The following is a 72,089-nucleotide window of genomic DNA, read 5'->3' on the forward strand; positions in this document are numbered from 1 at the left end:
CTCTTTTAAGACCCTGTCTCCAAACGCAGGCACATTCTGAGATACTAGGGGTTAGGGATTCGGCATACACATTTTGGGGGAATAGAACTCAGTCCCTAATAACGTTGGACATATCTGATGTTTAGGGGTCAAAAAGAAAACTCAGGAGAACGTTCCTGAATCCAGCTGTCACTCATCCCCAAAGGCTCGATCTGTTATCCTTTCCCCCGATTATTTTGAATGTGTTACTGCATGACTAGATCTATGTCAGTTGCTGTCATATAGTGTTGCTTCATTCCACGTTAATGCAAACCCCTCAACTAGACTGGATCTCTAAAATGCCTTCAGCCAACTTAGTACAAGGCCAAAAAGCTCTAGAAGTTACTTTATGTATTTGTTTGATGACTGGAGGAAAACACCCGTCTCAGCAACTTACAAAGCCGGAGGACAGGCATCGGGGTAGGGCTATTGGCAGGGCCAGGGGGCAGTGCATGAAGCCCTCTTACCAGTCAAATTCTGCGCTTCAGAGAACCTGGGTGGGTCCAAAGGACATTTTTCTAACTCATTTATGTCTGTGTGCAGGCACACGCGTGCGCACACCAGAAATCATTATAATATTTTTAAAGCTTATCTACAAGGCTGCGATCTTTGTTTGGACACTTTCAAAATTGAAAACAATCACAGTGTGCAGACATGGCCTGACAGGCAGGGAACTGAAAGCAAAATTAAATAATGAACAGGCCAAGGGCACGGGGGCAGGAATCTGGAGTAGAAGCCCTCAGAGCGAGCACTTTGATAAAGAAAAGAAAGGCTGCCGAGGGAACAGCAATTAATGCGGAAGGGGCCAGGACGAAAACGGGCCCAGGCAAAGCTGCTGAGGACAGGAGGGAGGGCAGGGGGCACCGGAGAGTGGAGGGGTGGTCGGGGCGGGGGAGGGGGGACCGACGTGCTCACCAGGCCGTCATTAGCCCAGAATTATCAGGCACCTGAAACAACAAGGTCAAGAATGTGACCCGAACGATAGATGAAATATTTGTTTAGGAAGCCACATGCTGGGAGAAAGACTCAAAGAGTTAAACTGGGGCGCTTACCTTTTCTGATTGTAGAATTAAACATCAACAAAAATTCAAGAAAAGCCTATACATTCATTTTATTAATGTCCTCAGGAAAACTGACGGGATACTGAATGTGGGGAGAGAGCAGGCTCTGTCTGATCTCTTGGTGTGGTGTGGGGACCGCAGAGGGCAGGGGGAGGGACTCGGGCATAGACTGGGCCTCAGCCCCTCCCCGGCACCGTGCGGCCAGCAGCCCCGCCAGCCAGCCGGGGCATCCGGATTCCAGGCCTCTTGGACAAAGAGCCCTTCCCCCCTTGTCAGCCTTCCTGTTCCCTGGGATTGTGTGGCCCAACCCTTTGATCAAACCAGGGTATTATATCTAGAGACAACTGCTTTAAATATCAAGGTCTCAGGGCTGGCTCTTGGGTCCCTCGGCTTCTCCGTCAAAAAAAAAAAAAAAAAGTATATGACTGGGCTTCTGAGGATTTCTGTTTTCCACCTTGAAATAACCCGGTCTCTAGCAAGTCTTTCCGATGCTGTCCGAGTCCTTGGAAAATATTGTCAGAAGATAACAGAAATCCGCAGCTTAGTGCTTCTGCTGGCTGTGGCCTAAATGCTCTTTTACAATGCAAGGAGAATCTACTCGTGGCCAATGTGAATTTCTAAAAAGCCATACTTGAAGTAATGGACTGGGAGCCAGGATCCTAGGGTTCCAGACCTGGTTCTGCAGCACACTCTGAGTCTTTTAGTCATTTCGTCTCTCTGGGTCTGAGTTTTCCCTTTTTATACAAATTTGGATGTTTAAACTTGGCAAGCTTTGATGCCAGATTTAAAAATTCTGCAATTCACTCACTGCTACGTATTCCCTAAACAGAATGTTCTGCCTGACCCTGCAGTATCCTAAGTGCTAAGTATCTAATCAGCTTCAAGAAATAGCTAAATGGGAAGAGGAAAATGATGAGCCCCTTCAAAAACTGTTTTGGATGGTAACACCTTCTCCATAACTCATTTAATAAGGAGCCTGTCTAACATGGCCAGATCGTAATGCCTCTGGGTAACACTTTTCTGATTTTACTTAGAGAAAATATAATAAAAACTCTATTCTAGATGGATCCATTTTTTGTTGCCTTTTGCTTCATAAATCACTTCTCTTTCTAGTCAAAGGAAAACCCCCTCTTTCAACAGTAGTAGCAAGAAAATTGAGGCAGGTGCAAGACAAGAGAAGGCAGATCAAGTTGAGATCTATTGAAAATTGCAAAAGATTTGCCATAAAATTGTATTTAGCAGAGCAACACATTTGGATGTATATCTGAAAGCAGCTTTGATAAGTAATGATTGCATTAGCCCCATGGGGAATAGTGCTAAGAATGTCTTAGAGTTGTCTTATGAATATTATTGATGACACGTTTCCATGTCTTCTATTAACTGAAATCAATGGGATTACTCTGTACTAGGTGTACTTACTGAATTTAAATAGTGTAGGAGTTCACATTCAGTGTCTTTTCTTCTGGATTGTATGGAAGAAGGTTCTAGACAGGACATCAGAATCCCAAGTTTATTTAATTCTTTTTTCTGATCTTTGATTTTACATTTTAAAACATGTTATGAGACCTTCTCAATCTCTCAGCACTTTTATTGCCACAATACTTAGGATGAACTAGAGAGATACTTTGAGGTTTCTAAGGAGAACCCCTGTCTCTGAGTCAGTCTCAACACAAGATCCTCATTTTGATCCTCAGATTTCATCCAGAATCAAGACGCCAGTCATTCTCCTGACATCCATTTATGAGGCTGATGCCTAAATCTCCGTCTGCTTCCAGGTTCAATCTCTTTCTTGAGCCTACCTTATCGTATCAAATTTGTTCACCTGGATGTTCTCAGGTATGCTAAATTCAAGTGCTTAAGACTCAATTTGTAATGTTTCCTCCGGAAAGCAACTTCCATGACACCCTTCATTTGATCACCGCTATGGTTTGAATGTCTGTGACCCTCCAAAATTCAAGACCCAGTGCAACAGTATCAGGAAATGGGGCCTTTAGGAGGCAGTTAGGTTATAGGGGCTCTACCCTCAAGGATGGAATAAGTACCTTATAAAATGGCTAGAGGGAACTAGCTGGACCCTCCCCCCCCCCCATATCTTCTGCTATATGAGGACATAGCATTTGTCTCCTCCAGAGGACACAGCATTTGAGGTGTCATCTTAGGAGCAAAGACCAGGCACTCGCCAGACACCAAACATGCCAGCACCTTGATCTTGGACTTTCCAGCCTCCAGAATTATGAGAAATACATTTCCATTGTTTGTAAATTACTCAATCTAAAGCATTTTGTTATAGCAGCACAAACAGACTAAGATAATCCACAATAGTATTTTTCTGGTCACCAGATTTAAGCCTCAGCATCATCTCTAAATAGAACCTTCCTCTTGCCTGCAGTTTGGTTACGGGTCACGTCAGTACTTCCTTCGCAATGTCTTTTTGATCTGTCCTTTCCAGCTGATTCTAACTGCCATCAATCCCTGATCCTTCAGCTGCCATTTTCTGCCCAACCATCCCACAAATCCCTTCAAGATGACTTTATTCAACTAACAAATATCTGATAAATGCCTACCATGTTATTAAAAAAAAAACAACAAAACCCTCAGTAGCACATTGAGTGCTATCTACAGATAAAGATGTAAACCCCTGAACCCATCACTCAGCCCTACACGGCCATGGCTAAGCTTGACTGCCACATGCACTTCTTATATACACCCTCTCTTCTCCAGACAAATGGTTTCACTGAGCTTCCTCCGAATACTTAGAGCATTCTGCCTCCTTTGGATTTCCTACCTGGACATCCTTTCTTCCTCCTTCACTAGACATCAGCCATTTTTCCTATGGTCGTTGTTCCCTTCACTCAGTTCCTATCACTTTGCAGTTTGCTGTTTCCTTCACATTTAGCACTTGCAAAACTGTATTGCTCTCTACATGTTCTATGCCTTGGCACCTCGAGTGGACCATGAGCACTTCAAGAGAGAGGTATAGTGTTTGCGTCCACCTTTGCAGCCCATCAGCCTAATTAAATAAATTGCAGGAAGGAAGGAAAATGAACAATTATTGTCTACAGTAGATCAGGGACCTTTAGATACTTTTTCTTTTCAATATCTTTTAATGCTCTAAACCAGGAGGTAACAATCTATACCCTATGGGTCAGATTCAGCCTGTCTGTTTTTGTAAATAAAATTTATTGTAATAGTGCCACACCGCTCATTTGCATATTGTCCACGGCTGCTTTTGTGCTACAGTGGCAGAGTTGAGTAGCTGTGACAGAATCTGGACGAACACTAAAATATTTACTATCTGTCCCTTTAAGAAAAAAATTGGTGAATCCCTGGTCTAAGCAACTAGAAGAAGTGAGATCTTTTTCATCTGCTTATATAGGTGAACAAACAGAAGTTCAGAGAGTTTGAGTGAACTGCTCAAAGTCACACAGCTACTAAGGGACCCAGCAGAAATTTGAAGTCAGGTCTATATGATTCCAAAATCCGTAGGCTTTTTATTTGACCATTGGTTATTGCTGTTTGATGATAGTGAGGTTGTCATCTACATCCGAACCCTTGGATTTTTTTCACATTTTTTTCAGGAAGTAATCCAGTGGCTGGAAGTAACTGAGATTTTCCTGGCACACATCAAATCCCTCTGAATGACCATGTTGCTGTAATTTTAGAAGACATTCTGTGTGACGTCACTCCACAGCAGTTATGACATGCTACACTAATGACTTCCAGAAGGGCATGACCGCCCTGATGGCAAGGGTTCTGTCTAGTGTTCTCTTGTGCCTCTGAGCCTCCAGCATGATCCTGGCATATAATAAACCTCCAACATACATATATGCAGAATATTAGTTGTGGGAATGACTGTTATTTTGAGAGAGAGAAGTTATTTTCACAACTACCAGATTTCAGTAGGAATTAGAATGGGAGAGTTCCCACTGTGGACTCACAGACCACCTGGATTAAAATGCCATCACTTACCAGGCACGTGATCTCAGGCAAACTTTTTCCATAAAACAGGAATATGTTGCAATTTTGATGAATGAAATAAGACAAGTAAAGCCCTTACAGCAATTCCTGGTACACAGTAAACAATCAACAAATATAAGTTATTTTTGGCTAAAGTCATTGCATCAACGCTTAGAAAGGCGGATTCATGTTGAAGAGCCACGAAATCACATAAAGTGGTAAAGGCAGCAAAAACAAACAATAAGTAAGCAAAGGAAGAAGGAGACAAGAGAAAGAGAATGAAGAAGGCAAGAAAGTCCCTCCGTTTTCTCATCTCTGCAAAAGCTTTCCAGAAAACATTCTTTATCAATAGATAAATGCACTCATGTTCTCAGGAATACATTCTGCTCTACCAATAAAAATGAGAGGAAAGAAACTTTGACCAACACGTTTCAGAAGACAAGTCCCACATATTAGTAGAGAGAGGGGAATAAAAGAGCATGTAAAGCAGCATACTTAATCATATTAATGCCCGTAATAGTCAGCAAAGCCAAAATTGGCCCCTCACCGAGATTCGCATCATTACCCTAAAGTAATTAAACTGCTGCCAAGATCCCACATTACACGAATCAGTTCTACCTGAAATAGCTATTAAAGTTGTAATCATGCCCCATTTGAAGTCTTGACTTCATGAATATGATTGAGAGCTTGTTGAATGAGGTAAAATTTGTCTAAGCCTTTTAGGGAGGAAAGGGAGAGACGTGCTGCTGATGGCAGACATCAATCACTGGGTTACAAACTCCACTCCTTTCAGAAATCCAATACAGAATGAGTCCCTTATGAATTCTTGGACTATTTTAGAAAACCTTGCATTAAGATGTGATTCCCATTGATTTCCTATTCTCTTTCTACTTTAAGTTCAACTATAGAAGTGCATGCTCTATCTAAGGTGTTGTTTAAAAGATAAAAAGAAGAAAAGGGGTAGAGGGGAGAATGACTCTGGACTCCTTTTTCCTATAGGTTTCTTTTCTCCTGGAATATCAAATTATCCTTTCTGCTCATGCCTTATCCATTAGTAACTTCGTTTTATGTATCTTTGAAATGATTTCAAATGACAAAAATGGAAGCTCGTGTTTTATCCAGTTTTATAAAATTCAACTCTTAGAGTTGGGAAGCTCATTTATTCTCTAAAATGGATCAGGAATATTTCGGAGCAGGCTACCAGCAAAAGGAAAGGAGATTTGCCAATATGGCCGCTGCTCTGCTGACATAATATGAGTCTGCACAACAGATCTGGGGGTGCCCCAGAGTGAGGACAGAGGTGTGGTACCCGCCTACCCACTTGCTCTTCTTCAGAAGTTGTTCACAGGGGTTTCTTCTAGATAAGTCACTGAATTTGTATTGTGAGATCCTATTTCCCTAAGCACCCCAGATGCTAAGGACCTTGTATCAGTGCTTCAGTCAAAGGCAGACAGAAGCAAGTCAGACCTAAGGAAGGCTTGCGGCCCACGATGCACCTGGCCTGAGAACTCTTAACAGTAAGGGTGTTCCATTTTGGATGTTGTATGTTGACCCTCCTGGGGTCACATAGATGTTAGGAAGAACAAAAGCAAAACAGTAGGGCTCAGAAACATAGATTCAAAATTAACAGGCACCTTGGCATGAGCAGGGATCGCTCCCTCAGAGACCAATAGGAGTCAACTTAAAGAATGCAAGAGTCCCTGGAGTCAATAGTAATGGCTCTCATGAGATCATGCTCTTTACTATAACTGTTGTTTGAAAAATACTTCACAATGCCTCCCTGTTCCCTGGAGTATTTTTCTTAGTAGGCTGTTTGGGGGTGTTTGATGGTAGTGGTGAGAGGCTGTGCACTTTATTGACTAAGAATTAAAGCAGTTCCTATGGAAGTGTTGGATAGTCGTTCTGGTCAACAGTCCATAACCAATGGACAAAGACAAGTTCACAGAATTTGAAGGAAGCACGGTACTTCCCTTTTATTTCTGCTCAACTTGGCTAGTCTCCTTGCATCATCCTGAATAAATCATGCTGAACTGGTGGACAGTTGGAAGGGACAAGTGTTGAAAAGTCCTGTGCATCAGCCTCAGTAGGAGAAAGCAGGAGAGGTGGGACAGAGTGGATTTCCTGGGCAGCTTGTCTTTGACACCTGGCGGGGTAAGATGGTGTTAGAGACTGAATGTGCTCTGACCTCTTGCAGTTAGAATGTGACTGTATTAAAAGGCAGGCCTTTAAAGTGGTGATTAAGTTAAAATGAAGCCATTAAAGAGGGTCCCAATCCAATATGACTTGTGTCTTTATAAGGAGAGGAAATCTTGACACACAAAGAGAAACGAGGAATACACAAACAAACACAGAAGAGTTGGCAGCCACCTGCAGGCCAAGGAGAGGGATCTCAGAAGAAACCAAATCTTGGATTTCCAACCTCCAGAATTATGAGAAATAAACTTCTGTTGTTTAAGCCACCCAGTGTGTGGTATTTTGTTACCAGCCCTGGCTGGCTAATACAGATGGCATACAGACAGACTCACCTTCTAAGGAGTTTGGTGTGTATAAGATCCAACTGCGGCCGGGCGCGGTGGCTCAAGCCTGTAATCTCAGCACTTTGGGAGGCCGAGGCGGGTGGATCACGAGGTCGAGAGATCGAGACCATCCTGGTCAACATGGTGAAACCCCGTCTCTACTAAAAATACAAAAAATTAGCTGGGCATGGTGGCTTGTGCCTGTAATCCCAGCTACTCAGGAGGCTGAGGCAGGAGAATTGCCTGAACCCAGGAGGTGGAGGTTGCGGTGAGCTGAGATCGCGCCATTGCACTCCAGCCTGGGTAACAAGAGCCTAACTCCGTCTCAAAAAAAAAAACAACAAAAAACAAAACAAAACAAAACAAAAAGATCCAACTGCAGTGAACTCGTGTCATTTGGATGCATGTTAGGGCATGGTAGGAGGGGAGAGTTTTTGCATTTGAGTGTCTAGTGCCTGCAGGTAGTGAGATGGACACCATATACACTCACATCCAACCCTCGAAACAGGTTGGTGAAGTGACTTACCCTCCCGTTGTAGATGAAGAAACTGAGGCTTAGCAAGGAAAGAATCATGCCTGAGTTTGCCAAAGAGTGGTCAGGAGTTTCTGGCTCCAAGGCAGACACCAAGTAGTCTCTCAGGAGTCCCCTGACAGGAGGGAAGAGTTTGGTCAAAGTCGAATTCCAGTCAGCTGGTGCAGAGGCGTATGCAAAATTACCAAGGCCAAGAAATCTCAAGGGCTGATTATTGCAACAAAGCGGAGTGGTGTGGTCTCTGAACTTTGCATTGTAATCATGGTTCTGCCACCTACCAGTTGGAAGACTTTAGGTGGCATATCTCACTGAGCCTCCATTCCTTTATCTGTGAAATAGTAACACCTTTTAAAGTACCATGTTCAGCCTTCATAGGATCATTGAGAAAATTAGATGCATCAATACATTTAAAATACGTCTCCCACTGTGTACTTAGCCAGTGTTCTTCAGAGACACAGAACCAATAGGCTGCAATCTGTATAGAAAGAGATTTATTTTAAGGAATTGGCTCATGTGATTGCGGATGCCTGGTGAGTACAAAATCTCACAGACGAAGCCAGCAGGCTGGAGACTTGACGAAGAGTTGCAGTCAAGTCCGGGGACGTTTACTGCAGAACCAGGGAGGGCTGGTGCTGCAGATGAAGTCTGAAGGCAGTCTGTTGTAGAATCCTTTTGCTCAAGAAAGATCTGCTTTTCGTTCTTTCAGGCTTTCAACTGATTGGATGAGAACACCCACATTATGGAGAACAATGTGCTTTATTCAAAATTGAAAGATTTAAATATAAATCTCATTCAAGAGCTGCCTCACAGAAACATCCAGAATAACATTTGACCATATATCTGCATACAGTGGCCCAGCCAAAGTAACACACAAAATTCACCATCACACAATGTGTGGCACTTACTAAGACCTCAGTAGATGCTCACTTTATCATGTGTATTAAAGTTTCAAATGATTACTTTATCATTCTTTTTTCTTAAACTTATAAGTTCCGGAATACATGTGCAGAACGTGCAGGTTGGTTACATAGGTAAACCTGTGCTATTAGGACAAATAGGTTGGTTACACAGGTAACATGCAGGTTGGTTACATACCCATCATGCATTAGGTATTTGTCCTAAAAGCATGTACTTTTAGGACAAATACCTAATGCATGATGGGTCAATCAACCCATCATCTAGGCTTTTATACCTGCATGCATTAGGCATTTGTCCTAATGTTCTCTTTCTTCTTGCCCTCCATCCAACAGGCCCCAGTGTATGATGCTCCTCTCCCTGTGTCCACATGTTCTCATTATTCAGCTCCTACTTATGAGTGAGAACATGCGGTGTTTGGTTTTCAGTTCCTGTGTTAGTTTGCTGAGAATGATGGTTTCCAGCTTCATCCATGTCCCTGCAAAGGACATGAACTCATTCTTTTTTATGGCTGCATAGTATTCCATGGTATATATGTGCCACATTTTCTTTATCCAGTCTATCATTGATGGGAATATGGGTTGGTTCCAAGTCTTTGCTATTGTAAATAGTTCTGCAATAAACATGTGTGTGCATGGGTCTTTATAGTAGAATGATTTACACACCTTTCAGTATATACCCAGTAATGAGATTGTTGGGCCAAATGGTATTTCTGGTTCTAGATCCTTTAGGAATCATCACACTGTCTTCCACAATGGTTGAACTAATTTACACTCCCACCAACAGTGTAAAAGCATTTCTATTTCTCCACATCCTCTTGAGCATCTGTTGTTTCCTGACTTTTTAATGATCGCCATTCTAACTGGCATGAGATGGTATTTCGTTGTGGTTTTGACTTGCATTTCTCTAGTGACCAGTGGTGATGAGCTTTTTTTCATGTTTGTTTGGCCTCATAAATGTCTTCTTTTGAAAAGTGTCTGTTCCTATCCTTTGCCCACTTTTTGATGGGGTTATTTGTTTTTTTCTCGTAAATTTGTTTAAGTTCCTTGTAGATTCTGGGTATTCTTTGTCAGATGGATAGATTGCAAAAATTTTCTTTGCCCACATTTTGATGGAATTGTTTTTTTTTTTTTTTCTTGTAAATTTGTTTAAGTTCCTTGTAGATTCTGGATATTCTTTGTGAGATGGACAGATTGCAAAAATTTTCTCCCATTCAGTAGATTGCCTGTTCACCTTGATGATACTTTCTTTTGCTGTGCAGAAGCTCTTTAGTTTAAATCCCATTTGTCAATTTTAGCTTTTGTTGCAATTGCTTTTGGTATTTTAGTCATGAAGTCTTTGCCCATGCCTATGGTACTGAATGGTATTGCCTAGGTTTTCTTCTAGGGTTTTACAGTTTTAGGTTTTACAGTTAAGTCTTTAAACCATCTTGAGTTACTTTTTGTATAAGGTGTAAGGAAGGAGTCCCAATTTCTGTTTTCTGCATATGGCTAGCCAGTTTTCTCAGCACCATTTATTATATAGGGAATCCTTTCCTTTTTGCTTGTTTCTGTCAGGTTTGTCAAAGATCAGATGATTGTAGATGTGTGGCGTTATTTCTGAGGCCTCTGTTTTGTTCCATTGGTCTATATGTCTGTTTTTGTACCAGTACCATGCTGTTTTGTTTACTGTAGCCTCGTAGTATAGTTTGAAGGCAGGTAGCATGATACCTCCAGCTTTGTTCTTTTTGCTTAGGATTGTCTTGGCTATACAGGCTCATTTTTGGTTCCATATGAAATTTAAAGTAGTTTTTTCTAGTTCTGCAAAGAAAGTCAGTGGTAGCTTGATGGGAATAGCATCGAATCTATAAATTACTTTGGGCAGTATCGCCATTTCATGATATTGATTCTTTTTATCCATGAGCATCGTATTTTTTTCCAGTTGCTTATGTCCTCTCTTATTTTCTCGAGCAGTGGTTTACTGTTCTCCTTGAAGAGGTCCTTCATGTCCCTTGTAAGTTGTATTCCTAGGTATTTTATTCTCTTTGTAGCAAATGTGAATGAGAGTTCATATATGATTTGACTCTGTGCTTGTCTATTTTTGGTGTATAGGAAGGCTTGTGATTTTTGCACATTGACTTTGTATCCCAAAGCTTTGCTGAAGTTGCTTATCAGTTTAAGGAGATTTGGGGCTGAGAAGTGGGGTTTTCTAAATATGCAATCGTGTCATCTGCAAACAAAGACAATTTGACTTCCTTTCTTTTGAATACCTTTTTTTTCTTTCTCTTGCCTGATTGCCCTTGCCAGAACTTCCAATGCTATGTTGAATCAGAGTGGTGTGAAAGGGCACCCTTGCCATGTGCTGGTTTTCAAAGGGAATGCTTCCAGCTTTTGCCCATTCAGTATGATATTGACTATGGGTTTGTCATAAATCCTCTTATTATTTTGATATATGTTCCATCAATACCTAGTTTATTGAGAATTTTTAGCACGAAGGGATGTTGAATTTTATTGAAGGTCTCCCAACAGGGGTCGACAGACACCTCATATAGGAGAGCTCCAGCTGGCAACTGGCTGGTGGCACTCTGGGATGAAGCTTCCAGAGAAAGGAGCAGGCACAGTCTTTGCTGTTCTGCAGCCTTCACTGGTGATACCCAGGTGAACAGTGTCTGGAGTGGACCTCCAGCAAACTGCAGCAGACCTGCAGAAGAGGGACCTGACTGTTAGAAGAAAAACTAACAAACAGAAAGTAGTGACATCAATACTAACATAAAGCCCCATCCCCGACAGAAACCTCATCCAAAGGCCATCAGCCTCAAAGATCCAAGACAGATAAATCTATGAAGATGAGGAAAAACCAGTGTAAAATGCTGAAAATTACCAAAACCAGAATGCCTCTTCTCCTCCGAATGATTGCAACTCCTCTCCAGCAAAGGCACAAAACTGGCTGGAGAACGAGATTGATGAATTGATAGAAGTAGTCTTCAGAAGGTGGGTAATAATAAACTCTTAGGAGCTAAAGGAGCATGTTCTAGCCCAATGTAAGGAAACTAAGAACCCTGATAAAAGGTTATAGGAACTGCAAACTAGAATAACTAGTTTAGAGAAGAACATAAATGAGCTGATGGAGCTGAGAAACACAGCGTGAGAACTTCATGAAGTATACACTGGTATCAATAGCTGAATTGACCAAGCAGAAGGGACCCACTTGAGGAGGCAGTCTATCCCTTAGCAGAGCTGGTGCACTGTGCTGGGAGAATTCCTTTTGTTAGGATCAGCTGCTCCCTTCAGAGCTGGCAGGCAGGAACGATGAGATCCTCTGAAACTGCACCCACAGCCACCCCTTCTCCCAGGTGCTCTGTCCCAGGGAGATGGGGGTTTTGTCTGCAAGCCCCTGACTGGGGGTGATCGAAATGTTTCCATCATTCTTACGTATATGGAAAAAGCAGCATGGCTTCTCCTGTTGCCTCAAATGTGGTCAAACACAGTTGGCATGCTCAGGGTTAAAGGGAGGGAAAGAATGCACGGTTTAAAAAGGGAAAGAGACAGAACAGACCAAACCGTTACTAAACCAAACCATTATTTAAAACCCTTTCTTTCTCAGAAAGTGAAAAGGAAAATGGGCTGGTATGTTTGGATAAATAGTAGCTGTGTTATACTCCATCTGGGAAAAAGATTATCAATGTTATAATTACACGTTTTGGTTGAAAGGAACGTAATTGCCCTTTTTATTGTAAATGTGTCCACTTTTTCTCAGATGACTAAGAAGCGGTCTAACCTTCACCTCAACTCCTGACTCTCCTGGGATCATTTGGGCAAAAACTTCCTATTCATAGCCCTCAATTACTCCCACTGCAACTAAAAGTTTATAGAATTTCAGAGTTGTAACAAGTAAGAGTCATCTGCCCAAGAAAAGGTGGATGGGGACACAACAGTAAGTCTAAGATGGGGTCAAGGATGTAGGATCTGAGCCCCAGCTTTTTTAAAACAAAGAACTGCCTTGTTTTTATTCTCTGTATTTGTCTTCCACCTAAGATTTCATTCATTTGCAGGAAGAGTTTTATGGGTTAAAAAAGACAAACGCGGCCGGGCGCGGTGGCTCAGCCTGTAATCCCAGCACTTTGGGAGGCCGAGGCGGGTGGATCACGAGGTCAAGAGATCGAGACCATCCCGGTCAACACGGTGAAACCCCGTCTCTACTAAAAATACAAAAAAATTAACTGGGCATGGTGGCACGTGCCTATAATCCCAGCTTCTCAGGAGGCTGAGGCAGGAGAATTGCCTGAACCCAGGAGGCGGAGGTTGCGGTGAGCCGAGATCGTGCCATTGCACTCCAGCCTGGGGTAACAAGAGCGAAACTCCGTCTCAAAAAAAAAAAAAAAAAAAAAAAAAAAAAAGACAAACGCGAATAAACAAGTTGAAAAGGCACTGATTTGCCCCAGTATCTCATCCAATGCGACTGGATCCCTACCAAGCGTTCATTTAGTCCATGCTGCAGGATCCCTGAGAAGGAGCCCTCTCTGTTTTATGAAGCAGATTATTCTATTGAATTTTTTTGTTTGTTTTGAGACAGAGTTTCGCTCTTGTTGCCCAGACTGGAGTGCAATGGCACATTCTCGGCTCAGTGCCACCTCTGCCTCCTGGGTTCAAGTGATTCTCCTGTCTCAGCCTCCCAAGTAGCTGGGGTTACAGGCATGTGCCACCATGCCCGGCTAATTTTTTGTATTTTTAGTAGAGTCAGGGTTTCACCATGTTAGCCAGGATGGTCTCGATCTCTTGACCTCATGATCCACCTGCCTTGGCCTCCCAAAGTGCTGGAATTATAGGTGTGAGCCACCTTGCCCAGCCTCTACTGAATTTTTAGAGAGCAGAAACTGCCAGAAAGCCCTTTCTTCTGTTGAGGCCGGGGGCATCTTATACATTCTGATACATGTGGTACCAAACTATTATCACCTATCCTTAGAGAAAATAGGGAGGATAAAAAAGAAAGACATACAAGAAAAATAGACTAAGAAAGAAGGATGGGAAAATTGTAACAAATAGGACAATTTCATGGTGTGTTTCCAAAATTTATTCGTTCTCTCCTCATAATTTTTGCCATATTCAGCTATATTCATATTTTCTTAACAGCTTTATTGAAGTACAATTGATACTCAGTAAACTGCACAGGTTTAAAGTATACAGGTGGATGAGTTTTGACATGCATATATGCACATGAAATCATTACCATGATCAAAATGCTGAACATATTAATCAATTCAAAAAGTTTCTTTGTACCACTCTAGTGTCTGCCACACACATCCTCTGACTTTTATCTACAGACAGTAACAGGTCTTCTTTCTATCATTACAGAATAGTTTGCATTTTCCAGAATTTTATAGTAATGGACACATTCAATATGCACTCTCTTCATCTTTTTGTACTCTTCTGGTTTCATTAACTCGGTATAATTATTTTGAAATCCATCCATGTTGTTGTGTGTTAACAGTAATGTATTTCTTTTTGTGACTGAGACGTTTTCCATTGTATGGGTGTAGCACAATTTGTTTATCCATTTCTGTTGATGGACATTTGAGTTGTTTTCAATATTTGGCTGTTATATATACAGCTTCTATGAATGTCTTTGCCGGTCTTTATATAAACACATGCTTTCATTTCTCTTCTATATCTAGCAGTGAAAGGGCTGAGTCATTGGGTAGTTGCATATTTAACTTTTTAGAAAACTGTAAAACGGTTTTTCAAATTGACTTACCATAGTTCATTCCCACCAGCAATGTATGAGAGTTCCAGTTCCTCCATACACTTGCCAACACTTGCTGTGGTCAGTCTTTTTAATTTTAGCCATTCTAACAGGTGTTTATTGGTATCTGATTCTGGTTTCAATTTCATTTCCCTAATAACTAATGGTGTTGGGCACGTTTTCATGGGTTTGTTTACTATCCATATTATCATTTTTGGTAAAATGTCTCTTCAAATCTGTTGTCCAGTATTAAGTTGCTGGTTTTCTTATTGTTTGAGTTTTTAATTTATTGTAAAGACGAGTCATTTAGCAGATATGAGATTTTCAAGTATTTTACCCAGTTTGTGACTTCAAAAAAAATTCTCTTACAAGCATCTTTCTAAGAGCAGAAGTTCTTAATTTTGATGAAGCTCGATTTATCTACTTTTTATCTTTTATGAGTTGTGCTTTTTGTGTTGTGTCTAAAAAGTCTTTGTCTAACCCAGAGCTACAAAAAAGAATCACTTGAATGTATGTTTTCTTCCAGAAACTTTACAGTTTTGTGTTTTACATGTAAGTCTTTGATCCATGTTGGATGAAGTTTTGTATCTAGGATGAGATCCAGATCAAAGGGTTTGTACATTTGTGCTTACAGATAGTAAGGTTTCCAACACCATTTGTTGAAAAAAAACAAAGCAAAACAAAACAAAAAACCCTGCAGTTTCCAGACATTGTCCCCTCTCATCTTTTTGGACGCTCCTTCCTCAGCCTGTGATCATTTCCTCCCGTGCATCACTGGGCAGGCTCCTTTATACACAGTCAATTATCTGGAATTCTGTCTGTGTAGCTCTTTTCTCTCTTAGACTTCCCTGTGAACTCTAGCTACCTTGGCTTCCCTGGCTTCCCAAATCTGGCTCTGGAATCAGGAAAACCACCCCTCAGCTCTGCCTGCATTCCCTAACACTGCATCATGATCTAGAAACATTCTCCAGGTAATAAGAGCTCAGGGAGTCACAGGGTCCACATCATTTGTTTCTCATCACTTAGGGATCCTTATTCTTCATTGCCTTGTGCCCAAAATCTTGAGTACTATTGCTTCATATGTATATTCACATTTTTGACTCTTTCAGGCAGGAGGCTAAATTTGGTCCTTGTTACTTTATCTTTTTGTATTTTTAGTAGAGAGGGGGTTTTGCCATCTTGGCCAGTCTGTTCTTGAACTCCTGACCTTGTGATCTACCTGCCTCAGCATCTCAAAGTGCTGGTAATATGGGCATGAGCCATGGTGCCTGGCCTGTTGTACGGATTATTTTGTCACCCAGATGTTAGGCCTAGTATACATTAATTATTTTTCCCAATCTTCTCCCTCCTCCCACCCTCCACCCTCTGCTAGGCCCCAGTGTCTGCTGCTTCCATCTATGGTTCCATGTGTAAACATCACACTATTAACATTTTTAAATGTGTATCTGTGTATCCCCCCAAATTATTATGCTTACTTTATGAGTACCCCACCACAGATTGGGCAAAACCAGCTTTAAGTACTCAGTTCGGCTGCCCTGCCTCATTCACCTCCCTCTACCAGTGCATACCATGAGCACAGAAAACTTTCCGGGAGGCCAGTGATTCGCTTGTTACTTATTTGTTTTCTAGACGTTAAGAAAAAGGAAACGCTTATACATGAAAATCATGCATACATCTGTAGAAAACCTCATCTTTGTTGTGTTCCAGAGCTTTAAAAGCAAGCAGCATATCTGCCGGAGCATCCTCTCACGCCTCCTTCAGAGCCTGGAGCCCACCTTGACTGGTGCCCACACCTGGCAGGAAAGGTGAAGGTCCTCTGTGTCTCTTCCTCCTCTGCTCTGCTGGTCACCAGCTGGTGGGTGTGTCAGCTGGACCTGCAAACATTCAGGAGGCTGGTGGTGACCGCTACAGCTCTGCATAGTTGGGGATTTGAGGATGTGGAAGGAAATTGCTTAACTCTGGTGGAATCAAACCAATTAATCGCTATTTGGGCTTTCAATTAAAAACAGAACAGCACATCTTATCCTCCTTTTTTACAAAGCTTCACTTATGTCCTACATTTGTGTTACAGACAGGAAGTTGGGGGCTGCAGAAAGTAAATCTGGGTATGCTAGATATACGCCCCCACAAGGAGGATCAGTGCCCAATGATAAGACTTCCTACTTCGTCCTGCCAACTCCCAGGAAGGGTTTACTGCCTTGCAAAGCAGTTCTAACTTCTTCAAAACAAGCTCTCAGGAAAGGGCCAGAGAGTAGCTCTTAGTTAATCATTGATTTTACTGCACTGATACCAGGGATCACAGGTACAAATAGCCTGTAGGACCAGATTCAGAAAAAGCCACGTCACAAAGACTCTTGGCATTTGACATGCACAACAGCATTAGAGATCAAAGGGACTCTGGGTCTGTAGGAGTGGAAAGGGTATGACCTGTCTAAAGATGACCCCCAAGTGCCTGCTGTTTGTTTGTCCATTTGTTTTGAGATGGAGTCTCACTCTATCACATAGGCTGGAGTCATGTGGCATGATCTTGGCTCAATGTAACCTTGCCTCCCCAGTTCAAGTGATTCTTCTGCCTCAGCCTCCCAAATAGCTGGGTTTACAGGTGCCTGCCACCACACCCAGCTAATTTTTGTATTTTTAGTAGAGACAGCATTGCGCCATGTTGGCCAGCCTGGTCTCAAACTTGTGACCTCAGGTGATCCACCCACCTTGGCCTTCCAAAGTGCTGGGATTACAGGCATGAACTACCACACCAGGCTGCCAGCTGGTTTTGATATATATATGTTCTAAGTCTTCCAATTTGTAAAATAATCTGGAGATACAGATTTTCTTTTCCCATGAGAAATTTCCTGGTAGTTTAAGTAACTTTAGAAACAGAAATAGGAAGGACACGGAAGAATTTAAAAAGCAAAAATCAGTGGACTGAACCATAGGTCACCATTGGACAGAATTTTGGCATTACATTTATCACAGGACTCCATATTGTAGAACTTCTCTGCCACTGTTGTATAAAGAAGTTGATTCCTCTTTACCAATTGGACAGGGTTATACAGAAGTCAAGAGAGTGAGAGATGGAAGAAATAGATTAGATTGTAGTAAAGTTCTGCTTTTTTGGTAAAGAAAAAAACTGGTTCAATATCTGCAGTTTCAAAAAGTTTAGCCTACGTTCCTCAAAACATTGAAAATGGAATTGCCAGATGATTTAGCAATTTACTTCTGAGTATATACCCAAAAGGATGGAAAAAACAGGATCTCAAATAAATATTTGTACATCCGTGTTTATGGCAGCATTGTTCAGCGTATTAGGCTGTTCTTGCATTGCTATAAGGGAATACCTAAGACTGAGTAAGTTATAAGAAAAGAGGTTAAATCAGCTCATGGTTCTGTAAGGTGTGCAGGAAGCCTAGTAGCATCTGCTTCCAGAGAGGCCTCAAGAAGCTTCCAGTCATGGTGGAAGGCAAATGAGGAGCAACCACATTTTATGATGCAAGTAGGAGCAAGGAGGAGGGGAGGTGCCAAACACTTTTAAATGATCAAATGTCATAAAAACATGCTCACTATCACAAGGGTAGTACCAAGGGGGATGGTGCTAAACCATCCCAGAGAAATCCACTCCCATGATCCAATCAATCACCTCCCACCAAGCCCCACCTCCAACATTGAGGATGACATTTCCATATGAGATTTGGGCAGGGACACACACTCAAACTCTATCATTCATTAAGAGCTAAGATGTAAAAGCAACCCAATGTCCACTGATGAGTGAACAGACAAACAAAATGTGGTACATCCATCCAATAGAATATTATTCAGCTGTAAAAAAGAAGCAAATTCTGACACATGGATGAACCTTGAGGAAACTGTGCTAAATGAGATAAACCAGAAACAAAAAAAGACAAATAGTACACGATTCCACTTATATAAGGTATTCAGAATAATAGAAACCATAGAAACAGAAAGTAAAGCAGTGGTTGCCAGAGGCTGGTGGGGAGGAGGGAATGGGGAGTTGCTGTTTAATGGGTACACAGTTTCAGTTTTACAAGATGAAAAGAGTTCTGGAGATGGATGGTGGTGATAAACATACAGCACTACAAATGTATTTAATACCACTGAACTGTGTACTTAACATGGGTAAGATGGCAAATTTTATGCTATGTGTATTCTACTGCAATTTTAAATAACTGAGGAATAAAAAGTTCAGCCTGTTAGAGTTGTTGACAAATATAATGACTATTCACATAGTCCTATGATCTAGAGTTACAATTCTTGATGTTTCGTGGCAGGGGATAGAGTATTAAGCAAGGAAAGCTAATTGCTGTTACGTTTAAAGTGGCTCAAGCATAGTAAGAGTTTGTGTCTCACTCACTTACATAGTGCAGGGCAGTTCCAGATTACCAAGGGATCTGCTCAACATACAGTTCAGGAACCAAGGCTGAAAGACAGATTCTGCTCCCTTCAATACTCAGCTTTCAAAGTCACCCCCTGTGTCAATATCCAGCAGCAGCAGAAGAAAGGATATGGGAGGTTTCTATGGACCAGGTCTGGGAGTGGCTGGCATCATTTTTGCTCACATTTCACTTCCAGGGGAGCTAGAAAATTTAGTCTCATGGTGTGCCAAGAAGGAAGAGAAAACGGATTGGTGACCAGCTGGCAATCTGTGACACATAAAGAGGGGCCCATTGTAAGCTGTCTGTGAGGTTAAAATGTGGGAGATAATGCACACCAGCTTCAGGAGATGTCACTGGCTTCGATACTTCAGAATTCAAGGGAAGATTTGGGGAAAACAGTTTTCCAGGGGACTCATCAAATTCAGATTTGGGAGAAATTTTTGGGCCATTTTGTAAATCAGCTTTACCAGTGGTTGGTAGAAAGAACATGGACTCTGCTACCATCTGGGTCTGTGATCCTGGAGAAGTTTTAACTATCTAAGACTAATATTTCCTTTCTACCAAATGGAAATTAAAATATATAATTATCAGCATTGTTCTAAGAATTTGAGGCAATTTGTTATATACCTGTGGTATACAACTTTTGTAACAATGTTACTTTTGTAACAACACAGCTGTTACAAAATCCAGCCAAATGTATTACCCAGTCTCTGTTAAAAGCATCTCCATGAGCAGAGAACTCAGTGCCTCCAATGTCTATGCAGACCTGACAACCAGAAATCTTTGTCTTAAACAAAATCAGTTTCCCATTGAACCATACTTCTATCCAACAAAACTACACAGAACAAAGTGAATCATTCTTCCTCATGCCAGTTCCTCAGACACTAGAAAGCAGCACTCCTACTTACTGTAAATCTGCTCTTCCCGTTTCTTCAACTTTGAATTTCTCACCAATCATGTTGCTCTTATCTGAACACCTCCACTTTGTCTTTATGTCTCTTGAAAAGCAATTCACAGATGAGAATACTACACCCCAAGTAAGACTGGCCCAGCACAGAGTATGATAGTAGCATTCCTCCGTTTGTTTAAGAAATGCATTTGTCGGAATTAGGATATCAGTTATGCTGCCATAACAAACATACTTTAAAATGTAATTGTTCAAATAAGAGAGAAATATCTTTTTCTCTTATGTAACAGTTCAGAGATAGGCAGATGGTCCAGGGCAGACATGTGGCTTATTCAAACACCAAAGTTTCTTTTACTTTCAAGCTTTTCTGTCCTCTAGGATGTTGTTGTCTGTATGGTGATATCTGGCCTGCCAATGCTACATCCAAGTTCCAGTCGACCCTATAGGGAAGAAGAAGGAGAAGAAGTGGAATGGCATCTTTTTATGGCAGTGAACACAAGCTGTGCCCATCACTCGTCACTTCTGCTCACCTCCCATTAGTGAGAGCTTAGTCACATGATCATAGCCAGCTGCAAGGGAGACGGGGGGTGTCAATCTTACTTCGGAGGTCAGGAGAAGACAGTGGAACAATGTACTCTGCTAAACTAGCAGTGGGTTCCGTTACTAGGGACTAGTGGAAAATGGACACAGGACAACTGACTAAGCGTCTCTGCTATGAGAAACTTGCAAAAAATTTTAAAAAGACAGAAGCTCCCCCCACCTTCAATTAAAAGACATTAGGAATTGCTAGCAAGAATAGGAAAACTGCTATGACGAAATGTAGGGAAAGAATAAGAGGATATCTACGGCTCTGCCACATAGCAAGCTAGAAGGTAACACGATAGACACATGGTTAAACCAATTCAATTGCTGTAGTTGTTGCCTAGAAAATAAATGACTAAATTTGGTGGATGCTTTAACCAGAAATCGGAGTTACAAGTTTTAATTGTTTAAAGTGCTAGGTATTACAATTATGAACCAATATAGTGGAAATAGCCTTTCCTAGAAAAAAAAAAAGTGAGAAACCTCTGTGAAATGAGAAATGTTACTCTCTTTCCTGTTCTCCGAGGAAGAGTGGGATTGACTGAACTAAACAGGACTTTCCCAACTCCAGGTTCAGTTATCCTATTCTCAGAGGAACAGGCAGCTTAATCCGCAAGTTCTCAAAATGCCAATAAATGAAAAAGCAAACAAATTGGGGGAAACAGACATTTTCAACTTGGAGTGGGGTAGAAATAATTACCGTGAAATATGTAAATGCCTAGTTTGGTTTCTGGTGGTTTCTTGGGGTTTTAAGATTTCATTGTCATGATTCATTGGCCACAAATCATTGAAAATACCAAGAAGTAGAATATGCTTTTGCCTAAATGTATACATGCCCCTCAGCTTTTAGTAGGACTCAAATATTGACATTTGGAAGGAGGAATTTTTTTTCTCACATGCTAACAACAATCAACCCCAGTATCACTGTTGAAAAACACAACCATATGCCCTGCGGAATGTTAGTCAATTAGGCAACACTGTCATTTCATTAAAAAGAATTTTATGCTCACGTATTTCATTGTGTTTATAGAAGAGAAATCAATGCTAAAGTGACCACATTTTACCTTCTCCATTATGAAATTACAGTTGATGATTAGTACACTATCAAGAAGCAATGTCTGAGAACGTGCAATGTGCTGGACTGGAAGACAGAGCTAAGCTGGGTTCTACCCAGCAGCCTAATGTGCTGCTAAAATTTCCCTGGGTAAACTTTCTGTTAGAATCACTTTCAGAAAAGAATAGAGGTTTTTTTTAAATATGAAATCATACCGTGGAATGGGAAAGTCCCCATTCTTGAGCAAGAGGATCTCAAGAAAAAGGTTTTGAAATTTTAAAATTAATGTAAAGGTAACCACTCAAGGAGAGTTTAGTTTGGTTCTCTCGGCATCTGCTCTGTGGGATTTCTTTCTTTCTTCCCCAGAGGTAATTCTAAATAACCTCCTTCTAGAACTAGGCTTTGAAGTCCTCTGCACACCTGTGTAGATTATAAAGCAGAGAGGCATAGATCTTCCACACCCAAACTCTAAATTCACAATACAACATGACAGTTAAAACATGCCCTCTAGCATCTTGTTTAAAAGTTAAACCCAAGCTTGATATAATCTCCTGAAGTGGTTAACCCTTGCCCAGATTGAGCACATACTTCCCGAGCTGGAGAAAGAGAATAGACTCTCTTTATATGTAACTCCTTCTTCAGAAGCATACACACAATCTGGGTAAACAGGCTTTTGTGATGTCTCAGAACACTACAGAGTTTTTTTTGTCTGTCCCTCACTTTTTGCTCAGGGGGCAAGTGTGACAAAATGTGTACTTTTGATAGGCTCCTCCAGCTCTTTGGCTTCTTGGGTTTTGAATTAACATGTTATCGACACTACTGGGAAATGAACGAAGGGGTAACTTCTTTTTCTAACCTTGCCTGAGTCATGGCCTTTATCCCATTCTCTTCCTTCAGCATTGCAGACCGGTGTGTTTCCTGATGCAAGGATGGGACTTCAGGGTTACAGGGAGGGTGCAAGAGGCTGGCACTGGAGAAGTCAAGACAAAATGTGAGTGTCTAGATTGGGGTGGGACCAGGAGTATGAGAAGCAGGTGGTCCAAGAGCTGGCCATGCTGGCCAGGCACACACGGAAAGAATAGCAAGGAGAAGTTGACTCTGAGCCACATGTTTGCCCATGGGCAGGAAGCTCCTGCTTGCTTCCAAGTGGGGTGGGACCAGACCGTGAGCTCCGCCAGCCCAGGCCATGCAGGTGCAGGCAGGGAAGTGGCTGCACCTGGCTCAGGTGGGTGTGTAGGTGGAAACTACAGGCAGGCACCTGGTTTCTGGCTACAGATCTGGGTTCTGATTCAATGCCACTCCCTGACCTCATGAATGATGAACTCCCTGGCTCCTTCCTTGGACTCCAAGGATTCTTCTTCCCAGCTCATTTTTCAGTCTGACTCTGACCTTGTGGCTTCAGCTTGGCCATGGTTCCTGGACTGGTTCAAACTTCACCCTGTGTCTAAGATCAATCCTCCTGGTCCTGATAGGGCTGGTAAGAACCCTATCCCCTTGTTGGCTGTGAAAGAAGCAGAGTTTTCTCTTTGGGACCCAGTCCTGCTATTTTCAACTTCTAGTTAAAATGAACTTCTAGACAACAGATATTAACTTGTTACTAAGAATTTTTTTTTAATCTTTATTCCAGTCCATTCTTTCAGTCCCTGGTTCTGGCCTTGATGCATAGGAAGAAATCATGATATGCAGGAGATTTGGTCAGGATCCTCAATCTTGGAATCTCCAGTCAAATCAGACCACAAAAGACCCCCAGCAGACACCTTTCTCTGTGACCCTGGTCCTTCTCTGTCCTCCTCCCGTGAGCTGGATTGGACATAGATGAGGCTGCTGACCCTCACACGAAGGCAGCGTAAGAGGCTTCTCTAAGCTTCCTTCTTCCTGATCCCCAGGTTTAAGGAGCAACCCCTCTACCCCACACCACGCCGCCCACCCAATGGGAGGTTGCTGCCAGCCTGTCTCACTGCACCTGCCCCAAGACATGGACTCAAACAAGAACTAGTGAAGAGAGAACCAAATTATGTCACATACTATTTTTGCTTATAAATTCTATTCCCTCTTACCATTATGTTTTATTCCCTAAATACTAAAATCTTACAGAATCCATTCTTTCTCATGCTCATTTCAGTTTCCCAACTTTGTGAGCACCATTTCTCTTCCCAGGAAAAACAAACAAATAAACATTCATACAAACAATTTGCAAACAATTTCTGGATGCTCAGGGATCCCTGAAGCCCCTCCATGAACCCCAGCTGAAGACCCTGCCCTTGAGGTTAATATGTGCCTTCTGACCTCGAGGAACTGACTTTTAGACACTTTCACCAGGCCTTTTTGGATCATCCATTTTGATCCAAAACAATATTCCAACACGTTCTCCTGGCCGTGTGCAGCTCCTCTTTCCATTCCCTCTTCATCCAATCACACCTGTGTTGTCTTCATCAAGATTACCTTCCTTATTCACATTGCTCCTCCTGGGCTGCATCTTCTACTCTAGACCTTTCTAGGAGACATGTTAGTAGGGGAAATCCCAGTTTTACTATGTGAAAATATCTTACAAGTACATATGAACTAATACTTTATGTGTGTATATATAGTATTAGTTCAGGAACAATGGCCAAGCTGAAGTATATATAGTATTAGTTCATACACACACACACACACACACACACACACACACACAGTATTAGTTCATATATATACACATATACAGGTAGTATTAGTTCATACATACATACACACATAGTACTAGTTCATATATATACACAGATACATGTAGTATTAGTTCATATATATATATACACACATATATGTATTATTATTTCATATATATATATACACACACATACATATAGTATTAGTTCATGTGTACTTGTAAGACATTTTCACACAATAAAACTGGGATTTCCCCTACTGACATGTGGTAATAAATATAGTAAATTACTATACAACACTATATGTAGTAGTCATATAGTATTATACAGCATCATAAAGTATTATTATACAATTAAAAAATATATAGTATACATATAGTAGTATTATGAAATACACACACACAGTATTAGTTCATATATATACACATATACATGTAGTATTAGTTCATATATACATACATAGTACTAGCTCATATATATACACATATACATGTAGTATTAGTTCATATATATACACACATACATGTATTATTCGTTCATATATATATATACACACACATACATATAGTATTAGTTCATGTGTACTTGTAAGACATTTTCACACAATAAAACTGGGATTTCCCCTACTGACATGTAGTAATAAATATAGTAAATTACTACACAACACTATATATAGTAGTCATATAGTATTATACAGCATCATAAAGTATTATTATACAATTAAAAAATATATAGTATACATATAGTAGTAGTATATAATACACACATACACAGACACATACATACATATAGTATTAGTTCATTCTTACACTGCTACAAAGATACTGTCCAAGACTGGGTAATTTATAAAGGAAAGAGGTTTAATTGACTCACAGTTCCAAATGGAGGAAAGAGGTTTAATTGACTCACAGTTCCAAATGGCTGGGGAGGCCTCAGGAAACTTACGATCATGGCAGAAGGCAAAGGGGAGGCAAGGATCTTCTTCACTTGGCGGCAGGAGAGAAAAGTACAAGCAGAGGATGTGCCAGACGCTTATAAAACCATCAGATCTTGTGAGCGCTCACTCATGAGAACAGCACGGGGTAACCATCCCCATGATCCAATCGCCTGTCTCCCTCAGCACGTGGAGGTTACAGGTCCTGCCCTCAACACGTGGGGATTACAATTGGAGACGAAATTTGGGTGGGACCACAGAGCCAAACCATATCATACATACATGATCAAATAACCCTTGAGGACCTCTACCACAGCCTTGGAAAGGCCTATATAAGTAAGGGGCCCAAAGCTCCAGCTTCATTCACTCACTCCACAGCAAATCCATCTCTGTATATGAGCCTGTAAGAGGCAATCCCAACTGGCCCACCAGAAGGATTTTGTGCTCAGAGAGTCACCATCTATTTAGATATATTTTTGCATGCAGCTCAGAGCTCCTGTAGCTTCTTTTTCTCAGAAAATCTGATTAATTAGATTTTTAATTAATGCCTCTTCACATAATTAAGAAGAATCCCTTGGAGAAAAACCCCAACTAAATATTCTTTCTTTTATAATTTCTCTGTCCCTAGTAGCAGCGGAAAAGATGAGACAAGGAATGTGGTATGTGTTAGCTTTCATTCTCCCATGAGGTTATAAAGAAAATGTCAGAATGGCAGAATCAGTTCCAGCGTTTCCCTTATAAAACGTTCTCCTTTAGGCTCCCTGTCACTAGGATTCTGTCTCATTTTTATGATTTAATTCATTTTAATTCAGTAATATTTACTGAGCAGCTACTGTGTGCTGGGCACTGTTACAGGCACTCTGGAGACTCAAAGAAGGTAACTACCTGTTACTGCCCTCCAGGGAATCCCAATCTTAGGAGGGCAGCAAAGTGCAAAGGTAATTGGTCCAAACAGCAACAATGGAGGATAATAAAGAAATGACCATCAATGCAGCCTGAAATGGACTCTGGTGACAGTTCCCGGTAAGAATCCCAAAGCTATATTGAATACTCACACGTCATCAGGAACTAGGCACGGTGGTAGACATGTTACATTATTTCTAATTCTCACAATTGAGGGTAGAGGTCAATGAAGCGATGAGGACCCTGTCCATGATGCCTTCACCTAGCTGAATTCCCTCACAACATCTTTTGATAGCGCCCATTAGTTGCCTGTCATTATACACATCCTCTGTTCAATGCCTTTCCCACAGTAGGTTCCATCAGAGAAGGGATTGTGTGCCTGCTTTGTTCACCACTGTAGCACAGCATTTAGCACAGACTAGCGTGAAGTAACTATTTGGTGAATGAATTGATGGGGCTTGGGGGAAGGAGGAAAGAAGGAGAAAGGGAGGGAGCAAAAAAGAGGAAGGAAGGGAGGGAAGGAAGGAGGAATCATAAACATATCAAAGCCACAAATCTACCCTAGGGCTGACTCCCTTGAAAGTGCATACGCTTTCTCCTCTCCCAGACTAACCTTCAGGATATTGGAGTGCGTGCCCAGGCCTCAAGATGATTTCTGGGAAGAAAAATGCTCACCCGTGTGTATCTGGGAATGCTGAAAGCCATTCTTCTTCCGTGATTGCTGCCCCTTGTGTATAATTATGTGCCAGTGGGAGCAAGCTGTCCAGGCCACACAGAGCAGCACTCACAGCATCTTGAGTTCCCACACTACCCATCCAGCCACTCTAATCTCCCAGTGCTAGGGATGATTCAGTCTCCATTTTCCCCTGCATGGGGCCTCCAGAGAGACACTGAGGCCCTGGCTACCCAGCTGAATGTGGAAGACATCCTTGTCCTTTTTGTCCAGCCAAATCAAGATTGGCAATCCTCTGAAGAAATTTTTACCAACAAAACTAAGAAAGGAAAGAATTAAAAAAACGGTTTCCCAAGAGACTGTTGACGAGCTCACTGCGTATATGTTGCTAAGCCATACTTACCTGAACTGAGATTGATATCACAGCTTACAAGATAAACGCTCACGTTTTGTCCCTTTACCTTGCCTATCTGGGATGGATGCTGAAGTTGTTTTTTTTTTTCTCCAAAGTAGATGTGGCTTGATAAGAATTTCCTATCCGGTGAGAGCCCAAGTCTGTCTCAGAACTACTTCCTGGTCCCCTGCTCACTTTAAACTCTCTTCTCTGGCCCTGAGCTAAGTCCTCTCATTTGCCATCAGGGCCAGCTTCATGGGCATTTGACCAGTGCCATTGCACACAGCCCCATGCTCAGAAGGGCCTGGGGCTTGGGTTTTAATGCTCTACAGTCACTATGTTAAAATTCTTAAAAGTTTTATTGATGGCTTACGCCTGTTATCCCAGAACTTTGGGAGGCCGAGACAGGCAAATCACAAGGACAAGAGTTTGAGACAATCTTGGCCAACATGGTGAAAGCCCGTCTCTTACCCAAGTTTTGTGGCACATGCCTGTAGTCCCTGCTACTTGGGAGGCTGAGACAGGAGAATCGCTTAATCCGGGGGTGGAGGGTAGGTGGAAAGTGCGGGCGGAGGTTGCAGTGAGCTGAGATAGCACCACTGCACTCCAGCCTGTCCACCGTGGGGGCGGGGGGTAGATCTGTGGGAAGGGGAGATGTCTGCCTCTACCTGCCTGTTCCTGGCCAGGGATGATGTGTTGGCCTGGTTGTGGCTGGGAGGAAGAACCTGGGAACGGGTGGGCCAAGTGTGTATGTGTTCCAAGTGAGGGGACAGGTAACTGACAGTCAGTAACTGCCCTAATAAAAGTGTCCCTGTGTGTAACACATCAACAAAACACAAACAAACAAACAAACAAAAACATTATGACAGATTGACAGAGAGAACTTGGAAGAAAAATGTCTTATATTTTAATATCTTTAACCCATCTTTTGTCACGCTCTTTGAACAAGAGGTCTTGCATTTTTATTTTGCATTGGATCCTACGAATTATGTAGCTGGTCCTGCTTGTAACACCCTTCTTGTCATGATATTTGCTCCTTGGAGTGAAAAAACACTGTCCTATCTTGACCTCAAGAAGTCTTCCCTATTGAGTTTCAGGCCAGTGTTTAGTGACCACGTGGCAGCCTCCGTGACCCACCACACCTTGTGGACTCTATGATGCTAAATTAACTCTAGGCATTGACCTTGTCCATGACAAGTCCATACTTTTCTCTAGCCCTGTTGGATTTGCCAGAACAAATGTCCTGGCCTGAAGTGGTTATTAATCTAATTTCTACTCTTCAGAGGGAGGCAGCTTTTTCCCATAGTATTCTAAGCTGGAATCTTGGTTTGGTCATTCACATGGCAGCACAGGCTTGTTTTGACTGTCCTCTGTGTTCCAGAACCTGACTGCACTACATCATCCTCTCTGTCTGCCAGAGGACTTTCCATCTCTTCATTTTTAAAGTCTCTTCTCCAGGATCTGCTCCTTTTACTTCCTCTGTCTTTTCTGAAAGAAGCCTCTAATGAGCTGCTCATTGGAAGAGCAGACATGACTGGCATTCCTTCACCCAATGAATGGCCAACACCTTCCTGCCTGGGTTAGTAGCTCTGTCCCCTTCTCCAGCATCCTCTCCCTCATTTCCTATCCTGGATTCTCTTCTCAGATCCCATCACTATAGGATTTAACAGTAAAGATGTGGCCAAGCATGGTGGCTCACACCTGTAATCCCAGCACTTTGGGAGGCCAAGGTGATTGGATCACCTGAGGTCAGGAGATTGAGACCAGCCTGACCAACATGGGGAAACCCCATCTCTATTAAAACACAAAAATTAGCTGTGTGTGGTGGCGGGTGCCTGTAATCCCAGCTACTTGGGAGGCTGAGGCAGGAGAATCGCTTGAACCCCAGGAAGCAGAGGTTGCAGTGAGCTGAGATCGTGCCACTGCACTCCAGCCTGGGCCAGAGTGAAACTTGTCTCAAAAAATAAAAAAATAGTAAAGACACTTCAATACATATTAACTGCTACAGCTCTAATTTTCACAAAGGATAAGGAAATAACATCACAACTAAATGAGAAGTAAAATTTAACTTCTTACACTGTTCTACAAATTATATGCAGTATACATTATACATATATAAATGGTATATATACATATAAAACATTTCTTATACTGTTAATATACTCATTTAATCATTATAAAAATTCTATGAAGTAGGTAGTCTCAGTCCCATTTTTCATATAAGAAAAATGGAGGCACAGAACAATAAAATCACTTGTTCGAGGTCATAGAACCAGTAAGTGGTAGAGCCAGGATTCAAACCTAGATCTAGTCATGCCCTCAATCCACACACTTCAGGTAGAAGAGTTCGGAGGAGAAATAGCTGAGAGCTAGCATGGGCAGGGAAGGTGTCCTGGCAAGGGAGTGACCCAAACAAGACATGAGGGGATAGACGGCTTTAGAAAGAAAAGAAGAGAGAGAGAGAGCACACGAGCTATTGAATTGGAAACTCTGAAGGTGGCCCAGCCATCTGTGTTTTAACAAGCCTTGATTCTGATGCATACTCAAGTTTGAGAACCAATGAATTAATTCATGCACATCAAATGCTTAGAGAACTGTACCTGGCACATACTGCTGCTCCATCCGTGTTAAATATTATTATTAGCTGTAGGGCCTACAGATCTTCATCTGTGGATCTGACTCCACCCAGGTCCTGCCCTGGTCTCCTGAGACCCTTAGGGGTCTCCACCTTGGCAGTGTGGATTGTCTGCTTTCAAGCACGTCTCTGCAGGCCTTCTGCAATCTCCCCTGACCAGTTTGCCTTGCACAGGGAGACTCTGACCCAGCTGCCTGCTAGGCCTGAAGTCTGCCCTGAAGCATCGCCTACTGGGTAGGGCCCACACCCTTCCCGGGTCTTGTCTTGGCAGAAGACACCTTCCTTGGAGCGAAGCTGGTGCTTGCCTAAGGCTTTGCCTGTGAAAATGCCTCCGGGTGCCTTAAACCACCCTCTCAGCCCTACGGAAGAACTCAGAGCCTGAACCACTGCCCCCCAAACCACTCTTTCTTTATGTACCCAAAGAGATTTTGCATAAACTAAATATAATAGATGGATGTGTATGTTATTCTTTTAGCTATAAGCTATTTTCCCTTATCTTCGGGGGATATGTTCCATGATTTCCAGTGGTTGCCTGAAACCACAGGTAATAAATACTAAACCCTATATATACTGTTTTTTCCTATACATACATAAAGTTCAATTTATAAATTAGGCACAGTAAGAGATGAACAATGGCTGATAATAAAATAGAACAATTACAACATGTCAGCATCACTACTCTTGTGCTTTGGGGCCATCGTTAAGTTAAATAAGGGTTACTTGAACACAGGCCCTCTGACACCAGGTAGTTGATCTGATAACTGAGATGGCTGCTGATTGACTAACGGGTGGGTAGCATAGACAGCATGGATACACTGGGCAAAGCTATGACTCACTTCCCAGGCAGGAGGGAGAAGGATGGCGAGAGATTTCAACGTGCTACTCAGAGCAGTGTGCAATTTAAAACTTCAGAACTGTTTATTTCTGGAATTTTCTGTTGAATATTTTTGGATCGTGGTTGATTGCAGGTAAATGGCCAACTTGATGCCTCCCCAAATATAGTGACCCCCTCACCCCCACCATCTTCAGAAAACAAAACTGCAAATAAGGGAGGACTATTGTATTTGGGGAGCCGTAAAGTTGGACGATTTTATCTACAGGGTCCATTGAATTAGATATTGCCAACTATTTACTTGAAACAAAAACGGTATTAACTGTTTCATTTAAAATGTGTGCAGCATCACTTTGCTGCCTGCGTGATAATGACGACGTGAACATGCCTCATTGATTTGGACCACAGGCAACTGGGACCAATAGGAACTTGGCAATATCTAGAGACCCATTTCCTGGACCCTCCTGCTGTGGGGCAGGGGACCTCGCCTATGGGGTTTATTTAGAGTGTTCCAGAGACAGAATGCTGGAAGAACAGACTAACCAATTTAAATCAGGGCTAGATGCAAGGCCACCTTCACCGTCCCCGTTTGGAAATGTTTAATCATTTTTGAACAAGGAGTGTGGCATGTTTAGCTCACAGGGCTCCGCGAATTAGTAGCTAAGATGGTCCTGCTAAGATGTCTGTGTTAGAGAGGGGGCAGCAAAAGAATAAAGTAACAGAAACCAGAGTTGCTAGGTAAGATCTCCATCAGCTCTTCCAGGTCCTGAGTTCTCAACTTTAACCTCAGTGACCTTCCCTGGACAGCAGGACCTTAACTGACCATGTCACCAACTTGTAGTCATTAAGAGTGCAAACTCAGACTGGTTCGGTTCAAAAAGACCGACTGATCTGGTTCAAAACCTAGGTCTACAATGGATCGGCCCTGACGACTCTGTCGAAGTTCCCCAACTGCTTGATGCCTCTATTTGCTCAACTATAAAGTAGCAAAACCAACCATGGGCATCTCTTCCCAGGCCCCAGAGGGATCCTGTGAAACTTCATGAGGAAATTAGAATGAGGTGCTCAGCAGAGAGCACTCATGTAGTGAGTGCTTCTGAATGTCAGCTTTACACGTAAGGTTACACGTTTTGCTATAGTCTTTGAATAGACTATGACAAGAGCAGAAAACTCGGGTCACTCTGAAAAAAAGGCACATGCTGATGACTTTGGCTTTCCCATCCCAGAGAAGGACCTGTGAGGAGTGACCTACTTCTTCTGAACTCCTGTTGTTACTGCTGGTTTAAATGTTTTGTTGTTGCTGCTGTATTTATTGTAAATCTGTCGTAACAGGTGCCTGAGTTTTTTATCTTATATTCAAAGTTAGCAGAATTTGTGGAAAAAAAAGGATGAGGATGGGTGGGGCTGTGGGGCGAGCTCTATAAAGGGAGCCCGAGGAGGCAGGCCCTGACCAGACTTCTCTGTGCTTGTAAACAGGATCAGGCCTTTTTTTTTTTTTTTTTTTTTTTTTTTTTTCTTTTTTCCGTTCTAGAGAGTTGGAGAGAGGTTGGAGTATTTATCTTTGTTTGCTTGGTAAAGTCTCTTTTGTCAGATTTTACAGGAGATAAAGATTTGCCTTCCCTGGACCAAGATGGCTGAGCAATCAGAGAGAGCAGAGCAGTTATGGAAAATGATGGGAGATTCTCATCTTCTCTCTCTACCACCACCAATCACCGCCACCTCCTCATCGGCTGAAAGGAGACGGGGAGAGGCAGCCAGAAAGACACCTGAGATCTTCTCTCTAGGGAGAAATTTCCTCAGCCCATTAAAGAAATACATATATTCATGGCCTGGTACAGTGGCTCACGCCGGCAATCTCAACGCTTTGGGAGGCTGAGGCAGGTAGATCACAAGGTCAGGAGTTCAATACCAGACTGGCCAAGATGGTAAAACCCTGTCTCCACTAAAAATACAAAAATTAGCTAGGTGTGGTGGCAGGCACCTGTAACCCCAGCTACTTGGGAGGCTGAGACAGGAGAATTGCTTGAACCCAGGAGGCTGAGGTGGCAGTGAGCTGAGATTGTGCCACTGCACTTCAGCCTGGGTGATAAAGTAAAACTCCAACTCAAAAAAAAAAAAGAAAGAAATATATATATTCTGGTCTGGGCATGGTGGTTCATGCCTATAATCCCAGCACTTTGGGAGGCCAAGGCAGGCAGATCACCTGAAGTCAGGAGTTCGAGACCAGCCTGGCCAACATGGTGAAAACCCATCTTTACTAAAAATACAAAAATTAGCCAGGAATGGTGGCACATGCCTGTAATCCAAGCTACCTGGCATGCTGAAGCAGGAGAATTGCTGGAATCTGGGAGGTACTGGCTGCAGTGAGCTGAGATCGTGCCACTATACTGCACTCCAGCCTGGACAACAGAGCAAGACTCCATCTCAAAAAAAAAGAAAGAAAGAAATATATATATATATATACACATATACATATATATATATACACACATATATATATGTATATATACATATATATTCTAAATAAAATGTTAAGATCCTTCAACTGTAGGTGGGAGGGAGGGATGAATAAGCAGATCACAGAGGACGTTTAGGGCAGTAGAACTTTCTGTTTGATACTATAATGATGAGTACACACTATTACACATTAGTCAAAACCCATAGAATGTACACCATCAAGAGTGGACCCTAAAGAAAACTATGAACTTTGGGTGATGATGTGCCAATCTGGGTTGATCAAGTATAACAAATGTACCACTGTGATATCAGATGTCTGTATTGGGGGAGGTGGTTTATGTGTGGGAACAAGGGTATATGAGAAATCTCTGTACTCTTTGCTCTATTTTACTGTGAACCTAAAACTGCTGTAAAAAAAGAAATTTTATTAATTAAAAATTAATAATCTTTCCACTTTCCCCCATAGTAGGTCCTACTATTGGCAGAAAAAATACTTGGGCAAGACAAAAATAGTTGGCCGTCTTGAAGGGTGTTGATGCTGCTCCCTCCCAGGAACTCACCTAAAGAGTCAGGCTGATGAAGCTCCCGATGGGCTGGGTGTCCACACATTATGCTCCTTAATCACGTTATTCACGGTGAGACTCCACGGATATTCATGTGGATGACATAGTTACTGCTGATACAATCTTGAGTGGTTTGGCGAGAACATTTTAAAAGGCACTGTACAACTTTTTAGACATAAATATAGCCAGTTTCTTGTGGCACCTAAGCTGCTAAGTAGTACTTTGACAGAAGAGATTTCAAAAGTATCCAAATCAAAACATCCAGGTGAACATTAATTGGTGCTGAAGGGAAAACTACCAGCTAACACCCTGATGCTAACAGTGGGAAATGTTGGTGATGTAGCTTCCTCGTCTCTGGGCATGCTGGGTGCTATCTGTAGAAAGAAGATAAGTGACTCAGAGCCTGCCCAGCCAAATCCTGATTCATGACCCTTCTCCAGCACCACCCCATGGTCCCTAAAAGAAAAAACTAAGAGTTTCCCTGAGCAATCCAACCATAGGCCAATCCTTGGGGAAAAAAACATCTTGGTTATGTCTCTACCTGCCATAGCTGAACTTCCATTTCCCGAGGCAGCCAGCCCCACTGGAGCTGATGGGTCTCCCCCATGAACCTAGACAGTCCCCTGAGACTGTGTGAAAGAAGGACCCAATTAACACAAAGTCAGTTGAAGACATCTGAGCCAGATAGGAGAAAAAAATGCATACAGGGACACACACACTCAGTTCCACATTGAGAGCTGCATCTTTTATCAGCTTCCTTGATACTCAACCCAAATCAGGTGAAACTTACTGGTTGTTTTTTTTTTTCCTTATTCCATATTTTAAATAACCACTATTGTATGAATACAGCCCATACTTTATATATATATATATATGTCACACACTTCATTTTCCACTTTTCAGCAATTAAAATCTCTGGCTTATGGCATTATATTGAGTGATGGATTTGGTTGCTTAGATGGTAATGGTCTATGACAGACCTGGGTTCAAAACGTGGCTCTGCCATTTACCACCTATAATAACATTGGACAAACTCTTTATTTCACTAACATAAATTTGCACATCTTCCACTAACTCATGCCTCATATTGATTTTGTGGAAATTACATGAAGAAATGAATAAAAAGTGATGAACACACTAATACAGAGCATCAAAATACACAAAGCAAGAATGGATAGAACTGAAAGATAAGAGACAAATCTGCTATTAGAGTTGGAGACTTTAACATCCCTCTGTCAGTAATTGACAGATCCAGTCAGCAGAAAATCGGTAAGGATAGAGTTGACCCGAACAACACTGTCAATCAACTTGATCTAATTAACATTTATAGAATATTCTGTCCAACAACAGATACATATTCTTCTCACGATTACATGGAGCATGCAGTAAGATAGACCACATTCTGGGCCATAAAGAGATGAACACGATGCCCATCACATAGTAAGAGCTTGACAATTTTTGGCTCAAAACATATTCACTTAAATTGGAAACAATACTAACCATTTCTTAAAATCCATTGAGACTGTTCTTGGCACTTGCATTCACTCTGATTCTATAAACAACACTTGCAAGGTAAATATTATTGTACCCATTTTTGAAAAGTCAATGTTAATGAGTTAGCAACATCTATACAGTAGTAGACTCTGGCACTGTTTCAATAAGCTCTGCTTGGTAATGAGAACATTAATAAGATTATTATTGAAATAAATACCTAAGATTTATTTACCACTTATCATGTGCCAGCCACCATTTTAAGGATACACAAATTAGTCATTTAACTTTCACAATAACTTTATAAATTTGATGCTATTTTTACCCCTGATCTTACCAATGAGGGAACTGAGGCTCAGAGGGATTAATTAGCTAGTAATTGGCAGTTCTGGATTTCATTCCAGGCAATCTGGCTCCAGAGTCTGTGCACTTAATCTGACTAGAGGAAAACCAGAAGTATATTTTTGTTTCCTTTCACCACAGTTCTGCTTTACTGGATGAAGATTTTATTCACAGGTTGGGGAAGAACAGATCTTTCCCCGACCTCTTTGCTTCTGAAAGCCAAGATTCCTCAAGGACAGTTTCTCTTTATTCATTCTCAGATAGCTTTCTAACGTTTTCATTATTGCTTTTGAGTCAGTTTGTGTGTGTGTGTGTGTGTGTGTGTGTGTGTGTGTGTGTGTGTACTGCTATAGAAAAAATGGAAACTTAGAAAAATATAAAGAATAAACCCATTACTTTATATCCCACTCATAATCACCTAACACTTTGATGTGTCTCCTCCTTCTTTCATATTTTTTTTTTTACAAGCTGGGGTCACGTACAATATCATGTACTTTTAAAGCCAGAACCTGCGATCCTGTGCCCATTCCTGATGTATGTCCGTATTCACAGCATTTTGCTTACAGACAATTGCGAAGTTGGTATGGAGAACATTAGGCGTGGGCCAGATTCCATTAGACCAACCCAAATTTTCCTACGTGTCTCCCTGCCTTTTCAACTGAGAGCAATTTCTATTTTTGCTCACTGTTAGCAGTGACATGTTTAATAGGAGCTGAATGACTATGTCTTACAATCCAGAGGCAGAGCAACAGACGCCATCTAGAAAGAAACAGCAAAAAGGAAATCTGTTTAAGTCCCACCTCCCAACACTCACGGTGCCCTCCTCCCCACCGCCCCTCCTTCATAGCTTGGCACACATTGTGAACCTGTTTGCTAAAATCTCACTTTCCATTTCCCCTGATTTCCTACTTTGCCCCAGGTCCTTGGCTACATTAGAACAAAGTTTACAGAGAGTCAGGTTATAAAATGAAGAGCTCTTTTTTTTTAATTTTGAGCATTTGTTTGGCATGGGATTACCCCCAAACCTTGTTTTTTCACAAACACCTAATGGAATTACTAATTAATTACTCCACTGAGTCAAGAACAATATAAGAAAAATGTATTTAAATTCAGCAGATAATCAGATCAGTTCAGATTAATTTTGCTTAGATTTCTTTTCATATAGCACTTATGAGTCTAATTCTGGCCTCAAAGCAAGCCATAAAATAGGTCACTTCAACAAGTTAAAAAAAAGCAGCAAAGCTATGACACACCATTTGTGTGACATGATGTGAGTAGCAGAACACTGATCCAATTTCGGGCAGATTAGGGTCACGATTTTCAGCAAAATCAATCATTATAGCACTTGGTCTACCATGCAAGGGCTTCAGCCACCACTCACTGCTGGTGGTGATGGTGAGCAGGTAGTTGCCTTCCTAGAAAATGCTAACTGATGGTCCTAAGACCCACTCTTGTAAAATGGCAGCTAATTGTCGGGCATCCTGTTTGTGGTTCCCAGACTGTTTCACTTTGCTTGAAGTCGAGTCACCCAGCCAGAGTAATTGCAAGGGGTACAGCCAAGCTAATGAAAAGCCTTGCATTGAAGAGACTGACACCCCTCAGCCATCCCCAGCCCAGCCTCAGCCCTAGGACAGGGCTGGCCCCAGCCCTACATGATCAAGCTACGGATTGTCTTCAGGGAGAGATCCGCAGAACACCATGCCAATGTGTCCTGTTAGGGCTTGTTACTCCTAGGACTAAGCTGGCCACTGCTGGGGCTTGTCTCTTGAGGCCATAAGGGTGAAATTAATTGCAACAGCTGTGGCCTAATGTGTCCCTAAGCACCTTGTTGATCTGACATTAATGACAACAATGGAAAAAATAATATCAAAATATCTAAAATGCTCAAGGATGTTTCCCCAAGCTGGGTGTGGTTTTGACCTAATCGTGCCAGGATCACATGAAAACCATGCTGGTTAATTTTTAAACATCAGCAGTGACAGTTGATGAGCACATAATGACTGTCAAGAATTATATGTGTTTCTGAGCATTTATTTACTTAATCTTTTAAAAATTAAGCTATGACTTCTACACCTCCTGGTCAAAGCAGGTAACTAACTCCCTAAACACAAGTTGCTGGGTTTGACCTTATCGTAGTACACTGAAGTGTTTCTATGGGTTGTGTGTGTTTCTGGGATTTTATTTAATGAATCCAATAATTTAATGTTTGATCACTTACTGCAAAGTTTAGAAGTTTTACCTTACATAAAAATAGCCGACTCATATGTAAGAACTCTAAGAAACAGAAAAAAAGTTCATGGAGGCACTGGAGGGGAGATTGAATGCATTCTGACCGACATGCACACCTGCAAAATAGAAGACCGAGAATTTTGGAGAAAAAAAAGAATAGAATAACCAGAAATAACAAGAGCAAAAATGAGAGTATTCTGAATAAACAGAAATATGAAAAATTAATAATTTCCAAGATTTGATCAGTGAGAAAGAATACAGCATAAGCAAAGTCTTTTATAAACAGGAACCAGATGTCGCACAGGTGCCAAGTAAAGACATTAAAATTTGACATAATAAAAACGTTTCACTTGTTAAATTAAGTTTAACCTAAAGTGGTCTCCTTATAAATTTGGTCTAAAGATTTCTCTGTACATAGTGAACCGTAACCTAACCGGATGTGTAGACAAATTGTAACTCTAGCACGAAGCACCGAGTTTCAGCCAATCAAAGGTGGCTAACTGTTCAAATTGTGTTCAAGAAAGGCAAATGCTGACCTATAACCAATCTGGCTGTTTCTGTGCCTCACTTCCCTTTTCTGTACTCCTGTCCTTTTCCTGTTCACCAATCTTCAACCACAAGGCAGCACTGGAATCTCTACACACCTATTCTGGTTTGGGGGCTGCCCAATTCATGAATCATACTTTGCTCAATTAAACTCTTTAAATTTGATTTGCCCAAGGTTTTTCTTTTAACACAGTCTATCCATCATGTGTAAGAGACAAGCCAGGCACCAACCAATCCATTTTCCTCTTCCTCCTGGACACACAACTAGACTACATTTTCCAGACTTCCTTGCAGTTACCTTTAGCCTTGTCCCTAAGTTCTGGTTATGAGATGTGGGTCAGAAGCCGTGTTCACCACCTCCATGCCTGCCCTGGGGCCTTTCATGCAATCCACCATGATTTTTCTCTCTCTTCTCATCCGCTAGCTAAATGCTGAGGATCCAGCAGAGGACTTCAAGGCTTAAGAGTATGGTGGAGGCCAGGTGTGGTGGTTCATGCCTGTAATTCCAGCATTTTGGGAGGCCAAGGCAGGTGAATCACCGGAGGTCAGAAGTTCAAAACCAGCCGGGCCAACATGGTGAAATCCTGTCTCTACTAAAAATACAAAATATTAGCCAAGTGTGGTGGTGGGCACCTGTGATCCCAGCTACTCGGGAGTCTGAGGCAGGAGAATCACTTGAACCAGGGAAGCACAGATTGCAGTGAGCTGAGATCGCTCCGTTGCACTCTAGCTTGGGCAACAAGAGTGAAACTCCATCTCAAAAAAAAAAAAAAAAAAAAAAAGACTTTGGTGGAGCTGCTAGGTAAGGGAGAAGACCCTCTGCCATGTTGGACTGCAAGGTGAACAAGAGATAATTACTGAGCCAAACCACTGAGATATGGGGCTAACACATACTGAGGAGTAATCTCTTAGATTGCAAGTACAAGACACATCCAAAGCAAAGTGATAGGCTGTGTATACTAGGGCTTAACTCTTTTACCATCGATAGTACAAGATTGCATCATCTTTTATTTGTCAGGGACAAATTTAAGTTGTTCTTTCAAAGGTTTCATTATTAGACCCTTTAACATCTTGTACAAAATAAAAGAGTCTTTATGATGTTTAGAATAAATTATATAAACAAACATGTGGCCATATTATGAATAACAGTTATGTATAGTAAGCTCAGTTACAGTTTTGTTAAAGTCTGAAGAAAACATTTTATCTAATATCATGCAAGAGAAAAGCACTAACTTTTATTGTACATCATCGTCTCTCAAACCTCTACACATTCTCCTATGGGAACTTTCTGAGTATCCACGACTTCAGTTATAATCTATGTGTTGATGACACACAGATCGACATCTACAGTCCATATCTGTGTCTCTAGTCCAGATTTTTTTCAAGATTTGAGCCATGTATCCAATGCTTCTTGGGAATTTTCACTTGGGTGTCCAACATAACAGGAATCCAAATGCATAAGTCATTGAGCTACAAAGAACTTGTAGAAATTACCTTTACTGGATACTATAGGTTATCTCCTTAGCATTAATTCCCCTTCACTTTTTTATTTTCTTCCTTCCAGAGAGAACACAGATTTGGTTCATGTATGTATGTCTCTCCATCCAACAATGTCCCTAGGGGAAGCTGACCCCACTCTCAATTCCAGGGCTGATCTGTTTGGGCTAAGGATAGTCTATTTGCTTTAGGACTGAACCAAACGTGCCAAAGATATTTGTAGAGTTGTCTGCTGAGAGAGCTCTTGGAAAAGTTTTCTAATTTCTTTGAAAGAGCCACAAGAAAAGACAGGAAAGAGGGGTGGGAAGCCACAAGGAAAAGCAGGTATTGAGTAGAGCCCAGAGAATCAGTACACATATTCTTATGCCAGATTGCCTGGGTTTGAATCTACCACTTACAAATTATGTACCTTCACCAAATTACTTAGTCTTTCAATGCCTCCATGTTTTTCATTTGTAAAATGAGTTTTAAGGGAGAAAAAATGAGTTAATGTATACAATGTGTATAAACTCATAGAGTAAGCACAATATGAATGTTGTTTGCTTACCACTGCTAGCACCATCTTGCTATCAGCCTGAAGATTACATAAACTCCAAGGATGCAAGGAAATTTGAAGCAATGTTCTTAAGAATCCACTGAAGCAATAAATGAATAAATAAATAAATAAATAAATAAAACCTGAGTCTTCATTGACGTGGCAAACTTCAGGATCATTCAATCCTCTACCCTGTTGTGCAGCCTATCATATGGGATTCTATACTCCCTTACTGTTCAAGCCTTATTGTTTGGATTAAGTTTTCTGTTACTTGCAGCCAAATGCATCAACTTGACACATTAAAACTAGTATAGGGCTGTCAAAACTTTCTGAAACCATGGAATCATTTTTTAAAAATTTAATAACATGAGGAAAAAAATGAGTTTTTTCTACTAAAAAATGAAAGCATTTTAGAAAAGGTTAAAGTCCTTTCTGATTAAGCATCTCCAATCCTCATGCACCTCTTTTCCCATCCCCAGAGGTAAGCACAAGTGTACATCTTTTCTATATGTTCTTTTATAATTTTTTATTTACTTACATAAATAGATATCTGTATCCAAGGAATATCCATAGCATTATAATGTCTGTTAATGTAAGTGATTTTATATTGTTGTCAAGTTGCTTCTTCAGTCAACAATGCATTTTAGAGAGGTAGCTCTATTAGTTTATAGATCAACTTTATTCTTTGTAACTGTTACAAAGTACTTCAAAGTATTAATATTCAACAGCTTATTTAGCCAACCACCAACTGATGGGCTTTTATGTTCTTTCAGTTTTATTTTGTCTTTTGTTTGTTTGTTTGTTTTTTGAGACAGAGTCTCGCTCTGTCACCCAGGCCTGAGTACAATAGTGCTATCTCTGCTCACTGCAACTGCTGCCTCCCAGATTCAAGTGATTCTCTTGTCTCAGCCTCCTGAGTAGCTGGGACTACAGGCATGTACCACCATGCCTGGCTAATTTTTTGTGTTTTTGGTAGAGATGACGTTTCACCATGTTGGCCAGGCTGGTCTGGAACTCCTGACCTTGTGATCCAACTCTCTCGGCCTCCCAAAGTGCTGGTATTACAGGCATGAGCCACTGTGCTTGGCCATATCTTTATGTTTTTTAATCCAGTCAGGCTGTATGTGATTTTCAATGCAATTGTATATCTTTTAAAAAATATATTTTCTCCTAATTATATGGCCTTGGTATGAGAAAAGGAGAGATGCAGCAGGCAATCAGTTCAGCATCTTAAAACCAGAAGTTGTGCCAACCAAAATCTTTGTATATCTAAATGTTTTAATGTAAACTTGATCTAGTGTTAAAGTTGTAATAATACATGTGTGTATTAAAATGGTGCTAGAATATACCAAAGTAAATGGATTATTCATGAAACTATCCAAATAATAGCATTGGGGTGATAGCCTTGGGGCTTATAATAAGATTTTCTCTTTTTTACAAAGATTTAATTTAAAGGTTAATAAAGCAAACCACCAATTTCATTGACCATTAGTGAAATTAAATCACTAATGAAGTAAAACTATTCTTCGAATTTACTAAACTTCATTCAAGTACATTTACTAAACTTGAATAAAGTTTATTAAATTCAAATTGATGAGATTAGGTTATTTCTGAACTAACACAGAATGGCAGAAGTAATTTACTAAACTTCATTCAAGAAAATAAAATGTGTGTGTATTAAAATGGTGCTAGAATACTCCAAAGTAAATGGATTATTCATGAAACTATCCACATAGTAACATTGGGGTGATAGCCTTGAGGGTTATAATAAGATTTTCTCTTTATTCAAGTTTAGTAAATTACTTCAATTTAGTACATTCAAAGTTTAGTAAATTTACTTGACGTTTAGTAGATTTGATGAATAGTTTACTCTTCATCATTTACTAATGAATAGTAAATTAGACAAAAGTATTTATCAAAAGATATATAAATGTTAATCATTGCTTTTCTTAGAGTTAGTAACAAATGTACTACTAACAAAAGAATGTAAGAGTGCTATGTGACAATACACAAGAAAATAGAATCTGAGTTCAGAAATAACCTAATCTCACCAATTTGAACCATGAAAAGAATTCAGCAATTTTGCAAAATTTCAAAGCCTAAATGTAATTTGGAAAAAACCTCCATTTTAATAATTTTCAAACCATTTTTAGCTGGGTCTCTGTGGCTCCAACAGTGACCTTTGTAGCCGCTTGGGAAAATAAGGAATGGGAAAGAGAAGAATGTGGCTTCAGCTGTGCCCTTACCTCAACCAAACAACATCACTTTTCATGTGTTCTAAATAAGGTTTCACTTGAAAAACTAATTTGGCTACCAAAAGAAAGAGAGATAATCTGATCTACCATTTCTGTCTCCTGTAAAGTTAATCTTAAATCTTTTATAGGCACATAGCACATATTCTCTTTCAAAAGGCTTCAGAGAAGGGAATTTCCTTCACATCTCAGAGGTGCTCATATCTTGATTAAGAAATTCTTCATTGTTTTCAACCCAGTTCCTTTAAGCTCAGCTTTCTCTGGTCATGCAACAACTTTATAGCAATCCTCATGTATTTGAAAATGATTATTTGGCTGCCTCTCAGCCTTCCCTGCTTCAGGCTAATCAATCCTACTTCTTTTAATCTCTCTGTTCAGATCCTACTTCCCAACATTTCAATCATCTCGTGAGGTCCTCTTCTCTCTGAAACTTCTCCAAATTTCTTATATCCTTCTCCAATTATTGAGGCAAAAAAAAAAAAAAAAAAAGTACCATAAAGTTGAGCACAATGGAAAAGAAAAGCCATCCTTCCACATAGCTCCTTTGAGCTTTAATTTGATTCTTCTCCTGCCCTTCAAGATCACTTTGATGATGGTGGTGTATTCAAGAGGCAACAAACTCGTTCACACTTCCCATCAAGAGGTATGGTTGGTTTCATCTCCTCTTGAATAGTGGCTGGCCTGTGACCAACACAGAATGGCAGAAGTAACACTCTGCAAGGTTGGCCTTCACTTTTAACAGAACTGGCAACTTCCACCTTGGCTTCTTAGAACACTTGCTCTGGCACAGGCAAGCCAGCATGTAAAAAATCAGACCAACCTGTGATCTCCATGCTGTGAGGAAGCCCAAGCTAGCAACGTGGAAAGGCTACTATGGAGAGTGATGATCCACCAGCCCTCAGGTCTTCCAGCCATGTCAACCTTCAGAATCATGAGATAATACTGAATGCTGTGTTATGCCACTGTGTTTTCAGGTGGTTTATTATACAAAATAACCAGAATGACAGGCCTTTTTGTTTTTCAACTTTATGATTTGCTTTCCCTTCCTCCTTCCAAAGATCTTCCCAGACATTGGCATTAAAGGGCCCTAAAACTAAAGAGGCACAGCCTACGGGTTCTACCTGAATTAACCCTATCTTATCTACCAAAAAAAGTGATGATTTCCCCTGCTTACCCTCTAGTTTTCTTGCTTTGCATCTTTAAAAAATCCTTTGACAAGAATATCTCGACAAACAGTTCCCATCAATGAGAATTTCTCTGTGTGTATGTATTCTGCTTTCCTTAAACCGTGTTTCTGTCTTCCAATTACAGCCTATTTCCCAAAGCTGTCCAAGTTCTGTGACATTGCAGACGAAGTTACAAGGTCCGGCACATTTTTAAAGTAGAGCAACACACTTGTACTATTCAATATTAACAAGGATTTTTAATTTTATGAAGTAGATCTATAACTTAGGGGCTTTCCTGGGTCACAAAGGAAATTATAGCCGGAGAATGATGTTGCCAGTTTAAAACCCAGGTGTTTTAATTAATTCACAGGTTAGAAGATAGTATCAACAAGAACAGGTAATGTGGGAAGTTTCTTTGAACTGAGCTCATTTAAATACTACATACTTGTAGATAATCATTCATTTGTGCAGGGAGGTATAATCATCCTTCCAACGGTGTGACCGGGAGCCAGGGACACACAAGAGACAAGGTCATTCTTCCCCACCGGGCAGCAGAGTTTTGTTGTTGCACCCCAAGAATGGCAAATAATAGAAAACAAATTTATGTTTCAAAGTTCCCCTCACTATACATTATCTGAGAGTCCAGTTTGACAATAATGTATCATAGAAATGACAAGAAAAAGTTCACAAACCAAGCACTGAACTTCTCCTAGCAGTCTTAAGTCAGTCTAAATCAGCAGTCTAAATCAGCCTGATTTTTAGGGGTTTGGTTGCTCAGATGGAGTAGGACGTAAGACCCACGGGATAATTGGTACCCTGTTGCCTCATGGAAAAGGTTGCCTGGATTTGTCTATCTGAATAAAGTGATGCAGAAAGAAAACAAATAAATGGGACACAGTATTAGTATCAGCCATAGTGAGCAGCATCAAAAAATATCGATTCTAAGTAATTGTTTAAAAAAAATGGTAACTTTTATTTTAGGTTCAGGGGTACATAAGCTGGTTTCTTACATAGGTAGACTCATGACTCAGGTATGTCTTCTTCTGATGTCTTTTTGTGTCCTTTGCCCACTTTTCAATGGGGTTGTTTGGTTTTTGCTCGCATGTTTAATTTCCTTGTAGATTCTGGATATTAGACCTTCGTCAGATGTATATTTTGCAACTATCTTCTCCCATTCTGCAGGTTGCCTGTCTTACTCTGTTGAAAGTTTCTTTTGCTGTGCAGAAGCGCTTACATCTGTCATTTTTTTTCTTTTGTTGTAATTGCTTTTGGCACTTTCATCATGAAATCTTTGCCAGTTTGTACGTCGAAAATGGTATTTCATAGGTTGTCTTCTAGGTTTTTATAGTCTTAGGTTTTACATTTAGATCTTTAATCCATCCTGAGTGGATTTTTGTATGCTGTGAAAGGAAGAGGGCCAGCTTCAATCTTCTGCATATGGCCGGCCAGTTATCCCAGCACCATTTACTGAATAGGGAGTCCTTCCCCCCTGCTTGTTTTTGTCAGCTTTGTCAAAGATCAGATTGTTGTAGGTGTGTGACTTTATTTCTGGGCTCTTACAGAACTAGAAAAAAACTATTCTAAAATTCCTAGGGGACCAAAAAGAGCCCAAACAGCCAAGGCAATCCTATGCAAAAAGAACAAAGCTGGAAGAATCACACTGCCCAATGTCAAACCACACTGCAAAGCTACTGTAACCAAAACGACATGGAACTGATACGAAAACAGACACGTAGACCAATGTAAGTACTTTTTAAAGCTTATCATTTGTCTTGTAATTTAGTTATTATATTTATATATTGTATATTATTTATTGTATAGCATATTATTATGTACATATACTTATATTTACAATTATTTTTTAACTTACGGAAGTTTTATTTATTCAGACACATAGATCCATCTTCTCCTTTAGGGTTTCTATCTTCGATATTGTTTAGACAGTTACCAAACAAAGAGCCACCTTCCATAAAGTACTTGTAGTCATGGTCTCTCTTCCCGGAGAAAGTCCATCTTTAGGGTGAGTGGATCTCACACTAGGCTTCTGAGTTGACATTATCTGGAAGTGGGGACTACATTAAAACTTCCCTTATTTCATTGGCCAAGACAAATACACATGCTCCTTTAATTTGGTTGCCTTTGGCCGACATGCTTTGTGCTTGGCCCTGGGACCTCTCAGCCCCATTATTTTTGCACCTGGTCGATTCTCACTGAAGTTACCCACCTGGCCCTTGCAGACATGTGCATAGGAAGCCTGGCTGCACAGAACCTCCTAACCTGAGAAGAACCTGAACCTAATCAGAAAAATCCAAGGAAAGTACTCTGACCCAGCTAAGGTAGCTACAGCTAGAAGGTTGGGGTCTGTTTCTAGAAGAAAGGGGAGAGAGGAAAAGGAGTGAAGCAGAGAAGAGCTGTAGCTCAGTCTGTGTTGCTCCTGCTGCTGGATCCTCCAAGTATGTCATGAGTCCAGCTCTCTAAAACAGGACCGGATTGAGTGGACTAGCCACTATTTTTCCGGATAGGCAGAGACAGGTATAACTACATCAGCTATCGATCAGCTAGAGAATGACTATTTTTAGGTTCAATGCCGTCCCTGAGTCTAATCCTCAGAATTCAACAGGGCAGGGCCTTGGAATACAAGCATGGTGGCCTCCACATGAGGAAGTGCTCAGAAGGGGCTGTGGGTTTGGTAAACATCCTTTGGCTTTGTCTGAGTGAGCCTTGTAACTGGCATGCATCTGCTTAACAGGTCCAATATGTCACTTAGAATCTGCCAAGCACTATACCAACCATACTGTTGTAGTTAATTGTCTTAATAGCTTTGGAGGTGAGGATCGTTGTTCTCATTTTCTAAGTTACAAAAGTTGCAATATATACAACTATGAAACGATTACACATGAGAGCAACTATATACGTTAAACTCTTAGGACAAGACTTTAGAATCTGGCTTATATCCTAAGATCACAATAAATACTGTTATCAACTACAGAGTGATCTTAACTCTCCAGCAATGCACAATAATTTAACACTCATCCAACCCTAAACAAGGTCATGGCTAACGGCAGCACAAACCCCTGGCAGATTCAGTAAAAATTCACAAAAGCAACATTGTGAGATTAAGCATCAAAGAGTTTCTAAGACGGTCCTCTCAGTCCATTCAGGCTGCTATAACAAAATGCCATAAACTAGGTGGCTTATAAACAGAAATTCTTTTCTCACAGTTCAGGAAGCAGGGAAGTCCAAGATCGGGGTGCTAGCAGATTCTGTGAAGGTCAGTTTTTCACTGTGTCCTGAAATGCTGGAAAGGAAGAACTCTGGTCTCTTCAGCCCCTTATAATATAAGGGTCTGTCTTCATGACCTAATCACATTCAAAAGGCCCCACCTCCCAATTCCATAACCTGGGGAGTTAGGATTTCAACATGTGAATTTTTGTAGGGGAGACATAAACATTTAGACCATAACAGATTTTATGTTTAAAAATCCAAAAATTTGCAGAAGAAAGTATGGGTTTCATTTTGAGGTAGTAGATCACCTTCATTAAATGAAAATCTTGGTAAAATAAGTAATTCACTACCAAGTCTCCTACATTAGCCTCATCTGTAAGAATGAGAAGTAATCAGTCATTGCCTCCCAGCTATCTCTTGTAAACCCTACAGCTTGGCCAGCCCCATGATTTAGTAAACTAAGGAGTCCATGTAAATTTGATAGTGTTATGTTCATAACTAGTTCTAAAACTAGAAGACTGGAGAAGGATGCGCAACAAGGAGGAGGTTCCATAAAGCTAATAAACGTGGTAGAAATTGGTTCTACCCTAAGGAGAACACAGAAACACAGTAGCCAAAAAGCGGCCGTCTCTGAAAACATCTCATAAGCTTTTAGAAAAGCCGAGCCAGGGAGATTTTATAGACAGTCTGAATTTCTTTTTTATTTTATTTCATTTTGGTTTTTTAAGAGATAGGATCTCACTCTGTCACCCAGATTGGAGTGCAGCGGTATGATCACAGCTTACTGAAGCCTCGAACTCCTAGGCTCAAGTGACTCTCCCACTTCAGCCTCTGGAATAGTTGGGGCTATACACCATGGCTGGCTATTTTTTATTTTTAATTAATTAATTATTATTATTATTATTATTATTATTATTATTTTAGAGATGTGGGTCTCACTGTGTTTCCCAGGCTCGTCTTGAATTATTGGCCTCAAATGATTCTCCTGCCTCAGCCTCCCAAATTCCTGGGATTACAGGCATGAGCCACCATGCCCAGCCACATTCCGAATCTCGCAGAGGAAATATTTCTATCCAGAATAGGGCTGCCAGGACCTCTAACAACATACACAGCAAAATGTAGCCTCTCTAGACTGCACACCCCATTCGCTAGTCACAAAGTTAGCATCTGTCAGATCTCTGCTGTCCATTCTGGGGAAGAATTATGCTACAGCTAATTTTTATTTTAGTATGTTCACCTTTTACATTATGAAAATGGTTTGAGTTAATGTCAGAAAATTTAGAAAATAATATTAGAGAGAAGAATAAAAGAAATAACCCATAGTCCCACTACCCAGACGACTACTTTCTTCTTCTTTTTTAAGAGTTGGAGTTTCACTATGTTTCCCAGGCTGGTATGGAACTCCTGAGTTCAGGCAATACGCCTGCCTCAGCCTCCCAAAGTTCTATCATTACAGGCTCAAGCTACCACTCCCGGCCTCTGTCACCCAGGTAACTACTATTAAACTTTTTAATGCAGGTTAAGCATCCAAAATTCAAAAACCCAAAATGCAAATGCTCCAAAATCTGAAACTTTAGAAACACTGACATGACACTCAAAGGAAATTCTCATTTTGAGTTTTTTTGCTTTTGGATTTTTCAGTTTGGGATGTTCAGCTGGTAAGTATAAGGCAAATATTCCCAAATTCAAAAAAATCCAAACTCCAAAACAGTTCCTGTCCAAGCATTTAAGATAAGGGCATTCAACCTCTAATTGGATCCTTTCTGATCTTTTTTCCACATACATAAAGTTTTGGTTTATTGGTTCTGTTTGTTTTATACATTGCAGTAGCTGGCCAAAATATTCACTTAGCATGCTTCTTTCTTTTTTTCACTTAAAATCATACCACACGTGTCTCCCTATGTGGTTATGTAAGCTTCCTAAACATTGTCTTGAATGGCTGCATGAATCCCTAATCCCGGGTCAGCTCCTCCCTGCAACCCCAGTCTTCCCAGGCCAGCTCCACTCAGAGTCAGCTGGTCTGTGCTTAGAAAAGGCAAGCTCATTTCATCATAAAACAGCCCTGTCTGGTAAGGGAAATCTGCTGCCCCAAACTCCTAATGCATTTCATTACCTTCGAATTATCAGTTTGGAATTATTCACATCACTGCCCTTAATTATCCACCTCACTGCCTTCTTCATTAGCATGGAGGGTGGATCCCAGGCTGGGCTGTATTCTCTTCAGAGCCTCAGTCACTTCTGATTAGTGAGTTGCTTAGAAAATGGCCTTAGCTCCAGCAGGCCACTGCCAGTTAGTGTCCTGCACCGGCAAAGTGTTTCATTTATATTCTGTGTCTGGGTCAGTGAGAAGGCGATGGGTTAGTGGGGTGGGGGATGGAGGCAGTGACGGACGGCCAGGCTTGGGGCTGCTCTGGCCCTTACCTTCTGCCTCTCCTTCTACTCTGTTTCTCTTTCCCTCTCTCCTCTCTCCTCTCTCCTCTCTCCTCTCTCCTCTCTCCTCTCTCCTCTCTCCTCTCTCCTCTCTCCTCTCTCCTCTCTCCTCTCTCCTCTCTCCTCTCTCCTCTCTCCTCTCTCCTCTCTCCTCTCTCCTCTCTCCTCTCTCCTCTCTCCTCTCTCCTCTCTCCTCTCTCCTCTCTCCTCTCTCCTCTCTCCTCTCTCCTCTCTCCTCTCTCCTCTCTCCTCTCTCCTCTCTCCTCTCTCCTCTCTCCTCTCTCCTCTCTCCTCTCTCCTCTCTCCTCTCTCCTCTCTCCTCTCTCCTCTCTCCTCTCTCCTCTCTCCCTCTCCAGCTTTCCCCTCAACAGAAGAAAATAGTTGGGCTCTGGAAGCTAGAGCTTCCAGACAATAGCCACCCACAGTCTTATAATACTTGTCATTCCTCCACCTCCCTGGCCCTCCTGCCACTCAAGATGGCCCTGAACAAAAGGTCCCAACCTGACCCCCAAGACAGGCCAAAGCAGATTCAAAGCAGGGATTTGAATCCATTTAGCCTAAGCAAACCCAATGACCACAAACCGGCCACACTCAATTTACTAACCTCTAAGTCAAGCAGAAACGTGAGTTTTCTTTTCCTTTTTTTTAAAAATAGGAGTCAAGTAAACTGGTTTCTCACATGTCTATACAGTATTTTTAAAGGCTTCAGACAGGACACAAACACAGCCTCAAAAGTAAAACAGAACCGTAACAATACTCTACCATCATTCAGCATGAGCTCCTGTCAAAAGCACTTTATTTAGAAATGGTACACCTTTGCAAACTCTCTACCACTTAAAAGGAATCTCGGGTAGATAGACAGGTTTTATTTTCTTAAACATTAGCCTATAAATGCTATTGCTGCGTGTTGCTTTTTCAAAGGCTGGCAATCTTATAACCAATTGGTTTGCTTCCCATCTTATTGCTCAGAAATATGTACGTGAAATATCCTGTCCCAGGACTGGGCTTATTGCTCACCAGCTGGGACAGTCAGAGGCTGTTTGCTCCCCAGTCCCAAGGCGAACAGAGGCTCCTTGTCTGGAAGGAGCCAGCCAGGAAGTGCCTGCTGCTCTAGTGTAAACGTGGACATTCACTTAAGAAGTCAGGCTGTCTAGAGGATGAACGCTGATCAAACAGGATGGAATAATTAGAACAGAGAGTTGTGACAGTGACAAATAGGAAAGGGTAGGGCATATCTGAGCTGGATGCTGCTTCTGGGGCCACCATTTATCTAAAACTTCAGCAGGATTATTTTAGGGAATTTAAAGATGTGACCGATTTGTACAATAGAATATTTGATCTTCAGGAAAAATGTTCTCAACTTTTCTGAGTCACCCCCTACTAATAGAAACTACTGAAAAGCTGCTCTGTGGTCATTTCATAAACTTGCTTCCATTGATCACACTGGTCAATGCACGTTTCTAATTGTCTCACTCATATATTTACATACTTGTTTATTCATTTTTGTAATCAGATATTTATTAAGTATGAACTAAGTGCTAGGCTTCTTAAGTTGGAAATAACTTGGGGAAATAATTTGGGAGGATGCCCGCTGGTCCTGGCAGAGCCTTGGCATTCTCTTATCCTCTCTTTCTCTACCTCTCCCTCTCACATGCACACACACACACACACACACACACACACACACACACACTATATGCTCTATCACTTTATCAAGCACTTACTGGGAAGCATGCATGCTGCCAGGTACTTTATATACATTATCGTCTTTAATCCTCATGGCAACCATAAGCAGGAAAAAATGTTTTCCTACTTTTCTTTTTTTTTTTTTTTTTTTTGGAGATGGAGTCTCACTCTGTTGCCCAGGAAAGGGTGCAGTGGTGCCATCTCGGCTCACTGCAACCTCCGCCTCCCGAGTTCAAGCAATTCTTCTGCCTCATCCTCCTAAGTAGCTGGGATTACAGGAGGACACTGCCACGCCTGGCTAATTCTTTGTATTTTAGTAGAGATGGGGTTTCACCATGTTGACCAGGCTGCTCTCGAACTCCTGAGCTCAGGCAATCAGCCTGCCTCGGCTTCCCAAAGTACTAGGATTACAGGCATGAACCACCACGCCCAACCATGCATTTCTAATTTTCTAGTTGAGGAAATTCAAGTTCCCAGAGGTTACGTAGTTTGCCCAAGATTACACAACTTGCAGGTGGCAAAACCAAGTCTGACTGATTCCAAAGTCTGTGCTTTTTGATCCACATGATAACGACCTCTTTGTGCTCACTAAACATGGGGATGACCCCAGCAGCCAAAGATCCGACTTCTGCAATCTCCCACATGCCCACGAGGTCCCCCTTGAAAAAGCAGACACCTGAGACAGTGGGAAAGGCCAAAGGTGTTGCTACAAAACTTCTTCAGAAAAATTACATTTTCATGCCAGATCCTAGAAAGTTCAAACTGGAGGGACCCGTGAAATTTCTCTATCCTGAATAACCTCAGATTCACCAACAGAAGAATGGGCTACATCAAATGGTATATTCATGTAATGGAACATTATACAGAACAAACCAGAGCCACATACATCAACATGAATTAGCCTCAAACACGATAGGAAATTTTAAAAAGGTACATTGAAGAATAATATGAATAGTCATAGCACGCATTTCAAGTGTCAAAACCAGTAAGATGATCCTACACATTGTTTGTAAATAGGTATAGATATAACATAAAATATACATGGAATGATAAACTCCAGTAACGATTAATGAATAATGATTATTTCTAGGGGTGAAGGAAAGAGAATAAGATTAGGGAGGGGGTTCAAAAGAGGCTTCAAAATTGTCTTCAAACATATAAAGAAGTCATCATGGAAAAGTAATAAGATTTATTAGAGTGAGTGGTAGGAGCACATGTAATTGTTACATTATTCTCTATGATTTTTCTCCTGGAAATATTTCATAAATTTTTATCTAGTTTTACAAGAAAAGAAACAGGTCCAGTGAGGTAAACTACTGGCCCAAGGTCACACAGCTAATGACGGAGGTGGCACTAAAACACAGCCCTCCATGTACTCCGTGGCTTCTGCTCCGCCTTTTAGTACCTAGTGCATTCCCTGGGGTTCCTGCTCAAGCGCTACAATTTAAGAATTGTGAAGCCACTGACTACCAAACGGACTGGCTGACTCTCTTCTCCATGATTCATGTTTCCAGGCTCCTTAGTTCTCAGTCCCCACGATCTAAGAACTACAGACATTTTAATACTTGGTGCTCTTGAAACTGGAAGTTCATAGAACCAAAAAGCCACTAGCCAAATGGGTAGAAGGATCATGAACCGCAATTCTAACAAGTTTGGTTAGCTGCTTCCCTAGATATTATAAACATCATTAGATGTTTCCAACTGGAATACAGAAAAGGAGGAGAAAGGACAAATAGCCCCCAGAGTGACAACAGAGAAAGAAAAACGTTAAATAAAAAGGACTTACAGTCCTGGCTGTTAAGAAGTGGCAATTAATTCATTAAAAATAAATTTAAAATGTTTGGAGTCAGTGGATCTCAAATCTGGGTATGCAGGAGATTCACCAGAGAAGCTTTTCCAAAAACATTCCTATCTGAGTCCCATTCTATCAAATTTCACTCAGTTGTTGTGGGACTGAGCTGAAGGAAAGTTCCAGTAATGTATACTCTTTTTTATTCATTTATTTGGCAAACAAGTTAACTGTAATGACTCCAAGTTATCTTGATCAATGGCATTATTAGGCCTTAAGAATGACCAATTTAAGACTTAGGAATGCTACACACAATGGATTGGCCAGCCATCTTGTCCACAACCCATGAGTCTCAGCTCCTGGTTTTCGATCGCCTTGGCATAAAATCTATACACACTTCAAAGTCTGGAGTCCCGAAACAGAAATTAACAGGCGTGAAGATTCACTACCCAAATAGCAAAAGTCAAAAGCTGTAGAACTTCTAAAACTGTAAGTGTGGACCATGAATTTCACAAACTTTTTCCTAGCCTATTGAGTTAAAAGGCATAATAATAATTGTTATTATAATCAAAGATGCCATTTCTTGAGCACCTCTTCTGTGTGCTAGTGCTAAATACTGTGCTAAATAGATAAGATTATACCCATGTTACAGATGAGAAATCTGAGGTCATCTAACTTGCGCCAAAACACTTACTTGCTGGAGTCAGAGTATTAGCTGTGCCTATCTGATTCACAAATCTATGTTTTGCCTGTTATGTAGCAGCAATTCTCATTCATCACACCTGCACAATTACACACACACACACACACACACACAGAGAGAGAGAGAGAGAGAGAGTTAGAGAGAGAGAGAGAGAGAGAGAGAGAGAGAGAGAGAGAGAGAGAGAGAGACTGCTATCTTTATTCTTGATCACCTTTTCCAGGTCAGTTTCACTGAATTTTTAAAATCCCAGAAAACAGGAGGTTCGTTAAAGCTAGAAGAATATTAGAAGGATACCTACCTTACCTTAAAAAGAAAAAAAAAGTTCCTGAAAAAAAACCATAAAATCAATTTCTGCAAAACAATTTAAATGTTTCCATTTGTGATTCCAGAGATGTATGCTTACAAAACGTTTTGACCTCAAGAAAAACGATGTAGCTTAATACTGAAACATCCTTCATCTCTGATAAGGAGTCAGAAGCTTGCCCTTTGTTACTGAGAAACCAAGCTCAGCCTGCCAAAATCTAAAGCATTTTTAACATCCCCTGTGCCCACACAACCCACCCCAGCTCTGCATAGATCTGAAGGAGTCCTGGCACCTAAATCCATTTCTTCAACCAAGGTGATTACCTATAGGCCTTGCTGGTTTACTAAGGACTAAAACAGCAGCTCTGTCAAAGAGGGAGAAAGTTTATGATGTTTCCTACCAGTCCTCCAGGGCGCTGGCGTCACACTCCAGCTCAGAGCTCTTTCTCGCTGGAGTGATGTCTTTGTGCACTTCTGGCACTTGCAGATCAATCCAGCATCTGGTGACTGTCCGTCAACTGCAGGGATGCTCTAATACAAATCACTTGCAGGACCTCAGGGGTTCTGAAGTCAGGGATTCTTCTCCCTGAGAAGAAAAGCAAACGCATCGGACTCTTCTTATGTTCAAATCCTTTTAAGTCTGCCTTGTACAGTGGGACTTTTCTCTGCCAAATAAAACATGACATCTATAGACATGCTTTGGGGTTTTTTTTAACATGCACTATTAAGAAACACTTCCAAGGCTGAGCACGGTGGCTCACACCTGTAATCCCAGTACTTTAGGAGGCCAAGGTGGGTGGGTCATGAGATCAGGGGATCGAGACGAGCCTGGCCAATATAATGAAACCCCATCTCTACTGAACAATACCAAAATTACCCAGGCATGGTGGTGCACACCTGTAGTCCCAGCTACTAGGGAGGCTGAGGCAGAAGAATCACTGGAACCCAGGAGGTGGAGGTTGCAGTGAGCCAATATCGTGCCACTGCACTCCAGCCTGGGTGAAAGAGCCAGACTCCATTGCAAAAAAGAAACATTTTCTTACACAAATAAAGGATCCTAATTAGTACTCTTATGCCATCTGAATAAAGTCCTCCTCTGATAAGCAAAATTTTGAGTCTTCACTAAATTGCAAAATTGTATTAAAAGAAAATGTTCCATGTACACCTCCATTGACCCTCCCTCAGTGCTGGAAGCACATCATGTCTGTCCAATCATAAGTGTAGAGAGCAAATAAAAGGTGACAGGGACCATACAGATTTAGAACATGATAGGTGTTTAGTAAGTGCTTTGTGATTGATTGATTATTTGAATTCTACATTCTGCCTTCTTTGAATCAGCCTCTATATTGGGTTTTTATGGCATTTCCATCTCCCACAACTGTGCACCTCCGCAAGACACTCACTGTCCCTGTCTCCACAGTTATTGTGAGTTGTCTAGATGTGGTTTGGAAGGGTTTATTTGTTTTTTTGTTTTTGAGACAGAGTCTCGCTCTATAGCCCACATTGGAGTACAGTGGCATCACTTTAGCTCACCGCAGCCTCTGCCTCCCGGGTTCAAGCAATTCTCCTCCCTCAGCCTCCCAAGTAACTGGGACCACAGGTGTGTGCCACCATGCTTGGCTAATTTTTGTATTTTTAGTACAGACAGGGTTTCACCATGTTGGCCAGACTGGTCTTGAACTCCTGACCACAAGTGATTTGCCTGCCTCGGCCTCCCAGTAAATTCAGTTTGGATGAATCTATTCACTACTGGACTAGATAATGAAGCAGTTAAAGACCAAAAAAAATATTAAAAAAATAACAAAAGCAACAATAACAAAAGACTCCAGAAATAAGCAAGATTTCAACAAAACAGTCCACTAACACTTGAAAGAGACATGCAGGGTCTAACTCCACTGCCTCCCGCCCCAGCATCACTGCAGCTTGCAGTAGTCACACAAAAGGACCACACGATCACAATGCTGAACTGCAATGGTCTCTGGCTTCACATACCCATCTCCTGTGGGTGTAACAGCATCCTCTTTGAACCAGCGAGGTCCCAGTGTGGGGTTACTTCTGAGTCATACCCTGGGGAAAGTGCCTCCAGTTCAGCCCTTGTGGCAGCCAGAGGGGAGAATCATTGCCTCCTCCACACTAAGGTCCGGGTGAAGCCTCAGAAGAATGTTGTGGAAACAGTTGGCAGATACCTGGAGCTGCATGGCGACGGACAGCTCTGGAATTGCCAGGCTTCCATGGAAAGCACCCCTTTTTCATCAGCCTGAATGGAATTCTAATTAGTGCAGACCTAGCCTGGACAGACCTAGGATTTCAGTTTCAGGAGCAGAAACCAATCTGGTTCCTACCCACTGGAACGCATTTTTGTAATCTGAGCCATCTGAGCACATGTACCCATTTTAAAATTTTCTGATGTTATTAAAAAGAAAACTGAAAGATAATTCATATTTTTAATTTTCTGGAAAATGTGGAATAACAGAATAGAGCAGGGGTTGGCAAACTATGGCCTGAGGTCCAAATGTGGCCTATAATGTGTTTTTATATGACCCATAGGCTATAAATGGTTTTTACACTTTTAAATAGTGGGGAAAAAAGTCAAAAGAATAATATTTCACAATATACAAAAGTATATGATATTCGAATTTGTGTTAATAAATACAATTGTATTGGAACACAATGCCCATTCATTACATATGATCCAACTACTTTTGCATCGCAATGGCAGAGCGGAATTGTTGCAATAGACATTGTATGAACCACAAAGCACAAAATACTTAGAGAGCCCTATAGAGAAAAAGCTTGCTGACCTCTGGAAAAAAGAAAGAAAGAAAGAAAAAAACCCCAAAGTTTGACTATTCCAAAGCAACATTATTTTCTACTTTTCTCCTGTTTGATTTCTGCTAATAGAGAAGGCCTTCTGTTATTTTAATTTGTGTGTTTTAAAGCTAATACATTTCTCTTAAAAATAATATAACCTAATGACTATAGAAGTGGAAAGCAGCATGAAAGAATAAAGAATGTAAGCATGGCCAATAATTAATCTCAACATGCAGAGAAACAAATGCGCACATTTTAGTATGTATCCTTTTCATCTCTTTAATATGTACGTTTCCAGCTTTTACAAAATTTGGCTCATGATATTTTGTTTCTGCTTTCTTACACATAACTTTAAATTATGAGCATTTCCTGCAGACTTTTTGATGTTAAAGTCAATGAAAGTCAAATGTTTCTCCCCATTCCTTGAATAATGCCTTAATATTATTATTATTATTACTATTTTATCACATCATATGGTCTTTTTCTTAGAATTACAAAGAAAATAGTTAAAGCAAATTTCTGTGAGCTTAGAAGAGAAATTTTGCAGTTTTTTCAAGATACCAGAACCTTTATGTTCTGCTATATACTTCTGTAAAGAAATATGACTTTTTTTCTTAATGAGCAAACCATCAAAAATACATAGTGCCATAGTTCTCTAGGCTTTTGTTTTTTTCAATCTGGTAGGAGGATGAGAAGCTTTCCAATTGGGGTTTTATTTGTTTCCATGTTATTAAGTATAATATTTCTGCATGCCTATAATATCTTCCCTGTATCAATGTACAAACATTAACATGAAACAAATCAGACTTGTAAAATTATGCCAATTTCTTCTGTGAGAGCAATTGTTGAAAAGCATTACTAATTACTAAAACAGTCATGTTATTCTATTATCAAAGGGCATATATTGGAAATAAAAATGGTTTTGAAACCCCACCTAGTATCAGGCTATGGTAACACATAACTATTATATTTAAACCAAGTTATTTCCTTAGGTTTCAGTGGCAAAGAGTCAACATGAAAAGATTAAAGGATTTGGGTGGTTGGTGGCGGAACCTATGTTTCCTTGTGCTAACTTTTCTTGCTATCACAAAAGGAGGTTTCCCCAAACTGTTGTTGGAAACAAGCTACTTTGAAAAGTAATGCCTTCAGTTCCACACATGGCTCTTGTTCTATGCAGAAACCAGAGTTGTCTTTGTTTTACATGACAACTTCTACTCTCCAGATGGAATTGACGGACATTGAATCAATTTGAAAAACCGAAGTTTTGACTGTAAGTGATGCATGTTAAGGCACAGGACCTCATTGTGGATAACCGGAGCGTGGAGGTGAATTCGTTCTGTTTCCCTTAACTGCACAGAGGGCAACAAGTGAAGTTTACTGTAGTAAGGACAAACTAGTGATTAGCCGTGATCTGTAAATCTTAGTTCACTGAAACCCTAAAACCTTTAGGCTGTTTATTGCAATCTCAGTGATTTACATCATCCAAAGAAATAAAGGAAGCAAAGAAAAATGAGGAGAAGGAAGGGAGGGAGGGAAGGAGAGAGGGAGGAAAAAAAGGAGGGTGGGAGACAGGGAGGGAGGGGAGCAAGAAAGTAGAAAGGGAAAAGGAAAGAGGAAGAAAATCAGAGAAAGCTGTTGGTATATAAGAGCTTTTATTAGCCTCTTTCTGTGTTAATAATGGAACCCTTGCAACTGAGGAATTCTTTGATGATTTACAGCCAAGAAGAAGAGTATCAAAATCCTGTTGATTTAAAATATATGCATGTTTTCAACTACCACGGGCTCTCTCTTTTTGCTGCCAGATACAGTGATGAAGTTAGAGAGATAATTCTTTCCATGAGGAGGAATCAGGGCAAGAAAACATATCTTGAAATGCAGTGAGAATTACCCCAGAACGGGCTATGTGATCGCTTTGCTCATCCACAGAGCAGGCAGATAGCGCCACTGTGAGAAGGTGGGAGAACTAAGGGCTACTCTAAAAGGGTCTAGCATGCAGTAGGCCTCCAACAAAGGATTTCGGACTTTGAGTAGCAGGTGGTCAGCAAATCTGTGGCTAGCTGAAACAAAAGAATGTCCTTTAGGCCACATGTAAGGAAAGAGCTGATATTTTATAAGCCACAGCGTGAATTACCTCTCAGAGAGGCTAAGATAACTTCTGTTAATGGCAGGCATTTTACAAGGTCTTTAAGAATGGATCAGCCACTTCGTAGTGCAAATACATTCTGAACAAGTTTCTGAGCCCTGTGTACTTTCTGGAAGGAAGAAGCGCCTTTGCATCTGACCTAGCACCTGCATTATTACCCAGCATCTGAAAACAAAGCCAGCAAAAAGCGAACAGGGCAATCGTAAAAAGTATTTTCTAATAATCACTCATCAGTAACTTCTATCTAAATGTGGCTGGTTCTCTGGGTAGACTGGACAGGGGCCAGGCTGTGGAGAATGGAGGCAAAAGCACCAGTGAAGAGCTGGCATACTTCAGCCTGAAACTGGAGCACTGGATTTTGGAGATGAAAGGTACGCCTTGAGCATAGCTGGGCAGCAAGAGATAAAGCCAGACTGCTCCTCATCTTCATCTGCCACCTCTGTCCTTCAGGAGCTGGTGGCTGAGGGAAGGAATCATAGCCACTGCCAACTCTTTTTCTCTTGGGGACTATGTGGAATGGACCTTTTGCTTTCCGCTTTTGGTAGGTAATTTTTTGGTCATTAAATCCCAACCACAAAGGCCTTTAGAGCAAGCTTGTCCAACCCGCGGCCCACGGGCCACATGCTGCCCAAGACAGCTTTGAATGTGGCCCAACACAAATTTGTAAACTTTCTTAAAACATTATAAGATATATTTGCAATTTTTTTTTTTAGCTCATCAGCTATCATTAGTGTATTTTATGTGTGGCCCAAGGCAATTTTTCTTCTTCCAATGTGCCCCCAAGAAGCCAAAATATTGGACAGCTCTGCTTTAGAGGATTCAAACGTGAGCCTACATAGAAAAGGAGTGACAAGCTCAGGGTCCTAGCCTGTAGGGTAGAGGGTTCTGGATATGCTCCCAGCCTCAATAAACCAATAATCATCACAGCTATCTCTGTTGAGTGCTTAATAAGTACTTTGAATATTTTCCTCTTTAATCATCACACCAACTCTATGAGGTAGACTTTTATTATCCCATGTTACAGGGGCAGAAACTGAGACACAGAGGTTAATTAACCAGTCCAAAGTTACTCAGCAGATCCCACAGTGATAGAACCTCTGATTTTGGACTAGCCACATGGCCCCTCAGAATAGACTAGCCACATGGCCCCTCGGAATAAAGACTACATTTCCCAGCTGCCCTTGCAACCAGGTACAGACATGAGAGTAAGATACGGCCAATGAAGTATAAAAAGAAATGGTATGATATGGGTAACCTTCCTGGACTTGCCTTTAAATAGAAAGTGCTCCCCTCCAACCACCACATTCCCCTCTTCCATACTGCTACTTGGAATGTTGATAAAGAAATGAGGCATCTTGAACCTTACTTTTGAAAACCTCATCCTATGCAACAAGATTAAATTCCAGGACAGTCACGCAGTGTAGACCAGCTCTCTCAGTCCCAGACCATCTATCTTAAACCGTTAAGTAAAAAAGAAAATAGCTTTCTATCTTGTTCAAACCTCCATTATTTCAGGTTTTTAAAAATACAGCCAACCTACATCCTACCCAGCTTCACAGCTGAGCTGGAGTTTGAACCCAGTTCTGTCTAATTTCAAAGCCATGCTCTTATCTAACACACAGTTATAGTTCTAGGTGAAGAACAGTATACATTCATAATGGAAGAATTATTCGTAATTCCTTCTCCTAAACATAAGACCACTCTTGACTACTTGATTCTAACGGGTATGGTGTCCCAATTAAAGGGACTCTCTCAGTATGAAGCTCTTATAAAATAAAGTTTGCATGACATTCACAGGCATCATTAGGGCTGGCTGATGGTCTTCTTGAACTATTCACATTCATGGCTTCCATTAAACAAAAGGATCTGAAGAACTTGTTTCTTATTTTTTTGATACAATCAAAAGTAAGCAGAGTGAGCCTAGAGAAAACTTTACATAGATTATTTGCAGTTAGCATTTGGTGGCTTGCCAATCTCTACACCTTCTTAGCCTTCCCAGAGGTGATCGCTCCCCTTGTCCTGGCACCCTGGCCCTTTCCTACTGTCTCATCTTCTGCCAAAATAGAAAAGAATCTGACATCTGAAAACCATCATTATCTGTGACATCCCAGCCTCCTTTTTCATATACCCTTTTTGCCTAGTCTGACTGTGCCAAGGAAGGTCCTTTATTTCTAGGAGGTGCCAATTTTCATTCCCTCCTGAGGTATGCAGTAAAATCCAGGCTCTGCCCCTTAACCGGCAGTGCTTACTAGCTGTATAACCACAGTCGAGTCTGTAAACATCTAAAATAGGAATAAGAGCTGTGGGTTGAATAACACAACATGACACCAGCAAATTGACCTGGCTTATAATAGACATTCAATAAATGTTCCTCTGCATTTAACCGACTCTCCCCTTCCTTTCTCACCCTTTTCCTTCTGAGCACATAAAGCACCATCTCCACATTCTAAGTCGGAATTCCTCCTCTTATTTCCTTCCTTTCAACAACCTAGGTAGGTTTTAGACAATACCTTATGTCCCGTAATTGTGTCTTATATTTTAAACGTCTCAGCACATTAGTAGTTTATTGGCCTGAAGGGATGTGGGGAATGCTGGTTATAGGCACCCAGAAAGTACTGTAACTATCGTTGTAAGAGAGGCTGGCTCCAGACTTAACAGGTCAGGGATGCTCGGCCTGTCAATGGAATACTCCAGTGTTCTCACCGTAGCTGTCTGGTGCAGACAGAACAGTAAACACTCCATAAATACATGCTGAGTAAGTAAATAAACTAAAAAATAAGTTGTACCCTTTTCCTACATTGATCACCATCTCCCTCTGTGATCGCATCCAAAAATAAGTAGGCTAGTTCAGATTTTAGACTACAAAAACACACACAGCTCAGATACCCTTAATCTCCCCAGTCTCTAATGATTCCCAAACAGTCTGAATAGTTGCTTAAACATTGGGGGTGTCAGATGCTCTTCCCTGTGTCTTACCCTTGGCCACTTCTTTCTGGGAATCCCTGGGATTCCATATTCCACAAGCCTGTTCTGGTTGATGCTTGTCCCTTTGAGTGGCACAGCCCTGTCTACCCTTGTATAAATCATTTAAAAGGGAATCACAATCTTGGGAACACGGACTTTGGCATCAGACAACTTAGATCTGACAAGGTATTTCATGTTCCTGTGCCTCAGTCTTCTCATCAACAAAATAAGAATGCCGCATCAAAGGGCCCTTTGAGGAGTCTGTGAATGTACATTTGTAAGACACTTAGAAAGGTGCCTGGCACATGATGAGCACTACCTAAAGGCCATCATTATTGTTGATATCTGGGCCTGCCATGTAGTCCCCCAAGGTAGCCCCTTCCCAACCAATGTGTACCAAAAAAATAGATCACAGACTCCATCAGAAAGGCAGAAAGTACTTCTCAATCCGCCACAGGGCGGATTTTCAGGTTGCAAAAAGATGAGATCTGATCCCCATCAGGCACCCTACTCTATCATAAAAGCAAGAAACCCGTTCAAGAGGCTTCCTGATTTTAGTGAATTATTAACATTTAGAGATTTTAAAGAAAAAAAAAATTTAGAGAATTTTAAAAGAATGAAAGAAGACATTGGCCATCTGGCCACACTGCTCCCCTTGATGTATCTGTCAAAGCCACTGTCTTTGACTCAGCTAAAGTCTAGCAACGATTAGCAAATCATAGATTGAGCCCATGTAGGTACTAGGGTTTTCATCCTCCAGCTCATTTATTTAGCTAACAGCTGTCCTTCAGAGCAACTGAGAGAACATTGAAATAGCAATTGTTGATCATATTAAAGTTTGCCAACGTTTGTTTTATTCTTCCTGAGTCAAATTCATATAAAGTTTACTTTTTTCTTAGTGGCTTTTAGAAAACAGCACCCTTCTCAATAAGCAGACTATGATTGCAAACAGACATGTCAATGGGCATAATCCCTTATAATACCAAAAACCAACGCACACCGGGCAATTTACGGATGTACACTATGACACCGCCACCCAACTGCAACCAGCAAAGCATTGGACCATTAACATGGCATAGTGCACTAAAATAAAACCTTTTGCTGAATTGAAAGCAAAGATGAACTTTGAAACTAGGACAGAAAACTAGTAGAAAACTACCTGTTGGATTACAATTGTTTTGGGAATTTTGTATGGAAAGAGAACAAGCTTGGATTAAGAATCATTTGTTAAAATGTATCTGGTCTGGGCAATAACGTAAGACTTCATCTCTACAAAAAAAAAAAAAAAAAAAAAAAAAAAAAAAAAATTAGCCAGGCGAAGTGGCATGTGCCTGTGGTCCCAGCTACCCGGGAGGCTGAGATGGGAGAATTGCTTGAGCTCAGGAGTTCAAGGCTGCAGTCAGCCATGATCACACCACTCCACTCCAGCCTGGGCAACAGAGTGAGCCCCCATCTCAATAAAAAGAAAATGTATCTGGTCACATCCTGTGCAGTTCAGAAAAAATAATATGAAATTAAATTAATGCATATCTTCCAACATCTAATAAAATTTTATCCTTTCAAGCAGCAAGTCACTGTTAGCATTATTTGTGCCTCCAAAATCTTCAAACCTTCATATCACTATGCTTGATATTGACAGAAAAACTTTCTATCCCAGCTTGGCCGATATGGTGAAACCCCATCTCTACTAAAAGTGCAAAAAAATTAGCTGGGCATGGTGACAGGTGCCTGTAATCCCAGGTACTCTGGAAGCTGAGGCAGAGAATCACTTGAACCCAGGTGACAGAGACTGCAGTGAGTCGAAATCACGCCACCGCACTCCAGCCCCGGGAAATAGTGCGAGGCTGTTTGAAAAAAAAAAAAAAAAAAAAAAAAGATTAAGAAAAGAAAACCTTTCTATCCCAGCAGTGGTCAACTGTGTGACACATCTTCCAGTGGGAAGTCAGCCAAATAAAATCCAAGCTGAGATGTCAGAAGGAGACACATAAATCATGCCTGATTCACTCCATTGCTAGGTGTGAGGATCTCGGTGCTGGGGTCTTCAAGAACTTTTAGCACAATGAAATTCAAAATGGACACTCCCAAGTTAATGTAGTCACGAAAGATTTCACATTTAGTCAATTTCCCTTTGCGCTTAAAACCATATTTCCTTTCTGTACTGTTTTTCTTATTTTACTCAAATCAGGAAGTATACAGATTACACCAAAACTTCCCCATCATTTCACTAATAAAGAGGATAGGGTGGCAAGGAGAAATTGAAAGTAGGGAGGGGGAAATTGCCCCCATTATGGTGGGGGCACCTCACCTGTCCCCTGGGAGGGACAACCACAATTTCAGTTTTTTATTTGCTATTTTACTTCGAGAAAGTCTCCATCTATAAATATCTCCTCTTTAATCCCCCAAATTCCAATACGTCTGAACAGCTTCTTTCTTTATCTCTCGTACCTTCCTCTTTGCTTTTCCTGAATTTGTTACTTGTAAAACAAAGTGATTCAAAGACAGTTTCTACAATGGCTTTTTTTCTTTAAGAAATAGCAGTAGCTGTCAGAAAACCAAATTGGCTTGATCTTCCAAGCAGACCTGAGATGAAAGGGTAGTTCCGTTTCTCTTACTAAGATTAGGAACTGAGGTGTCAAGGGTAGCAAGCAGTGATGTTCCCTCTTTCGGCTCTTGAAAGACCACCTCACCTCCTAATGCAAATGTAAACGGTCCTCATTAGAAAGTATTAGTTCCCTTTTTAGCCTCAAGCATCAATGCCAGTTTTCATAGGCAATTGCTATAACTGGATCCTAGGCTGACAAAACGCCAATAAAGTAGGCTGTTGCCTCATGGGTGTGGTTTTAAGGGTATCCACCTCCTGAAAATCCCACTGGTGAGGTACTTTCCTTGAATTAAGACACAGTTTTTCTTTAAATATGCAAATATGTATGTCAGAAAGCTTCATTAACCCATTATTTATCTACTGGATCTTCTGTGGTTCCTTTAATTATGGAAGAAATGAAGACACTTGAAGCTTCTATCTCCAACTCCCATCACCCCTCACCACTGCAATAGATACCGCACTGATCTACCAGCACTCAGGTCCTATTCTTTTTGGTTGCTGTTGTTGGAGTCTCACTCTGTCACCCAGGCTAGAGGGCAGTGGCACGATCCTGCCTCACTGCAACATCTGCCTCCAGGTTCAAACAATTCTCCTGCCTCAGCCTCCCAAGTAGCTGAAACTACAAGTGTGCATCACTATGCCCAACTAATTTTTTTGTATTTTTAGTAGAAATGGTGTTTCACCATGTTGGCCAGGCTGGTCTTGAACTCCTGGCCTCAAGTTATCTGCCCACCTCAGCCTCCCAACGTGCTGGGATTACAAGCATGAGCCACCACACTTGGCCTGGGTTCTACTTTCTAAAGTTAGAGTTGTTGCTCAAAATTTAAAAAACATGACCATATCATTGCAGGATAATACCCAGGTTCCATATGTTTGCATTCAAGGCCTTCATAACCCGCCTCCTACCTTCGCAGCTTTTCCCCCCATGACAGGTACCTACACTGGGATTATAGAAAACCATTTATTCCAAATCCCTTTGCTTTCATTTGCTTATGTGATTTCTTTCATCAAGAATTTCCTTCACTACATTCTAACACTACAGCCAATCTTCCACTAGTCAAAATCCAACTGATTCTTCAAGACCAAGTCAGAATGCCAATTCCTTAACAAACCTGTCGGTCCCTTTTTTCTCCCTCTCTCCATCATTTAATGATGAATCTGTTTTTAATTCAATAATACTGGATGATGTCCCCCTCCAAAGGACACTCGGCAATGTCTAGGGACCTTTTTGGCTATTACAACTGGGGGTGGGAGCTACTGGCAGCTAGTGAGTAGAGGTCCAGATGCTGCTGAGCATCCTGCAATGCACACAGCAGCGCCCCCCACCCCCACAAAGAACCGTCACCCCCAAATGTCAAGAATACCATGGTTGAGAAACTCTGGGTTAAACAAATGCTTTTACTGCTGCTCCACCTTCAAGGCCCGCTAAACTGACAGGTATTTAAAAGGATCAAAACTCGAAAAAGATCAAAGTACAGGAGAAGAGACATCAGTGGGCCAGAGATGCACAAATTTTTGCATATGGAAAGTGATGGTGGAATTGGTAACTTAGAGTGAAGAAACCATTTAACCTAAATCACTTTGATCCCTATCTGTTCATGCAGTTTCTTTGACCTAGAATTTCCCCCTACATTCTAATATTCGAGCCAATCTTTCAATAATAGAAATCCAAGGGGTTCTTCAAGACCAGTCAAAATGCCAATTCCCTTATAAATCTTTCAAAACCCCCTTTTCTCCCTTCTGTCTATCATCCACTGATAAATTTATTTTTCTAGACATCCAATAAAAAATGATAAAGAAGATGAAAGTGAAATGGTACAGAAAGTGGAATCTTAGGGCAAGGGGAAGGTGTCAAGAAAGCAAACCAACTCAGATGGCAGCACCCTGGAAAGGCTCCGAAACTGGAAGCTCCCCTTGGCATCATGAATGAGGGTAGGACTGAATGTCAGGATTGGTTCAAAACTGTAATGAACAGTAGTCCAATTCCCAGATTCCTACCTTCACCCTGAAGAGTCAGGAAGCTCCCCTGCTGGGTTTATTCTCCAGAGTAACCAAACCAGAAGGTTCTGTGGAGGACGGTGAAGCGAAGCAGGAGCACCCTGTTGAAGTCAAACGTGTCCCAAGTGCATACTGTACAATGAGACCCACAACTGCCTTCCCCCACTTTATAGAACTTGCAATTTAAAAAATACATGTAGAAATACTGGCACGCAGGGTCCCATCTAGCCACCTTTTGGTCCAGCCCACAAATCAGTAAATCCTGTGCAGATCGATACACAGAGCTTCGTAGCTTCTCAGTGCCTCACTCTTAACTCTAAAAGGACAACTCAAGATCATCAGACATTTGAGAAGGAAGAGACCAAAAACCAAGGAAACAGAGAAATGGAAAAGGAACTCAGAAGAAATAGACAATGTAGGTAAAAGGGGCAAAAGAAAACTTGAAAATGACTCTAAGTCATATTCTCAAAGAGAATTTTTTCCATTAAGCAAGAAAAGATTGATGTTTTTAAAGGAAGGAAGAAAAATGGACAACAGCCAAAAAGAGCTCTTGGAAATAATGTATATATATGTTCAAATTTAAAATGTAAGTGATGGAAAAACAATGTTGAAAAAATCTTCCAAGAAAGTAGAATAAAAAGATATAAGCAGAGGAGAGAAAAGCGAAGAGACACAGGACTAAGAGAGGAGGTTGAACACCCAAGTTATTTGAGTTCTAGCAAAAAAAGAAAAAAAGAACAGCAAAAAGAGAGGGAAGAAAATTATCAAGGCAATCCTACAAGAATATTTTGTAGAACTGATATATTTAAAGAGGCTACTCAGTACCTAACACAATAAATAACAACAACAAAAACACTACCAACCTACATATCATTGTGAAATTTCAGAGTTCTGCAGGTAGAAAAAAGACGTTAGAAATTATCAGAAAGGAAAACTTGGTCACATATAAAAGATAAAAAAAATACTATAGGGAGTTTCACTTTCTGCTAGACTGTAGTAAGTGGCAAGACATGGTTATTCTTATACTAACAGTAAGAAAAAGCCAGGAAAACTACAAGGTGATAGTTTATTAGACCCCATCCTAGAGCTGAGAATGCAAAGAAACCTAAATGAACTAAATTCTAGAAAGCACTAAGTTTTTCATCATTTGCTTACATCCCAGGAGATCCATCTTAGTCTGTTTGGGCTGCTGTGACAAAATATCTTAGACCGGGTAATTTATGAACAACAGAAATTTCTGTTTACGGTTCTGAAAGCTGGGAAGTCCAAGATCATGACATCAACAGATATGGTGTCTGGTGAGGGCACCATCTGTTCCTCACACGGGGAAAGGGCCGGAAGAGGCCAACATGCTCCTTCCAGTCTCTCTCTTTTTTTAAAATTTATTTATTATACTTGAAGTTCTGGCGTCCATGTGCAGAATGTACTGGCTTGTTACATAGGTATACATGTGCCATGGTAGTTTGCTGCATCCATCACCCTGTCATCTACATTAGGTATTTCTCCTAATGCTATCCCTCCCCAATCCCACTGCCCCCTGCTATCCCTCCCCTAGCTACCCACCCCCACACAGGCCCCAGTATGTGATGTTCCCCTCTCTGTGTTCATGTGTTCTCATTGTTCAACATCTGCTTATGAGTGAGAACATGCAGCGTTTGGTTTTCTGTTCTTGTGTCAGTTTGCTGAGAATGATAGTTTCCAGTTTCATCCATGTCCCTGCAAAGGACATGAATTGATTCTTTTGTATGGCTACATAGTATTCCACGGTGCTCCTAAGGGCACTAATGCCATTTATGGCTGCATAGTATTCCATGGTAATAAGGGCACTAATGCCACGAGGAGAGCTCTGCATTCATAATCACCTCCCAAAAACCCACCTCTTAATACACTGCCTTGGGGGTTAGGCTTCAATATATGAATTTTGAGGGTTCACAAGCATTCAGACCATCATGGGATTGGTAGGAGGAGGAAAACTGTGCCATAGATAGGAATAAGAAGAAGTTAGCTGAATTGTCAGCAAACCTGGAACAGCTGCACATGGACTAGCAAAACAGCAGCATCCCCAGGATCCTAGCCTGACAGCAAAGCTGCACCTCTCTGCCCGCACCTTCCACATCAAGTGCGTGGGAGTAGCACACAGACGTCTGGAGACAGGGCAGGAGAGCTGAGAGAGATTGTTCCTGTGGAGAAGCAGGACAGATAAAACGAGATAGACCTCTCCAAAGCCCTCTGAGCCTTCACCAGTCCAAGGCAGTGTCTGCAGCAGGCTGAGGTGGGACAGTAGAGCTAAAGACATCTTTTTAAGGCACAGCCATACTTTCCCAAGTGCATCACAGCAAACCTCAGGGGCTGGGACAAGACGAAAGGTCCAAGAGAGAGAGAGGTGTCTGAATGCATGGACAGCCAGGGGTAAGACTGACCAGCACACAAAATCCCCCAGCAGCCCCAAAAGCTGGCAGTCAGGTTACAAAGCAGAAAGAGGTCACTTGCAGTTTAGGAAGCAGACCAGTTAACTGCAGAGCACAAAGGGATCCCTAGGGTTTCGCTGGCACTTAGAGATCTGTTGAAGGGAAAGTGCTTGGGTGGTCTTAACGATAGCGGATGTAACTTACATCTAACTGAAGTTACAACTGAGCCCAGACCCAGGAGAACCACATATAAGATTGACCGACTGGGCGTGGTGGCTCACACCTGTAATCCCAACACTTTGGGAGGCCCAGGTTGGTGGATCACAAGGTCAGGAATTTGAGACCAGGCTGACCAACATGGTCAAACCCCGTCTCTACTAAAAATGCAAAAAAAAAAAAAAAAAAAAAAAATTAGCTGGACGTGGTGGCACATGCCTATAATCCCAGCTACTTGGGAGGCTGAGGCAGAAGAATCATTTGAACCCAGGAGGTAGAGGTTGCAGTGAGCCAAGATCGTACCACTGCACTCCAGCCTGGGCAACAGAGCGAGACTCTGTAAAAAAAAAAAAGATTGACCTCACTCCGCCCCCCACCCCCCACACACGATCAGCATGACAGAAGATGATGCCCCTCGAAGGACAAATGCTAAATGGAAGCACATGATTGTAAGATCCTTGCATTGTTTGAGATGTAACAATATTTGAATGTAGACTATAACAACTTAAAGATATATGTCTAAATCCTAGAGCAACCACTGAAAAATAGCCCAAAGATAGGACTAAAACAAAAATATAATAAAGGAAAGAAAACAACCAGTTAAAAAAGAGTTGGTTCACTCAAAAGAAGGCAGGAAATAGAGAACAAAGAACAAAGGAGACAAATATTAGGGAGGACAGACCAAAAGCCAAACATCAATAATTAGGTTAAATGTAAATAGATTAAATAATTCAAGCAAAAGGCAGAAATAGTCATCTCAACAACAAGGCAGAACCCACCTATATACTGCTTACAAGATAAATATTTTAAATGTAAAGACTCAGAGCACAGGCAAATGCTAGTTATAAGAAAGCTGGCTTGCTATATTCATATCAAGGCAGATGCCAAGGCAAAGAATAATACTAGAGATGAAGAGAGACATTTCATAATAATCAAAGAATTCACTCACCAAGAAGGCCTAACATCTTAATTATGCATGCACCTAATCACAAAGCATCAAAATATGTGGAGAAATCATTGACGAATCCCATTCATCCACAGAGGAAGAAATTGATTAATGGCAGTCATAGTTGGAGATTTTAACACTTCTAGATAAAACTGGTAGACAATGAAAAATCAGAAAGGCTACAGAGGATTTGTAGAGCGCTACCAACCAATTTGACCTTACTAACGTGAAATACTAACTATATTAAACAACTGCAGACCACACGTGTTCTGAAAAAGGGTTCGGAGAGGAGCAGGGGTGCTGGAGGAGGGAAGATCAAGCAGGTGATGGCTGAAGAGGAAATTTAATTGGCAGGAGGTGTGAAAAACCAAAGCGATAAATAGAGAGTGCGACATAAGCCCTTTTCTCCTTCTCCTCATCAAATGTCTGTATTACTGGATGCACTTTACGAGGTGGATTTTGTTTTGGAGATATGAAAAGGTATTGACTCCTATTTTGTGGTTGCTGTGGGGTGAAACTAGAGGCTTCCTGTGAGAAGTCAACCATATTGGGCTATGGTTCTGGGTCCCACCCCGGATGTTTAAGGCAGAGGAGCCACCTTCAGCTCAGATGCGAGGTAGGTGAATGCCTTCGTCATGACTGCCAGAGAGGGAGGAGGCCAACCGGGCATCGTCATGGAGGTCCTGAAATCTACCTCCCTGGCAGAGGCGAGCTATGAGACGGCCCTGGCTTTGGTGGCACTGCCTTTTGAAGGTCATCTGGAATTGGATGAGAATTGCTCATGGACGTAAGGCTAGGAGCACTTTCTCCAAGAAAGTCCCTCATAAAACTACAGGAGAGTGGTGTTTGAACTCTTGATGGAGACACTTAAGCTCTTGAGAAACTGGATTATTTCCTGGAAGATGAAGACAGGACCACTGCAGAGATGCTTCGGTGAATTTCACTCCCTGGCTGCAGCCTCATCTGCTGCTGTAGGTCAACCTGGAGCCTGGAGTCCTTCTACGGGGCTTACAATGCAGCCAGCACTGCCCGAAGCTGTAGACATTTGGGAAGGGGTGGGTACTACCAAGGTGAGGACTACTGAGGAAACCTTGTAGTGTGAGTAGACTAAGCAGCAGAAATCCTACAGAACAGGCCAGCCCCAGGGGTGAAGAAGCCACAAATCAGTGGAACATTTGCAGTGTTTTGGTCTTAGGAATTATACCAGGCCTCAAAGTCACAAAGCCTCTCTGTGGTCGAATGCCAGCCAGCCCTTACACAGGCACATGGCGGTGTGGGCAGATGCTGGGATCCATGTGGCAAGCTCCTGACCACACATCAACAGAGGGGTCCAAGACCCTGTGTCAGACTACAGGAACTTGTAGAGAGTCATACGCCTGATTTTTGAATATCAGGCTTAGGGGAGTGTTTACAGCAAAATAGCAAGAAGAAAAATTGGGGCTTCACCAGCAACCAGGGAGGCTCCCAGATTCTCCTTGACTGTGGAGGTAAAGGTAGAAAGGATGACCAAGGTAAGAAGACCTAAAGGGGACAGAGTCCTAAAGGGGACAGAGTCCTAAAGGGGACAGAAGTCCTAAAGGGGACAGAAATCCTAAAGGCTTATTGATTCAGATGCTCACTGTCTGGTACATGGTGGAGCCACCCTGTGCCATCTCCTTCTTAGAATCCTCAGGAAAGTCTAGAAGTTTCCTTTGGCTGGAGGAGAAAACAAAGTCTCGCTCTTGTCACCCAGAGTGCAGTGGCACAATCTCGACTCACTGCAACCTCCAGCTCTCGGTTCAAGTGATTCTCCTGCCTCAGTCTCCCGAGTAGCTGGGATTACAGGTGTGCACCACCATGGCCAGCTAATTTTTTGTATTTTTAGTAGAGATGGGGTCTCCCCATGTTAGCCAGGATGGTCTCGATCTCCTGACCTTGTGATCCACCTGCCTCGGCCTCCCAAAGTGCTGGGATTACAGGTGTGAGCCACCGTGCCCAGCGTCCTTCAGACATTCTAATCTGTCATGACCCTCTTTCAGCCCCTGCCCCACCTCCAGCCCAGCCCATCCAGTAAGCCTTTGGGCACTTATCTGAGAACACCCTGGAAGGGTTAGAACACACAGCTGTGTATGTCCAGCACATGG

At 41.4% G+C, this 72,089-nt stretch overlaps 1 long non-coding RNA gene across 1 annotated transcript; it reads right to left on the reverse strand.

Moving 5' to 3' along the window:
* Positions 1-14,033: 14,033 nt before the first annotated feature.
* On the reverse strand, positions 14,034-55,588 carry LOC141583983 (uncharacterized). The gene is made up of 4 exons (XR_012516820.1): positions 54,280-55,588; positions 33,682-34,058; positions 20,014-20,452; positions 14,034-16,591 (listed from the first exon to the last, which is right to left on the reverse strand). It is a non-coding gene; the product is annotated as an uncharacterized LOC141583983 (long non-coding RNA).
* Positions 55,589-72,089: the final 16,501 nt, after the last annotated feature.

This window comes from Saimiri boliviensis, chromosome 3, assembly GCF_048565385.1.
Source record: "Saimiri boliviensis isolate mSaiBol1 chromosome 3, mSaiBol1.pri, whole genome shotgun sequence".
Classification (NCBI taxonomy): Eukaryota; Metazoa; Chordata; class Mammalia; order Primates; family Cebidae; genus Saimiri; species Saimiri boliviensis.